This window comes from Neoarius graeffei, chromosome 4 (genome assembly GCF_027579695.1).
Source record: "Neoarius graeffei isolate fNeoGra1 chromosome 4, fNeoGra1.pri, whole genome shotgun sequence".
NCBI lineage: Eukaryota > Metazoa > Chordata > Actinopteri > Siluriformes > Ariidae > Neoarius > Neoarius graeffei.
Genome location: NC_083572.1, coordinates 101,285,672 through 101,357,760, shown reverse-complemented (window position 1 = coordinate 101,357,760; position 72,089 = coordinate 101,285,672). Strand labels below are relative to the sequence as shown.

Here is a 72,089-nt window from a genome sequence, read left to right as displayed (position 1 = left end):
AAAAATGTCTTGAATGGCTAAATGTAAGAAGTACGATCTTCTTATAAGAACTATTTTGATTATTTTGAGTTTATCAGATCTCGCATAATAAGTTCCCCAATCTTATTTTGGAATTATTTAATCTAAAAACAGGTTAGATTTTTCATCTTACTTTAAGAAATCTTACCAAGTCAAATTTGACTAGTTCCATTGGCAGATTTTTTTCACCTGATTCAAGCAAATATGCTTTGTTTTAATCTTTTATTTCTTATTTTTGAAAGGCCATTTTTTGCAGTGCATGTTCTCCCCATGGCTGTGTGGGTTTCCTCCAGGTGCTCTGGTTTCTCCCACAGTCCAAAGACATGCAGATTAAGCTAATTGCAGGTAGGCTAATTGGTGGCTCTAAATTGACTGTAGGTGTGAACGTGAGTGTGAGTGTAAGTTTTGTCCACCAGTTGTGGTGCAGCTCCAGACTCCATTTTGGGCATCGGTTTCTTTCAGGCCTTGGTCCGCCATGGGTGATGCCTGTTCTGCTCACTATGGACAGCAGTGAGCTTGTTGCTCTCTTTAACATTGGGGTTGTCCAGCGCTCTGTGTAGAGGTGCTTCTGTGCTTGCTTTGTGGATCCATGGTGCATTGTTCTGAGCAATGTTGCCCAATGGCATTTTTTTTAAATAGTGTGTAGAATATTTTTTGTGTTTTTCTCACTTTTCTTATGCATGGTGTTTCTTTTTTTCACATTTCTGCAGCGGGTTGGCCGCACACCTGGTCATCATCTATGTCACGGTGCAGGCATTTACAGATGTAATTGCAGAGGAGTGCAGGGAACAAACAGTAACAAAGCCAAATCATGAAACAAGAATCGTGGTCGTGGACAGGCAAGGGTCAGTTGATTAGTGAACAGGACAACGTAGACAAGGCAGAGAGAATAAATGAGGAAGGATAGCGAGAATCAGAATAACAAGAGGCAGTCAGAAAGATAAGGCTCAGTATGCACTGGAGAACACAATGATACTTCACAGTGATTGATTGATTGTGAGAGAGGGGTTTAAGTAGCATTGTGCTGATTACAGATGAACTTCAGCTGTGTTGAATACTCCGGTGACAGGGGGCGCTGTGGCTCATGGGCATTGTAGTCTTGGACGGCCATGTTTGTAGTTTGTTCAGCGCGGCTGTTCTCAATACTCGTACTGACAATCTATTCGATATACTATTCCATATGCACATTTTCCCCCATATATTATTCAATATATGCAAAAATTATATATATATATATATATATATATATATATATATATATATATATATATGGGCGGCACGGTGGTGTAGTGGTTAGCGCTGTCGCCTCACAGCAAGAAGGTCCGGGTTTGAGCCCCGTGGCTGGCGAGGGCCTTTCTGTGTGGAGTTTGCATGTTCTCCCCGTGTCCGCATGGGTTTCCTCCGGGTGCTCCGGTTTCCCCCACAGTCCAAAGACATGCAGGTTAGATTAACTGGTGACTCTAAATTGACCGTAGGTGTGAATGTGAGTGTGAATGGTTGTCTGTGTCTATGTGTCAGCCCTGTGATGACCTGGCGACTTGTCCAGGGTGTACCCCACCTTTCGCCCGTAGTCAGCTGGGATAGGCTCCAGCTTGCCTGCGACCCTGTAGAAGGATAAAGCAGCTAGAGATAATGAGATGAGATGATTTTATATATATATATATATATATATATATATATGCAGGGGCGGCACGGTGGTGTAGTGGTTAGCGCTGTCGCCTCACAGCAAGAAGGTCCTGGGTTCGAGCCCCGGGGCCGGCGAGGGTCTTTCTGTGTGGAGTTTGCATGTTCTCCCCGTGTCCGCGTGGGTTTCCTCCGGGTGCTCCGGTTTCCCCCACAGTCCAAAGACATGCAAGTTAGGTTAACTGGTGACTCTAAATTGACTGTAGGTGTGAATGTGAGTGTGAATGGTTGTCTGTGTCTATGTGTCAGCCCTGTGATGACCTGGCGACTTGTCCAGGGTGTACCCCGCCTTTCGCCCGTAGTCAGCTGGGATAGGCTCCAGCTTGCCTGCGACCCTGTAGAAGGATAAAGCGGCTAGAGATAATGAGATGAGATGAGATATATATATGCGCATGCTAACCCGCTGCAAAATAGCTCGCTTCAGGTCGGATAATTCACAATATGTCTGCCCAGTGGAAGAATCCGGTCACACGCAGTGACTGCACAGACAGAGTCCACACAAGTAGGTAGGTGGAGAGGCAGGTAGGCCATACAATAATTTTATATGGACTGAATGAAATTATGGGATATGCTTTTTATAGCCCTGTGACAGCCAAACGTCACAGCATTTTTTCTTTTTATTGTCATTGCATTTGATTTATTCACTGCTATCGGCATGTAAAGAGAATTTCAAGAAATTGAATAAAAAAATGGCCTACCTTGCCTTTAAATTCTTCCAATTATCTCAGTGTTTAATAAAGCTAATTAAATCCTTAATGTTATCATTCTCCATCCTTGCTCTCCTTGAATATTTGCCATTTGGCTCTCTCAATTTATAACTTTTTCTTGCCATAACTATCTGTATATATTTAGAGTTCTTACTTCCTGTACATCTGAACATCATGTGTTTTAGTCTTCTAGTTCTTGACACGTTAAGCATAAACCATCGATTTTTTCTCAAGTAGTAGATGTACATCATTAAGTGCAGTCTGACCTTGCCTTAATCTTGTAAAGTTTATATCTTCTCTTCTATTCAATGAAGGGAATACAATTGCCGACCACTTTATTCAGAATATCCATACACCTGTTGTTTTATGTAGTTCTCTCATCAGTCAATCCCTTGACAGCAGCACAATACATAAACTCATGCAGATACAAATCAAGAGCTTCAGTTAATGTTCCCTTCAAACATCAGAATGAGAAAAATTGTGATTTCTGTGACTTTCGCTGTGGCATAAGTGTTGGTGCCAGATGGACTGGCTTGAGTATTTCAGAAACTGCTGATCTCCTGGGGTTTTCACACAGAACAGTCTCTAGAGTTTCCACAGAATGGTGCAAAAAAAAAGCCACCACCACCAACAACAAAAAAACATTGAGTGAGCGACAGTTCTGTGGGTGGAAACATCTTGTTGATAAGAGACGTCAGAAGAAAATGACCAGTGCCAAGTTTCCCAAAAGCATTGTAGCACAAAGATCATCGTTAAATGGTAGAGCGAGCAGCACAATGAACACTCACTCTCCTAGTTAAGATGTTCTTAGTGTTAAGAGGGTTTTGGGAAACACACCACAGATTGGTTCAAGCTGCCAGGAAGGACATAGCAACTCTTTACAACTATGGTGAGAAGAAAATTTGTATTAATTTTTCACTGAGGTCTTGTGTTAAGGATGAGAGTTATTTTTCCAACCACAGTTTTTCCAGGAACTTGATGGTTCACCACTATCCTGCCAGGTTTTAATAATGTGTTGGACAATTCTTAATCCAATTCCGATCATTTCAGCAATCTCCTTAGTTGTTTTCTTTGTTTGATGCAGGCCGATAATTTAACCCGTCTGAGACACAGTAACATCTTTTCCATGAGTATGGGATACATCTTCCAACATGCTTGTTGAAGAAACGAGACTGCTATTCACTGCATCAGTTAGGGTTAAAAGAATTGTTGCCAGCTGAAACACATTAAGCACTGCAGTAATTATCCAGTCAAAAGCTCTTATGTATTTGCTTATTTAAATCCAAATGGCGACCCTTTTTTTTGCCAGGCAATGTATGTGTTTGGCATGCTTGAAATGATTACAGGCTGTTCTGATTGCCATTTGTTTTGGTTAGTTTAATCCTTGAGATCTGTCTTTGCTCACACATTCTGCTGTCTGCTTTATGAAGGTTATTTTGACCAGTAATGTCTTTCTTCTTTCAGAAGATTACGATCCTGACAGGTGATGTACGGTAATGGCACATGTCTCTTTTCATAAAGTAGTCTATATCAGTGATGTAATGATTGATCATCTATTGATGTTACCCTGTAATACATAGATAATTTAGCTTTGTTAATCACTTCATCATCACCTAATAACATAGCTACAACACACTCTTGGATGTGGATGTAAAAAAAAATATTACATACACACACTCACGTTCATCCCACAATAAATTGAAAAAATCTCTGAACAGCTGTGTCTGCATCAGTGACTGCTCCTGGATCGATCCGTGAGGCAGAATCTCGTAGGTGGCAGAGGTCAACATTCCTAGATTGTACAACCTCCTTCAGTACAGACAGATCAAAAACTATAAGTTTTATTGGGGCTTGTCTGGATTCTTCATGTGGGAGGGAAGAATTTTTTTTTCATAAAGTACATTGGGCTCTCTTTTTCCATCTGGAGATCTAAAATTTGGTTATCCCAATCACACACATATGTTGATCATATAAATAGTCCTATGGTGTTTCCTAGGGCAGACTAGATTAAATAGTTGCGCAGAAACATGCATTGTATAAATAGTCCAATGGTGTTTCCTATGGCCGACTGCTAAGAGACTGATTTTGAGTCCTCTGATTTTGATTTGCCCAAGTTATTCTTCTCCTAGTGTTTCGGGGAATAAGAGGGTTGATGAGTCTTACTTAACCATATATGTTCTAAGGCTGCACTATACTATATGGATATGGTCTTAATGGTTTTCCCAGAGACAGGTTGAGAGGTTCATGCACACTGTGCTAAGAATTATTTCCCAATATTATTTTTATTGGAATTTTACCTCACTCCACCTTGGAAATTCTCCTTCTTTTGTGTTTTGTTTTGTGTGTGTTGTGTTTTGTGTCAAAATGGGTGGACGTGGTCAGTCTAAGAACAAAGATACAACTTTAAATTAATTCATGTATGAGAAGGGTTTTGGCTACTTTTTATGCAACCTTTTTGTTGATAATTTGGTCAAATGGATGGAGGGTCAATTTATCCAAGGTACTTTTGATGAGAACTATTTGTTAAGACTAAATCTGCATTGTGTCAGTAATAGCGCAGAAAATCTAGGTTCGGAGCAGCAGTCAAACATGGCCGCTACAATTCCCAAACACTACAGTGCCCCACCTCTCTGAAATTCTAGAAGCACATCTGTTTTGTATTGGAGACCAATTAGGACACTACTTAAACCCAGCAAACACTCACCTATATGCAAAGTATTATTCTGTGTCTCTGAACCTGATCATATGAAGCCTTATTTTGACTCTGCCTGACTCTCGCTTACGTTTATATATTGGCTGTATGACTCTCCTGCCCTTTGATATCCTGTTTGCTGATCGCCAGACCCCTGCTTTACCCTGACTTCATTAAAAGCCTGGCGCCTGCGATCTGGATGCCTTTTTGTGAAGCACCCACTCTCCCCTGTGCCTGCATCCATAAGAGTCTGCACTCTGACAGGATACTTAACCTCAACAATGGATGTAGCAGAGGAGGCAAAGCAAACAGCTCTCAATGCACATGGGTGTTTATTAGGTTTATTTATGAGCATTTATTATACAAATGTTGAGTGAGCTTAACATTTGAATGTCTCAACTAACTGCTGTTGTCTTGCAGGCCCTCCCAACATACCCTGCTTTTTCCCCAGACTGCTGCCATGGTCCCTCAACTGGAGAAATATTCCAGGGAGGCCACAGAATGCAAAGGGCTTCCTTCTTCAGTGCTCATGTACTTCTCCACCCTCGTCAATGCCACTGAAGAACAGAAGGTGGCTCAGTTCATTAACCTCCTCACCAGTAAAGCCATGAAATGGGCGAGCGCTGTCTGGGAATGAGGCAGTGAGTTTACTTCTTATGATCGTTTTGTGAAGATGTTTAAGTGAGTCTTTGACCATCAGCCTGAAGGAGAAGAGGTCGGAGAAAGGAGTCACTGAATACGCTCTAGAATTTCACAGGTTTGCAGCTGGAAGGGGCTGGAATGAACCAGCACTGAAAGCCGCATTCCGACACAGTTTAAATTCTGAAGTACTCACTGAAAGGCCTGTCTCAATGAACGATTCACTTGAGACTCTCTAATTGACCTAGCCATCAAGTTGGATCATCTACTGTTCAACCATCCCTCAATCTGACATACTCCAGCTACTTCACTACCACAAACTTCTACACCAATGGAGATCTCCCATGCCTGCATTTCATGTTCAGAAAGAGAGAGGAGGCATCATGAGGGACTATGGTTTTAAAGCAGTGAACAGGGTCACCTGCTTGTCACTTGTCCTGTCCAACCACCCAGGCTTTGACGAGAGGAAGACCATCAGGCTGAAGCCCATTCCATCAGCCCGGTGAGCCACAAAGTCACTTCCATGCATTCATTCAAAATCCATGTGTTAGTGAAACTATCAGACTCAATTCATGTCCTTTCTGCAATTGTAGACTTGGGGGGGGGGCAGAAAGTAACTTCACCTTGAGACCATCCAAAGGCCAACTTGCCCACTGAGGAGCTCCAACACCCAGTGAGGCTTCAGGCCACAGACGATGGTCCCAATGGAGAGGGGCTGATCATGTGTACACTTCCTCTGAACATTGAAAATATTGCCCTGTTTGCCACCTGCATGGCCCATCATGCTTTTATTCTGGGCTTTCCCTGGCTTCAAACCTATGACCCCTTAATATTGTGGCAGAACAAAGAAATCCTGCAATGGTCTCCTTGTTTCCGACGATGCTTCCAGCTCCCACACATCTCTGTGGCATCCACATCCATTGAAAGTCTGGCATCAGAAGGCATAGAAAAGATCCTGCCTGTTATCATGACCTGAGTGAAGTCTTCAGCAACTGTAAAGCCAGTGGCCTTCCACCACACTGGCCTTATGACTGCACCATTGACCTCCTCCCTGGCACCTCATTGCCATGCAATCACATATCCCCTCTCCATTGCTGAGCAGGCGGCGATGGAGGAATACATGCAGGAGGCCTTACAATAGAAGTACATTCATCTTTTCACCTCTCTGGCAACTGCAAGCTGCTTCTTTGTGGAGAAGAGAGGAGGTCTCTACCCATGCATAGATTACCGTGGCTTAAACCAAAACACTGTCAAGTATCCTTATCCACTCCTAGTTGTGCCATTGGCTCTTGAGCAACTCCGATCTGCCAAGGTGTTCACCAAACCCTACCTCTGCAGTGCATAAAACTTCATTAGGATCTGTGAGGGGAATGAATGGAAGACTGCCTTTAGCACCGCCGCTGATCATTTTGAGTACATGCCGTATGGCCTGTCTTGTGCACCAAGTGTATTCCAATGCTTCATCAATGATGTACTATGAGAAATGCTGGGGAAGTACATAATTGCATACAGTACATTGATATCTTGATCTACTCTCCTGACTAGGGCTCACACCAAGTACATATCAGGATTGTGCTCAGCTGGTTCCTTGAAAATCACTTGTATGTGAAAGCAGAACAATGTAAGTTCCACATGCATCAGATTTCCTTCTTTGGATATGTCATCAGTACAGATGGTGTCAGTATGGATAGTAACAAGGTGTCCACAGTCACCTCCTGGCTTACTCCCACAACTATCAAAGAACTACAATGTTTTTTCTGGGGTTTGCAAACTTTTATCATAGATTTATTTGAAACTTCAGTTCCATGGTGTCATCTCTCACAACCCTACTGAAAAAGGGACCCAAGCATCTGCAATGGAATCAGGCCAATGAGGAGGCCTTTGAGAGAGTCTCAAGACCACATTCACTTCAGTTCCTGTTTTGCAACATCTAGAGCCCAACATTCACTTCGTGGTACAGTTTGACACATCTGAAACCAGGGTAGGAGGAGTACTGCCTCAATGCTCAGGTGAAAAAACAAAGCTACATCCTGTCACCTTTTCAAAGAAACTGACCTCTACAGAACAGAATTATGACATTGGCAGTCAGGAACTCCTTGCCATCAAGTCAGCATTGGAAAAATAGAGGCACTGGCTAGAGGGAACTAAAACACCCGTTCATCATTCTCACAGACCATAAAAACCTGGAGTACTTAATCTGCCAAGAGATTAAAAGCTCATTAGGCTAGATGGAAACTGTTCTTCACATGCTTCAGATTCACAATCTCTTTCCAATCTGGAAAGAACACCAAGGCAGACGCACTGTCTTGCATCCACAACACTACCAGCCCCACTCCGATCCTACCACCAGGATGCTTCATTCAGGTCATTACATGGGAGGTGGACAAGGAGACAAGCCAGGCCCAAACACCTAACACCCTGACAAGTCCCCCAGGTCTTAAGTATGTTCCCACACAACTCTGAGGCAAGCTTTTCACCTGGGTGCACACTTTTCCAGCCACAGGATACCCCAGCAGTCACTGCACATGCTGACTGCTTAGGAACAAGTACTGATGGGAAAATATGGTGTCTGAAATTAATGAACGTGTCCTCCTGCTCAACCTATGCCCAGGCCAAGGTACCCCAGACCCCCCAGCAGGCAAGTTGTGCCCACTACCCATACCACAGAGACCCTGGTCCCATCTAGCCATCGACTTTATTACCAATCTCCCTAAGTCCCAAGGTAACAGTCATCCTGGTTTATCATCAACCAATTCTCAGGGGCACTGAAACTCATCCCACTGCCTTTGAGACTACAGAACTCTTGTTTACGCATGTGTTCCATTACTTTGGCCTCCCAGAAGACATTGTTAGTGACCGAGGCCCACAATTCATCTCAAGAATTTGGACAAAAGTTCATGGACAAGCTGGGGGTCTCGGTCAGCCTAACATCTGGGTACCACCCTCAGGCCAACAGCCAGGTGGAATGTGCCAACCAGGAGACTGGGCACTTCCTCAGGGTCTACTGTATGGAGAACCCAAGGGATTGGGCGCAATTCCTTCCCTGGGCCAAATATGCCCAGAATTACTTAAGGCATTTGGCCACACAGTTAACCCCCTTCTAATGTGTCCTTGGTGATCAACCGCCTTTGTTTCCAGGGATGACTCATCCTCCCAAATCTCAGCAGTGGACTCTTGGTTCCAGAGAAGTGAACAGGTGTGAGAGGGTGTGCACCATAGTTAGTACAAGTGGATGCCAAGTACAAACAATACATGGACAAGCACAGGGGGGAAAACACCCACTTACACACCAGGAGATTGAGTATGGGTATCCACTAAGGACTTCCGAAATCCCAACACTTATCGCAAGCTCCAAGCCAGATATAGAGGCCTATTCAAGGTCCTACGCCATATCAATGAGGTCTCCTACAGGTTGAAACGCCCCCCCCCCCCCCCCCAAACTCCTGCATGTCCTCAACTTTCCATGCATCACATCTCAAGCCAGCAATTCCAGGACCCCTGGCAAATGGTACTCTCAACAGTGGAACCCCCCCACTGGAAATAGAAGGGGACCCCATATAACAGGTCTGCAAGATCCTTAACTCCCAGTGTAGGCAGGGCCAGCTGGAGTATTTAGTGGACTGGGAGGGTTATGGCCTGGAGGAATGCAGCTGGGTCAATGCCAGGGACATACTGGATCCATGAGCCATGCAAGAATTCCACACCACACACCCAGATAAACCTGCACCCAGGGAAGAGGATGTCCCAGAAAAAGTTCCACTCCCAGAGTGAGTGCTTTGGGGGGGGGGTGTTTCCTGTCAGTAACAGCACAGAAAATCTAGGTTCGGAGCAGCATTCAAACATGGCTGCTCCAGACTAAAATTCCCAAACACCACAGAGCCCCGCCTGTCTGGAATTCTAGAAAAGCACCTTTTCTGTATCAGAGACTGATTAGGACAGTACTTAAACCAAGCAAACACTCGTCTCCATGCAAAGTATTGTTCTGTGTCTCTGAACCTGATCATACCAAGCCTTATTTTGACTCTGCCTGACTCTTAGTGGTCTTTGACTCTCGCTTATGTTTATATATCAACTTTATGACTCACCTGCTGTTTGATATCCTGTTTGCCGATCGACCAAATCCCACCTGACCCCAACTTCCTGTAAAGCCTGGCGACTTCAATCTGGAAACCTGCTTGTAATGCACCTGCTCTCCCCTGTGCTTGCATCCATAAGTGCCTGCACTCTGACACATTGGTGGTGAATCCATCTGTTTGTATCTGTATCATCTGAAAACACATGTGCAGGCCATGTTAAATGCACCCGTGAGTTTTATTCAGCATGCCACCATCAATACCAGTCCCAACCCTGAGTCGACTCTCCCTCCTGAAAAGAATGTGAACAATAATGTTTGATCAGCAAAGAATAAATTTCGATCTGCTTTTGATCTCTCTCAAGTGACAGATGTTAAACAATGTCAGAATGAATCCTTTCTTTACATGTTTCAAAACTGCTTGGAACAAGCATGCTTCAGCCAGTAGGCATTTCACTATGCTTTTCATTATCTTTTTGAATGATTTGCTTCATGAAAATGCTCATGTTTTGAGAATTTCCATTGCAGGCGTCCTCAAAGATATGAGCCGCAAGACATCAGACTTGGTATAGAATTTGAAGTTGTAATCTTTTCTTATATCACTGGCTGTTATGAGCTCAAATTGAGCACTGTAGGTGCTAAAGAAGGCAACTGGACTTGCTTGAAATTCTTGAAACTTGGGGGAAAAGAATTGAGAGCATTTTCCACTGAAACCAAGAAGAGTGATAGTAAAATTTGGCAGCCTTATTTTATACCCTTATTGTGAAGCAAAGGAAAGTGTCCCCTGATAAAGATATTGAATTATTAGTGTCATGATAAAAGTGTTTGATGACATTCCTGAAATTCTCTCTAAAACCCAATGCCTTGAAAATACTGTAAAAGGATGCTCTACCATGTTGATCATCAGCAGGAAAGTAATGGCAGAAAATTCTGAGAAGTGATGCCTACAAAAGTGACGATCATTGTTTTTTATTCAAACCAAGTGCTAGTAAAGATATAGTATATAGATGCAGGGCTCGAAATTCTTTTTTTTCACCAGCCAGCCAGACTAGTTACCTTCCAAAGTAACAAGCCAAACATAAAATCAACTAGCCAAAATTTGTTCATGTATGAATTTTACTTCTGTCAAAAATAACGCAAAGGAGAGAAGTTACCATTGTTCGTGACTAATGTGCATTTATTTCAAGACCCAAGTATTTTGATACTGTTGTTAAATACATAAATGAGAACAACACAGGGCAACATAATATAATATCAACAAATAATAATATATTGGAAAACTCGGCAACTTGGTGTATGAGTATTGAAAACAAATATACTTACTATCATGACTATAGCACCCAAAATGTGTCCAACATGCTTTCTGTATTTAACCATTTATGAGAGAGAAAGCATTAGGATCTTCATATTGACTAGGAATCAACTTGAAAAAAATTAATTATTCCATAAAAATCGTATTGCAGCCAAGGCCTACCCTGCTCCCACGTTTGCTTATAAGTCCTTTGTTGTTTCTCCTCTTCAGACCAAGGTTGCTTTGTCCCCGTCTCTGGCGGTTTCTGTACACCTTTCAGAAAATTCCACATCGCAATGTAGCTTTGGCAGATGTAGATGTAAACAACAACAAAAACACACATGTTTAAATGGGCAATAATGTGGCCACATCTACTGAATTTGATAACGTGATGTGGCAGCGGGGGCGTGGCCAAGCGTCGGTCTGTGAATGGAAGGCGGAGTCAGGGAAGGTAAGTGGTGGAATCATTGCACCTGATGGGGATTAACCTGTGTTTGTGTGTCTTCCCCAGTGACCGCGCCCTTTAAAAGGAGAGGAGAGCAGAGAAAGAGAGCTCTCTCTCCCCAACCAGAACACACGTGTGTGTGTGTGTGTGTGTGTGTGTGTGTGTGTGTGTGTGTGTGTGTGCGCGCACGGCTGGGAAGTGATAAAAGGCTGAAAAGCTAGCAATAGATAGTTCATTGAGAACTCAGTTCTGGCCTGCCATGCTTCTGTGCTCCACCCACCTGGTCCAATACTACATGTGATTACCGCGATATTCAACGAGATGCGTTATATACATGCGCAGTAGTGAAAAAACCGACAGCCTGACTCGTACACGATATGATTCGGAATTCTTCGGTAGTTTCCGTCCTGCCGATAAACACATTGATTAACACAGACACGGCACGCGCTTAAAGGAATACTCTGGAGTGAAATGCTTTCTAGGTCTATTTTCGCATTATTGGGAGTGCATACGTTGGAGTTGCTACCACAATCACGTCTGTAGATCCACTCGGTTTTGAGTCACATTCCAACTCGTGTTTTAGGATTTCCAAGCCAAAAAGATTTATTTCTCCAAAAAGGCACAACAAAAATTAACAAAAACGATTAAAATGCTTAAACTGAAAAACTATTTCCTTATCTTCATATTTTTACATCCTAAGTCCTAAAACTGCGATCAGAAAAGGTGAGACTCCATGACCAAAACCCGAATGGTCTTGTCTCCTGATCATGCCTATTGCTCATGACTTTCTAACACAGTAATTAACCAAGTCTCAATAACTACTGCCACCTACAGGTACCTAGTGGAAACACACATTTCTAATACCATTACTGTTATACTAATACTGGCACTTACATATCCGGCCCCTAATTGTCTTGTAAATAAACAAACAATTACCATAAACATTAAACTATACTAAAGTACTAAAACTTAATAACAGTAAACAATTTGTTATATTAAAACAACCAAATTTTGTACAATCTTCCTTTTTTTTTTTTTTTACAATGTTTTCACGTCTGGAACTCTTTTGATTATGTTTTCAAAAAAGGAATGTTCAAAGTTCAGTCTCTATTAATGCCCAATATGTCTTCATAAACTGGAACAACATGGAGTCAGAGGTTCAAGCACATGACTCACCGTTGGAGATCAGTCTTTACCACTGTCTCATGCAGCAAGCAATATGCTACATATCTGCTTCAAGTAGGAGACACAGCTTGGTGACTGGTGTCAGGAGAAGATTCGTGCTGGTCTTCAGTCGAACTTGTCGAACTCTTCCCCTACTGTCCTGGATGGTCTCGATGACTCGCCCCATGATCCAGGAACTTCTGGGAGCCGAATCATCAATCAGAAGCACAATGTCACCAACTGCAACATTACACCTTGGGTGCAGCCACTTTTGCCTTTGCTGCAGGTCTGGCAAATACTCCTTAGTCCAGCGTTTCCAAAACAACTCTGCCATATACTGGACCTGGTGCCATCTGCGTCTGGAGTAGATATCCTTGGCATTGAAGATACCTGGAGGTATTACAGGTTTGGTCTTCATCAAAAGAAGATGGTTCGGGGTAATTGCCTCCAAGTCGTTAGGATCATCCAACACTTTCGTGAGAGGGCGGCTATTGATGACGGCCTCAACCTCACACAAGTGTGTTTGCAGACCCTCCTCATCCAAAGTCTGCTGCTTCACGACAGAATTCAGGATCTTCCTCACTGATCTTATCTGGCGTTCCCACGGCCTGCCATGGTAGGATGCTGTTGGGGGGTTAAAGAGCCACTTAATGTTCCTTTGTGCCATTTCAGCTTCAATCTGTTCCTTATTCAACTCCTGTACTGCCTGTCGCAGCTCATGTTCTGCACCGATGAAGTTTGTGCCGTTGTCCGATCTGATCACTTTGACTTGACCCCTTCTAGCAACAAATCTTCGTAAGGCATGAATACAGGAGTCTGTATCAAGTGAACTTGCCACCTCGGTGTGAACTGCTCTCACTGCAAGACACGTAAAAAGCACTCCATATCTCTTCAATGTTGTATGGCCTCTCTTGATGTCGAATGGGCTGAAATAATCGACACCGACATTAGTAAATGGCGGCTCGTCAGGTAAGACTCTGTCTTTTGGAAGGTCGGCCATAATCTGACTGCTTGCAGTACCGTGAAGCCATTTACAGGTGATGCACTGAGACAGCATGCTCCTAATGACGGCATGAGGCTTAGGCAGCCAATACTTTTGCCTCAACTTTGACAGCACATAATTGTGACCACTATGTCCAACTTCTTTATGGACTGCTCTTAGGATAAGCAATGTAATGTGCATATCCTTTGACAAGATAGCCAGGTACTTTGACTCTTCAGGCATACTGGCTCTATTCAGTCTGCCACCCACTCTCACAATGTTGTCCTGCAAGACAGGTGACAACCTGTAGAGGGGGCTGCTCTTTGAGACCAATTTCCCTTGTTCTAATGCAGCTATCTCTTTAGAGAATGCACGTTGCTGGCTGATTCGTACAATCTCTAACTCAGCCTCCAAGATGTCATCCAAGGATGGAGGACTGACACACAAAGAAGCCTTCAGTTCAGCCATCCTTCTTTCCACATTCTTCTTATCCTTTCCAAAACCATCACTTCCTTCTTTCAAGGCTGATGCAAATTCCTTTTGTTTTTGACTTAGAAGCTTCAGGGTGTTCTTAAGCTTGATCATCCACACAACCGCTCGCTTCAGACGATGCCAATCTGAATAATGATGGATGAACTTTAGGACTACATCCTCTGCGTTCTCAGTGACCACAGTGAATACCGCAGCTTCCTTCACTTCAGGATCCTTCACCAGAGACTGATTGAAACTGTCTGGAAAGCTAGGCCATGTGTCCTCAGGCCGCAACAGGAATTCCGGCCCCGATAACCAGGTATTGGCCTTCAGGAACGCTTCCACTGTGCAACCTCTGGAAGCATGGTCCGCTGGATTGTTGAAGGATTCCACGTACCTCCACTGGCTTACTTTAGACTGTTCCCTGATTGCTGTAATCCGGTTGGCAACAAATGTACGTAACCTTGCTGATTCATTCTGGATGTACCTAAGGACTGCGGTACTATCAGTCCAGAATACCGATTCCTCCAAATCCATGTCTAGCTCGGCTCATATCATGTTGTCCATCTTCGCAGCTACAGTCGCTGCAGTGAGCTCCAGCCTGGGTATCGTGACTGGTTTTAGAGGCGCAACTCTTGCCTTTCCCATGATGAAAGAACACTGTTCTTCATGCTTCTCATTTTTCAAGACCAGGTAAGTACAAGTGCCATAACCTCGCTCACTAGCATCGGTGAAATGATGCAGTCTGGCTGTTGTAGCTGTTCCAAAGTCATGTGTCTTAACACATCGCCTCACTTCCAGCTCTGACAACTTGTGTAGGTGAGTTACCCATTGTTTCCACTGCTTCACTAGGGGTTCTGGCATATCATCATCCCATCCATGTTTCCTCACACACAATTCCTGCAGTATACCTTTCACTGGGAGGATTATGGGAGAGAGAATCCCTAGAGGGTCGTAGATGGAACTAACCATGGACAACAAACCTCCTCTTGTGAGCACTTTCCTCTGAATGGTTACTTTGAACTTCAAGGCATCTGATTCAATGCACCATTGTACCCCTAGAGCTCTTTCTAGAGGAAGCGAGTCTTTGTCCAAATCCAAATTTCTGACCCCTGAGGCCCTTTCCTCTTCTGGAACTGATGCCAGGACTCGGCGGCTATTAGAGGTCCACTTGGTCACTCTAAATCCTCCCAAACCACACAGAGCTCTTACTTCCTGTATCAGTGCCACTGCTTCATCTTCAGATGCAACTGACCGTAAGCAGTCGTCGACATAAAAGTGTCACATCACTGTCTTGGATGCTTCTGCACTGAACTGATCTTGAAAGCACTCAGCACACTGCCTGAGTGCATAGTTGGCACAACTTGGGGATGAGGTTGCCCAAATAAGTGCACAACCATCCTATGTTCCTCCAACTCTTGTCTGTGGTCCCCCTGTGGCCACCACAGGAATCTCAAAAAATTCACATCTTTGGCAGGGACCCGTACCTGATGGAACATGCCTTCTATATCTGACATGAAGGCTACTGTTTCTTGCCTGAACCTTAACAAGACACCAATCGAGGAGTTGGTTAGGTCAGGTCCTTGAAGTAGCTGAGTTCAGAGAAATTCCTTGGAACTTGGCTGCACAATTGAAGACTACCCTGATCTTATGCTTGGTAGGGTGGTAGACCCCGTGATGTGGGATGTACCACGTCCGCCCATCATCTTCGTTGTTGTGGACCTCATCTTCGGGAATTTTCTCTGCATAGCCCTTCTCCAGCATGTCACTCATGAACTTGACATAATCCTGACAGAACTTCTCATTCCTCATGAATTTCCTTCGCAGATGCTCTGCCCTTTGCACAGCTATCCTGCGGTTGTTCATTAACTTGGCATCCACCGCTTTCAGGGGAAGACCAATGCTAAAGTGTCCATCAACCAATTGTACCGACTTAGACACGGAATCCATGAATTGTCTGTCTTCTACAGACATTTCCACTTTCTCTGCTTGCTGAGCTTCAGGAAAGTCAAGCTTCATCTGATGTTGAATGAGATTGTCAAGACATGCCACAGAAATTCTGTTCGCTGCTACTTCTGGCCATTCCTCATCATTCTCCATTGGGTCTTCCTTCTGTAGAGGGCCATTTACAACCCACCCAAGGATGGTTCTGATAGCATAAGGCCCATTACCCTCGCTATTAACAACCTTCCATGGCTCCAAAGCCTTCGGCACATTGGTTCCTATTAATAATCCTATGCCAGCCTCAATCTCCTGGACATGGATTTCTTTCAGGTGTGGCCATTTATCCACATCTTCTTGTCTAGGAATGCAGTCCTCCTTGATGGGAATTTCCTTTTGTGAATACACCTGAGGAAGTGACACATAGGAATCACCTTCCAATCCACAAATCTCCAGTCCTGTGACAACATATGTGCTAACGGGTCTTTCTTGTCCCATCGTGTGAAGTAAGATGTTTGTCTTTCTTCCAGTCACATTTAGGTCACGCATCAAGTCTTCAGAACAGAAACAAGCTGAACTGCCTGAATCTAAAAATGCGTAGGTCTGCACAACATGTGTTCCTTTCACAGACTTAACTTTCACTGGAACCACAGCTAGGGCACATTTTGCATCCCCGGCCCCAGTGCAACCACAAGTTTCCTTATCCAGTGATGGTGGACTGCTGTTAGTCACTGTCTTGTTATTCTCGGTTTGGCTAGTAGGCTTGCTGGCTATGTGCAGAATAGTAGGGTGTTTCAATGAGCACTTCTTGCATGTTATTTTCCGCTCAAGTTTTGCTCAAATGCCCAGGTGACAGGCAACCAAAGCATAAGCCTTTGGATTTCAAAAATTCTAGCCTCTCCTTGTGAGGTTTCTGCACAATGGTCTTACAAGATGCCAGCTTGTGTTCTTTCTGATAGAAATGACACTTCTCACTAGAGGAACTCAAGTCCTTTGCCTTGCTTGTTGACTGTTTAGCGTCAGTCACAGGTTCAGCACTTATTGCAAATGTGCTTTTCATTTCTTTGGACTTTTGTGGGTGGCCAGGTTTAGCTACGCCTTTGTCTTTTGAACTCGCAGGCTCTTGAATGTTGCCAAATAATGGATCAGTCGCTATTCTTGCCTGTCTCTCCACAAAGTACACCAAATCTTCAAACCTGGCTCTGAAACCGGTCTTTTCTTGTATGTCACACGCGAATCCCTTCCATCTTTCTCTCAACCTGAAAGGAAGTTTTGCAATAATTGCATGCATGTTAATTGCACTATCCATCTCTTCTTTAAACTCCATTCCTTCCACTGTATTAAGACAACTTGTGAGAAAAACAGCCAATTCAGTCAAAGATGCTCCGTCTTCTGATTTTAAGACAGGCCACTTCAAAGCCTTCTCCACATATGCCATAGCAATGGTGTATTCGTTACCATAATGCTGGTGCAATAGCCTTTTGGCCTCTTTGTACGCTAAGACAGGATGCATATGCTGACCACTTCGTACAAGCACTTTGGGTTGACCGCTTGTGTACTGCTCCAGAAAGTATAGACGGTCTTTACTACTGGGGGTTCTGTCTTCAATTCCATGCTCAAAGGCTTTAGTGAAAAATCTGTATTCAGTTGGGTCACCACTAAAAACAGGAATGTCCACTGACGGTAAGGATGACAACCTTTGTTGTTTCACAAGCAGCTCGGTGATATCATTCTGATGCTTCATAACATCAAGCAGGTCTTTAATCTGCATGTCGTCACGTTGTCTTCCACCAACATGAGCACTGTCAGCACGTAAGCGTGAAGGAGATGAAACATTGCTGTGTGCATTTTGCATTCTACTTGTAGAGTAATGTGGCCTTGGTTGTGAAGACTGCCTTGTTGGCAGTAGTACAGGAAAAGCCACATCTTCTTCCTCACCTTCCTCTTCATCTTCAGAGAATGCTGCTTCAGCATGCAAATTCCTTACCTCAGGTGCCTTTACTTGTTCTTGCTCTTGCACTTCAGACTCATGCAAACCAAGCACTTCAATCTTCACACTTGCTGCAGCAATAGCTGTTTGCAGTTCAAGCTCCTCTTTCTTTGCTTGCAACTGGGCCAATTCTCTGTCAATTTCTTGTTTTTGTTTCAATGCACCAGCCTGTGCAATCAAAGCTGCTCTTTCAGCCTCATACTTAAGCCTTGTAGATGAGGTAGTTGAAGATACAACTGAACCTGCTCTGCTGCGAGGAGCATTCACCAACTTATGTGATAAACCGACCATCGAAGCACTATCTGCAGGGCTCACTTCAGCATCATACTGTCTTGCTTTTTTAGCTTGCTCAGCAGCTCTTTGCAACCAGTTCTCAACATCCTCCACAAAACTGTTAAGATGTTTGGTCCTAGATTCATACCAGGTTTTCTGGTCTTTAATCATATCCTGTTCAGACATATATTCTTTTGCTGTTTTATTCAGGCTGCAAAAATCCATGTGCACTTGTGTAAACTCCGTTGATAATTTCTGGGACACTCTATCAGCATTATTTTCATCTTCCATTAGGACATCAATCTCCTTCATTATTCGACTGAGGTGTGCAAACTTGGATTTCCTATCTGCCAATGTCATGCTAAGCTTTTGTTCAATGCCTTTAGCAGTCAGCTTTAATGTCCTCTTAGGACGAACAGCAGCATCACTTTGTTCATACATTTTAAATCCTCCAAAATGTTCCTATTTTCCACAGACACAATTCCAATAATCATTATATCTCGTTATTTTCCATAAGGCAGGCTTCCATATTCAGCAGAACTAGCATTAGCAGACAGCAGTAATACGAAAATTTAGCTGAGTCATTGGCTAACTCCATTAGCAAAGCCGGACACATTTCTTACTTGTTCCTTCGACAAAAATCCAAACTTGAAGTCAATACTTGCATGTAGATGACTGAATCCACTCTTCAAGACATCCACAGGGTTTTCTTTATCCATTTGGAGCTCTTTTCTGACTATTTGTAGATCCACTCAGTTTTGAGTCACATTCCAACTCGTGTTTTAGGATTTCCAAGCCAAAAAGATTTATTTCTCCAAAAAGGCACAACAAAAATTAACAAAAACGATTAAAATGCTTAAACTGAAAAACTATTTCCTTATCTTCATATTTTTACATCCTAAGTCCTAAAACTGCATTCAGAAAAGGTGAGACTCCATGACCAAAACCCGAATGGTCTTGTCTCCTGATCATTTTCTTCTTCTTCTTTGAAATTTATTGGTGGTTGGCTACCAACATGGAGCATTACCACCACCAACTGTTACAGATGCGTAACACAGTAAACGTTCGGCTATGGGTACAGAGCATTGATGGGGATTTGCGCATTAATAGGGGGGTTAAAGAAAAAAAGAAAAAAGACAGAAGTGAGAAAGGGAAAGGGAAAAGATAAACTTAAATTCTTTCAAATAGCTGGGTAGACTTCAGAAATCCTATAAGGTGGGCCCATGCTGATGGTCTATCAGAGTATGACAGTAAACCTTCCAGTGTCAACCTTGTCAACCCTATTGCTTTGACATTTCGCAGCAGGATTTCCCTCTCACAATGATATGCTGAGCATTCTAATAAAATATGTTCTACATTTTCTAAACGGGGCGGCACGGTGGTGTAGTGGTTAGTGCTGTCGCCTCACAGCAAGAAGGTCCGGGTTCGAGCCCCGTGGCCGGTGAGGGCCTTTCTGTGCGGAGTTTGCATGTTCTCCCCGTGTCCGCGTGGGTTTCCTCCAGGTGCTCCGGTTTCCCCCACAGTCCAAAGACATGCAGGTTAGGTTAACTGGTGACTCTAAATTGACCGTAGGTGTGAATGTGAGTGTGAATGGTTGTCTGTGTCTATGTGTCAGCCCTGTGATGACCTGGCGACTTGTCCAGGGTGTACCCCGCCTTTCGCCCGTAGTCAGCTGGGATAGGCTCCAGCTTGCCTGCGACCCTGTAGAAGGATAAAGCGGCTAGAGATAATGAGATGAGATTTTCTAAACGGTTGCACAATGGGCACTGTCCAGTGGTATGTTTCCCTATAATGCTAAGGGAGTGGTTAAGACCAGTATGGCCTATTCTAAGCCTTGTGATAACAGTTTCCCTTCTTCGGTCCCAACTATCCCATCTTCTTGTTGGGACCTGTGGCTGGATCTTGTAAAGGAACCTCCCCTTTGTGTTTGCATTCCACTGTTCTTGCCACAATTTGCATACTTTAGTTTTAATTAGGCTTTTTACTTCATCTCTGCTTAAGGGCACCACTGGGTTACCTAGATCCATCTTAAGGGCTTTTTTGGCCAGAGAGTCAGCCACTTTGTTGCCTTCTACTTCTGCATGTGCTGGGACCCAAAGAAAACACACGTGTATACCCTTATGAGAGAGTCTGTACATGCACTGAAAAAATTCACAAATCAGGTCAGGTCTGCAAGAAGACTTAAAATTCATGATACTAACCAATTCTGCCATAGAATCTGAGCATATAACAAACTTATTTGGTTTAAAGTCCTCAGTCCATATAAGTGCTATTACAATAGCTAAGAGCTCCACTGAGTAAATTGCCAAGTTGTCTGGTGTTCTTTGCTTGAGTGAGGTGTCAAAACCTGGTACATATACTGCTGCTCCTGTCCTTCCCGTGTCTGGGTCCTTTGAACCATCAGTATATACCTGAACCATATCACTGTACTTGGTGTTCAAATAGTGTTGTACCATATTACTCAGCCCACCATGCTCCCTACTTTGTTTTGACAATTTTGCTATCTCAAAGTCCACTATAGGCATAGGAAAAAACCAAGGGGGAGTAGCTGACAATGTTACTGTGTGACTATAAGACAGCTTAGTCAAGTCTAATTTCTCAGCTTCATCATCTCCTACCCATCCAAAACTGTTAAAATGTTTACACCCATGTTCCCAACACTTGTTCAGAACAGCCTTAGATGGATGATCCTGTGTATGTCCCTGTAGTGTGACCCAGTAATTCAAGCTTAGTTGTAGATGCCGCAGTGAGAGTGGCATTTCACCAACCTCCACCTGCAATGCTGGAACTGGCGATGTCTTAAAGGCCCCACAGAATAGCTGTAAAGCCTGTGACTGAACTCAATCAAGTTTCTGAAGATGAGACTTTGCTGCTGACCCATATACAATGCAAGCATAGTCTAAGGTTGACCTGATTAGAGCAGTATAGATATACCTAAGGGCACCCATACTCGCACCCCAACTGCTCCCTACAAGACATCTCATCACATTAATAGCTTTTTTGCATTTGGTTGTGACCCTTTGGATATGTTCTCCATATGTTAATTTATGATCCATCCACACTCCTAGGAATCTAATACTTAACACTTGCTTAATTAACTGCCCATAAAGAGTAATCTGTACCTTCGGGTTAACTCGCTTTTTAGAAAAACAAATTACTTGAGTTTTATCAACAGAAAAACGAAAACCCCATTTATTTCCCCACTCCTCCACAGTACAAACTGCTACCTGTAGTTTTGCCTGTACAGCTCCTGCATTATGGCCCCTCGCCCATAAGGCCCCATCATCTGCATACAATGATCTACCAAGACTAGCATCCACCCCTGAAAAAATATCATTGATCATAATATTAAAAAGAATAGGACTGCAAACACTACCTTGCGGAATTCCATTTTCTATAGAGTAAATATTAGAGTGAGATGACCCAACCCTTACTTCTATACTCCTGTCTCTCAGGAAATCCATCACCCAATTGTATATTCTTCCCCCTATACCTATGGACTCTAACTTGATGAGAAGACCATCTTTCCACAGCATATCATATGCCTTCTTTACATCAAAGAATACTGCATTCACTTGTTCCTTATTTGCCTGAGCCTTCCTGACTTCATTTTCCAAACACACAACTGGATCCATGGTGGTCCTCCCTTTCCTAAAACCACTCTGATGGCACGAGAATAAATTTCTACTTTCCAGTACATACGTTAGTCTGCTGGTAACCATACGCTCCATAACTTTACACATATTTGAGGTTAAGGCAATAGGTCGTTAACTAGTTGCCTCACACTTATCTTTCCCCGGTTTCCCAATGGATATGACAACTGAGTGCTTCCAAGTCAATGGTATTGTCCCTGCCTCCCATATTTTATTGTAAAGCTGCAAGATTATTTCCTGCACCTCAGGGGTTAAACATTCCACCATCTTATAACATATCTCATCCTTACCAGGGGATGTAGCTCTAACCCCAGCCAAGGCTCTTTTAAGTTCAAACAGGGAAAATGGGACATCCACTGCTTCATTAAAATCTCTCTTTCTATCATGTATATTAAGGTGCTGTCTTAACATGTCACTTCTTGCTGCTCTAGCTTCTGGAGTCAGGTTTACAGAGCTATGAACTCTTACAAATGTTCTTGCCAATGCTTCTGCCTTGTCCTTATTGTTAATCATAACTTTGTTATTATATCTTATAGCTGGTAGAGTAAGCTCCCTTCTAATACCACCCATCCTCTTAATCATACCCCAAACATCAGAAATTTGAATTTCCCTCCCTGTTTCATTACAAAATTGTTGCCACTGTTGTCGCTTAACTTGTCTTATAACCCTTCTGACATGTGCTTGAGCCTTTTTATATGCCACCATGTCATTAAAATAGAATGTAGCTTTCACCTTCCTAAAGGCTTTGTTCCTTGCCTGTATAGCCGTCTTACAGTCTTCTGACCACCAAGGAACCATCTTACGTCGTCCTACACCACTCCCTTTTCCAATTATCTCTACTGCAGTAGAATGCAAGACTTCAGTTATTTTTGAATTAAAATCATCCACACTATTAAAGCTATCTGATTTTATTGCTTGCAGCCTAACACTACAAAACATACTATAAGCTGTCCAGTTAGCATCCTTTAACTTCCATCTAGGAAAGCTCACTTCCTCCAGTTGAACTATCCCTACTCCAATTTCACAGCATATTGGGTAGTGATCACTACCTATCGTGGTATTGTCAAGCACCTCCCATGTAGTAACACCAGCTATTTTCTCTGAAACCAAAGTAAGGTCAATTGACGACTCCACCCCTCTTCCCACATCTATCCTGGTACCCCTTCCATCATTCAGGCACACCAAATCCATTTCCTCTAAGAATTCTTCAACCACACAACCATTATAATCTGTGAGTGTACTACCCCAAAGAGTACTATGGGCATTGAAATCACACCACACCATCTGATTAGTTACCTCACCAATAATGTTATTAAAGGTCTCTTTACTTAATTTCCTACAGGGATTATAAAAATTAACTATCCATACATTACTGTTACCTATCCATACCTCCACTACTATTGCCTATAATTCTTTACATGTACTCACTACCCTATATCCCAGTCCTTGTTGAAGAAAAGTTACTACACCACCTCCCATACCCCCTTCCCTGTCTCTTCGAATAGCAACATATCCATACATAATAAAATCTCGCTGTGGTTTGAGCCAGGTTTCTTGTACACAAATAACATGTGGTTTCTCAGTCATTTCATCCACAAAACTCTTAAACTCTTGCCCATTGGAGCAAAGGCTACGGGCATTCCATTGCAAAATCATAAAGACCATTAAGAACTAGTACATGATGTCTGAGTGTCTGGAATCCCCACATTAAGTGTTTCAACTATCAATTCTAGAGATACTTTCCCCATATTAAGGTATTTCTCTGCTGCTCTTATGATGATTTCAATTCTCTCTGTTCTACTTTCAGATTTGGCTAAGCAATTAATTACATATGCAAGAAAGGCCACAAACTTTACTTTGTCTACTCCCACGTTTATCATATCAGTTGCACATCGTTCCTTTGCGTTATAATAATTACGACTTGGGCCCTGTTCAACCACTCTTCTTATCAGCTGCTGTTGTACCACAGTGTTGTCTTTCTGCACAGATCTATTAACTCTTTTGGTAGCCTCAGCGTATGTGAGCTTCTCCTCCACTTTAACCCTCTGTACCTGAGCTGCTCGTTTGTGAGCCTCACATCCTTTATATGCTGCGTTATGCTCACCCCCACAATTGCAACACTTGGCTTTTGTGCCCTCACAGCATTTGCCGTAGTCGTGATTCTCGCCCCCACACTTGCCACATTGCTGCCTACCTCTGCATACCGCTGCAACATGCCCAAACTTTTGACATTTGTAGCACCTTAATGGTGGCGGGATGTACAGTCTCACTGGGTAACTTAAGTACCCAACCTTAACTCGGTATGGTAACACCTGCTCATTGAATTGTAATAGTACAGACAGACTGTCATGCTTAGCCCCATCTTTATTATAAAGCAATCTTCTGGCCTTAACAACATTAGCCCCTGTCACATTACTTAGCAAGTCATCAGTTGATATATCAGTTGGTACCCCTGTAATTACTCCTTGCACTGTTCGCTTTCTTTCCCAGGGAGAACATTTCATTTTCTTTCCACCTAAAGATGTTAACTTAGGCTACATCCACACGACAACGGCAACGAGATGTTATTTAAAAATATATCGCATCCAAATGGGCAACGATCAGTAAAATATCAGGTCCATATGGCAACGCAACGCTTGCTGAAAACGATGCAATACACATGCCACACCTCTAGGGGCGCTGTAAGACAGTCCCTTCGGAGACACCAGAACAATAGAAGTAAGGATGCATGTGCATAAACTATTATGCGCGAGACTTCATATTAGCCACAAAGTCAGGAAAATCTGTTCGTAAAATTACATTATAATGACCAAATACAATGAAAAGTATTTTTCCAGTCTCACCTGTGAAAGGTAATCCCATGTGATCTCGTTTGGACGGCAAACCTGTTGGTACAGTTAAACACAGCTAATCTTTATTCTCCGCTTTGACCTATCCAATATGGCGGCGAGGATGACGTATGATTCTACGCGGAAGGCGGCGTCTTTAATGGTCCGGAATAAATTGAATACTACATGTTGATGGATTAATTTGTTGTTTCTCACCTGTGAAAGGTAATCCCATGTGATCTCGTTTGGACGGTAAACCTGTTGGTACAGTTAAAGGCAGCGCATGAATCTTTATTCTCTGCTTTGACCTATCCAATATGGCGGTGAGGATGACATATGATTCTACACGGAAGGCGGCGTCTTTAATGGTCCGGAATAAATTGAATGCTACACGTTGATGGATTAATTTGCTCCTCTACGCCCTTTTTGAGGAATGTATTGTCGGACTTAAACCAACATCTGAAGAGGTGAGATCGCTCCTTTTTTTCCCTATTTTTGCTGGCGGGATTGACTCTGCCCTAAGGGCAGAGTCTCTCTCTCTCTCTCTCTCTCACTTTGCACCATTACACAATAAATATTCACAGTGAAAATATTTTGTAAGCGCGTTTCATGAACCAAGTTATAGGATTTGTTGACAACTCGCATCGCATCGCAATGAGAAGATCATTGGCACTACTGGTGTTAAGAATCAGACCATTTCATAAATGAATATTTTGCTGTAGAGCTGCAGTGTTTGTACAATTGCATGTTTTTGCTTCACTATTACTGTCACTATTCTGCTTCTTGCATTACTACTGTGAACTAACACTGAACATAATAATAATAATAATAATAATAATAATAATATCCAAGCTCGTGTTTCACTCTCACTAGTGCTCTGTAAGGCTTTTTCCTGGTGATATCCTGGTGATATTCGTTACACTTCTACCAGGCGTGAAGCACTCACAGTCATGTGGTTGTGACGTCATCGTAAACAAATCCATTCTACTCATCCAGACGACTTCACAACGGCAACGTTGCCAGATCTTTCCACTCTGGAACCCGTTCTCAAAAAGATTGCGTTTTGGGCACCCAAAACGCCGGTGCCGTGTGGACGCCAGGCCTAAACGATAAGCTATTGTATCGGAGTCACCTGAATCCGTTGCCGTGTGGACAGGGCCTTAATCACACGTTCTCGCTGCTGAAAGTCCTTGCATGTAATCAGTAAATTACCATCATTAAGAGGTTTGACATTCACCTCTCCTACACTATCATACAGGGCTTTAGACAGCTTCAATGGGTTGACAGAACCGGGAGAATCAAACTGAAGCTTTACCTTAAACTCTTCCACTTTACTCGCAGCCACACTGATAACACTATCCACATCAGAATCCCAAAAATCTTCCGAATTATATTTCTTTCTTTTATTTCTGTCTTGCCTTCTATTTTCTTTTCCTTTTACTTGCCAACCGTCCTCGCTGTTCAATTCTCCCGCATCCTCTCCCCCCATCTCCACCTCACCCCCTGCGTCACTTCCTGCCATCTCTGCCCATCCCATCCGTCTCCCCCAAGCAAAAACCAGTGGTTCTCGTCTCCTGATCATGCCTATTGCTCATGACTTTCTAACACACAGTAATTAACCAAGTCTCAATGACTACTGCCACCTACAGGTACCTAGTGGAAACACATTTCTAATACCATTACTGTTATACTAATACTGGCACTTACAACGTCAATCGGATGTGTTTTGAGAAAATTCGTTTTTTTGCGATCTCAACCGGAAAGCGCTAACACGATTGACATGATTGTGGTAGCAACTCAACGTATGCATTCCCAATAATGCGAAAATAGACCTACAGTAGAAAGCATTTCACTCCGGAGTATTCTGTAAAAGTCGAGTGCAGAGCCCATCCAGGATTTTCTCAAAACACATCCGATTGACGTGATTGTGGTAGCAACTCAATGTATGCACTCCCAATAATGCGAAAATAGACCTAGAAAGAATTTCACTCCGGAGTATTCCTTTAATATGTGGCGGCTTTAGTTGACGGTGCGTCTGAATCTTCGCTTCATATATCTTTTTTATTTTCAACTTGCCAGCCGGGCTGGCTAGTGACAGGAATTACCCGCCAAATGGCAAATTAAGTTGCCTCGGGCGACCGGACCACTGCGAATTTCGAGCCCTGTAGATGTTAAGTCATTACAGACATTGTCAAATCTACATATTTATTATTCGGAAAACTCCCTGGCAATGCAACAATGTTAAAACCTCTACACATATGTCACCAATAAATCCTCAGATAACTTGTTCAGCTTAGGGTATGTAAATATAGCCACTTAGCTAATCTTATTATATGTAGCTAATGTAATGAGCTGGCCAAATTATATAAGGTGTTCGTTACAGAGAACAAAGTGTTTTTGTTATCAAAATCTCTATTCAGACAGGATTAAAATTACATGAGGTCCTGAGGGATTTTCTGATTTTACAGGTGCTACCTTATGACTATTTCCATCCGGATGGGCTAGATAAGTGTTTTCTCTCTGTCCTCCTTTAAGAAAATTAAAGGTGGAATTATGTACTGTCTCACCATTCGTCTGATAATTTCAGTTCCACCCAGATACATGACTTTTATTGAAATAATAAAACTGAAGCATCTCTTCTGTACTCTAATTGATCATACAAAAATGCACAAAAGCATGAGAATTACAATTAGTAATAGGAAAGTTTTTTTTTTAAAAAGAAAAGAAAAAGTGGTACATATTTAAAAGATGTTAGTCCTTGTGTTTCAAAGTAACATGAAGTTTCATTTCATTCTTGAACTGGTGAATATTGGGTTTCATTTCAGACCATTTGCATTTGTGGGTATAAAACTTGCCATATAAAATAAGATTTAAAGTGCTAGTCTTAAAAAAAAAAGGCATCATAAAATCCCGTGTTTTCTGTGTGTGATATGCTCAAATAGGTTGTAAAGTTCACTGATAAATGAAAAATGGATTCGAATTTTTTTTTTTACATCTGATTTCTATTCCTAACATCACTAAAAGTTTGTCCATTAGATCGCAGTGATTTATAGGTCAGCGGTGCTTCATGTGTGACATCATATGCGTCCACACTGACTATAATATTCTCTGCAGTAGCGCGCATTCTTGAAAATAATTATTTTGAAAAAGATGACGAAAGTTACAAGGGGATGGTACACAAGTGTCATAATATTATTAATCTCATCTCATCATCTCTAGCTGCTTTATCCTGTTCTACAGAGTCGCAGGCAAGCTGGAGCCTATCCCAGCTGACTACAGGCGAAAGGCAGGGTACACCCTGGACAAGTCGCCAGGTCATCACAGGGCTGACACATAGACAACCATTCACACTCACATTCACACCTACGGTCAATTTAGAGTCACCAGTTAACCTAACCTGCATGTCTTTGGACTGTGGGGGAAACCGGAGCACCCGGAGGAAACCCACGCGGACACGGGGAGAACATGCAAACTCCGCACAGAAAGGCCCTTGCCGGCCACGGGGCTCGAACCCAGGACCTTCTTGCTGTGAGGCGACAGCACTAACCACTACACCACCGTGCCGCCCATAATATTATTTTATAATTTAATTTTAGGTGCCTGTAGTAGGGAATATCGAGTGCTGTTTTATGCCCCGGTCCCACAACACCGATAACTAATAACTATACCTGAATTTAGTTCCAATCTGGAAGTCACACCACAACTATAATCCAGACTATCAGTTGTTGGTTTTCATGGGAAAATGTAGCGGTTTTATGCTGTTTGTGTGCACACCCAGAGCAGTACACAATGGGTGACAGTGACAGCAAGGAAGAGTTGCTTTTCTTTTTTTTTGTTAAGTATGTTTTACTAGAGGTAGCTTGCCATGTGTCAATGTCAAAATCAGTTTTTTTGGCTGGAATCAAGCCATATGAAAGAAGCTTCCTTTTGTGCTCGTCTCAATACCAATGTGGATTCTGAAGCTCCCAACACAATTAAGACAGTCAGGATCAATGTGAATCATAAGAACATCAGAGACTGTTTTGAAAATTTTTGCCCACAATCTATACTAGGACAGACAGCAAAGCAGTGGAGGAGGTTTGCCTCTGTTATATTGCATTCATCACATTGTGAGGAGATATCTGGAAATATTTTGTGGCACTTTGATTCTGAGTAGTGGAGCCTATGGATGATACGAAACTGAATGAGACAGTGTCTCGAGCTGATAGAGCAAGCATTAACCCCTTTAGGACTCTCTTCCCAAGTCTCATTGGGGATCTTTATCCCCAGTTCATTTTTCCATGCAGTTTTGATTGCTATCATAGAGAGGGGAGTAATGGAGTATAATAAGGTCATAGAAATGCAACACCTTTGTCAGAACCAGTATTCTGAAGACACCTGTCTAGAGCTGAGGGTGAGGCACTTTCAAAGGAGGATAAGTGGGTTTGGAAACCGGAGCACCCAGAGAAAACCCATGCAGCCACGGGGAGAACATGCAAACTCCACACAGAAAGGCCTCCACTGACCAAGGGGCTCAAACCTAGAACCTTATTGTTGTGAGGTGACAGTGCTAACCACTTCACTACTGTAAGAGCCATTATCTACAAATGGAAAAAAACATGGAACAATGGCAAACCTTCCCAAGAGTGGCTGGCCATCCAAAATTCAACCAAGAGCATTTCAATGACTGATCCAGGAGGTCACAAAAGAACCCTGACGAACATCTAAAGAACTGCAGGTCTCACTTGCCTCAGTTAAGGTCAGTGTTCATGATTCTACTATAATGAAGGCACTGGGCAAAAATGGAATCCATGGGAAAGTCGCAAAGTGCAAAACGCTGGTGACCAAAAAGAACACGAAGGCTCCTCTCACATTTGCCAAAAAAAGCATCTTGATGAACCCCCCCCCAAGACTTTTGGGATAATATTTTGTGGACTGATGAGTCAAAAATAGAACTTATTGGAAGATCTGGGTCCCGGTACATCTGGCGTAAGGCTAACACAGCATTCCAAAATAAGAATATCATACCAACAGTCAAATATGGTGGTGGTAGTGTGATGGTCTGGGGCTGCTTTTCTGCTTCAGGACCTGGATGACTTGTCATAATTGATGGAACCATGAATACTGCTCTCTACCAGAAAATCCTGAAGGAGAATGTTCACCCATCAGTTTGTGACCCAAAGCTCAAGCACAGCTGGGTTATGCAACAGAACAATGATCCGAAGCAGCCAAGAAAGTCCACCTCTGAATGGCTCAAAAGAAGTAAAATTTAGGTTTTGGAATGGCTTGAATCCAATTGAGATGCTGTGGGAAGACCTTAAGTGGGCAGTTTATGCTCAAAAACCCTCCAATGGGGCGGAATTGAAACAAATCTGCAAAGAAGTGTGGGCAAAAATTCCTCCACAGCAATGTAAAAGACTCAAAGCAAGTTATCGCAAACATTTAAATGACAGTTGTTGCCGCCAAGGGTGGCCCAACCAGTTATGAGGTTTAAGGAAGCAATTACTTTTTCACATGGGTGATACAGGTTTTGAGTAACCCTTTACTTTTATTAAATGGAGCGATCATTTAAAAGCTGCATTTTGTGTTTGCTTACGTCATCTTTATCTTATATTAGACTTCGTTGGGTGACCTAAAACATTTAAATGAGGCAAATATGTAAAAATGGAAGAAATCAGCAGGGAGCAGGAAATATTTTTTCACAGCACTGTACATTAATCTTAGTCCTGTCATGGCAGTCTGAACCTCAAAAGTAGCCAAAAAAAAAATCCACATACACAAAAGAAATCACCTTGAAGTTCCTTTATTGTTTAAAACACAATTTCAGCACTGAGCAAAATCTAGGATATACACTGAAATCTAATCTTCTACCAGTAATTTCTAAACTCTGTCCTGGTACAAGGGACCCACCTTTGAACCGCCTCAAAACAAAATGGCAGCTCCTCTTAAAACCATTGTAAAAGGACTTTTTTGTTTGAACACAGACTTGTGACTGCCTGCCCAATGCAGGCTTCCCATTGGCTAAAGCAGAACTTCCACTGAACTTGAAATAAAACTGACCTGCTTGTATTTCCCACCATATGACATCTTACGGTTTTAATTGCACAATGGCAAGTCTGTGTTCAACACACTGTTTTTACAATGATAATCAGTGGTGAAAAAACACAAAATGGTGACACACAAGATCCTCTAAATATTTAACTCCTACATTGTTCCTACGCTCAGCTTAATTGAGCCTTGTGTCAGAAACTTCCTAAGTAGAAAATGATAAATTCAGCCTAAGTAATCCAACATAATTTCTCCATGATCTTAGAAAAAATATTTGTAGCAATCTAATGGAGGTGTGTGTGTGTACGCGCACATGTGATGTCCATAAAATATTGGAATGAGCAAGTACTAACTTTGTAAACTGGCTAACAAAGATACATTTCACAGTCTGACCTACTGACTCATATCTCACAAAAAGCCTGGCACAAAGATAACTGTGGCCACAGAAACAGAAATCCTAACACATGCTGAAAATCTAAAGAGTAATCTTGAGGTATAAAATAATCCTACAGTCTTACGGATCAAATACATGTTCATAAAATAAATGTATAATTTCAGAAAGATAAGTTTTATTTATATTTAAGAAAGTGTTTTTTTGGATACAATAAATGTACAATTTTAAAATGCACTTCATTAACTTTATTGTTAAAAAAGGATTTGTTCTTCTCAGTCCAAATCAATTCTCAATTAATGTTTCCAAAATTACTTTTCCAATAGTGTTTGCTACAATTAGTTGCAGGGCAATGAATCATGTGTCTAAAAAATCTATTACTACACAAGTTATCCTTTATATTGATGCCATTTACCAGGACACCCATCACCAGTGCAAAGCTGGGGGACACCTACTCCTTCATAGGTTTTTCTCCTATTGACTACTTTCACATACCCATAATGCTTTGCGCCTGGGGGGGTAACCAGGCGCTATATTTGTTTACCAAGTCAGATAACCTAAGTAATTTCTTTGAATTCACATGGGGAAAAATGACTTTTCCTGATTTAAAAGTTTTACAGAATACCTAAAGAGGCTAAGCATCAAAGAGCATGGCTAGACAGAATTCGCCGACAAAATTTTACACTGACGGACAATGCATGACTATATTCTGACACTTCAGTGGTGGAATAAAGTCTGATGATCCAAGTCACAAAGCCTATAACCCCACTGTCTTTGTGTTTAGTCATAAAAAGTGTGAAAACCAAAAAACAAGGACAAGTCAAAGAACTGAAAAGGACAATTTTATTGAAGGATCAACTCCCAAAGCAAAGAGCAAATGATGTAAGTAAGCTTACATGTACTTTAAGATCGAATGTAACATTTGACCCTGTAGTCCAAACAGCTTCCTCTAATTGCCCAAAGATTGTCGTAATCTGGTACCATATGAGCTCTAGGAAAATCAGAATCAATTTAAACTTAAAAAGAAGTTTGACAATTCTGCTGTGTACTTACTTGACTGAGTGAATTCCTATGCATAAAGCATTTTGTATTTTCTTATGGCTCTCTCATCGTAACCAGTACCCAGCAAAAATTATTTCACTGTGGATTCTTCTATGATCAGTGTCGATCTTTCTCAGCTCTTCTGCCAATGTTTTAACTTCTGAAGGTAAGTAATTGTTGGAACACCCATGTTGACAGATGAAGAATGCTGCTGACTGCCACCTGAAGTAGAGATGTACAAAGCATTCGATACGATATTTAAAGCGCTTTTTATCGATTGATGAGTTCTCGAAGTCCACAGAAAAGGCTTTGCAGATTCCTTTAAGCTTTGGTTTCGTTTTTGGTCAGACCTGCGTGCTTTAGCGCATGCACCAGAAGGACTCTTGTGCGCGCTCTGGACTGTACATGTGCAGAGCGGACTCTCATACACATGCCATTAACAAGGCACACCTGCACAGGCTTAAGTTGCATCAGCGTGCCTATAAAAAGACTTTCAATGCACACTCAGTGTGAAGTATTGCGTTACAATTGTACACATTACCAAGCCTTATTTTCCTGTGTTTATCTCCCGGTTTCCTGATTCGCTTGTTTTCATGTTTATGATTCCTGTTCACCGTTTTGGATTGTTTGCCTGGGTTTACTTCTATTAATAAAACTACTATCTTCTGCGCTTACATCCATCTCCTACCCAATCCCTGCCAGAATACTTTGCCTAACCATAGATGTAGCAGAATTGCTCCAGTTTGCCATTCCATGCTGATTCCGGGTTTCTGTATCTCAGCCCCTAGCCTCGTTATTCTGGCGGCATACTGGAATAGACATCCCAGCACCCTAAGATGAAGTATATCACCCTAGGGGATTCAGCCTGCAGTATGTCTTCGTTTATGCAGACCTGGAAGAGTCCAAGCCTCCAGAACCTATCTGGGTAAGCTGTATGCTCACTTGGCTTAGTGGATGAGCATGCCGATAGGCAAAGTACCTCAGAAGAGTAGAATACCCATGCCTTCAGAGCTCACAAACTTTTCTAGCCATGCTCTGGGTTTATCTAGGAATCTTTAGAGAAGGAGAACCCCCATTAAATTTTTTTTGGGAGGGGGCTATCACGTCTGAGGCTGAGGCGGCAGCAGCAGCAGAGGAGGCCATTGCTCCAGCGCTCCTTTCAGAGGCTGTCGCTCCACAGCCAATCCCACAGCCTGTTCCAGTCATTCCCTGAGCCTGAGCCAGTGCAAGAGCTGGAGCCTGCATCAGAGCCAAAGCCAGAACCAGTGCAAGAGCTGGATCCTGCGTCAGAGCCAGCGCCTGAACCAGAGCAAGAGCCAGAGCCTGTGTCAGAGCCAGAGCCAATGCCTGAACCAGCACCACTGTTAGAGCAAGAGCCTAAGTTGGAGCAAGAGCCAAAGCTAGGATCAGTGCAAGAGTCAGTGCCAGAACCAGCACCAGAGTCAGAGCCAGTGCCAGAACCAGAGGACAAGGTGGTTTCTGCCTCAGCCGGCTATGAAGACATCATCATCTTACTGCTGGGTCCTGACCAAGACTGGTACAATGTACAGACAGAGCTCGAGCCCATTCCTGAATCCAGTCTAGAGTCAAAGTCATGTCCAGAGCTTGAGCCCAAGTCCAGTCCAGAACTTGAGCCTACATCCAGCTAGAAGCCCATGACTAGTCCACTATGCAAGCCAATGTTCAGTCCTAAGCCCAAGTCATGTCCAGAGCTCAAGCCCGTATCCAGCCCAGAGTCCAAGTCCTAAGCCCACATCCAGCCCAGAGTCCAAGTCCTGTCCTGAGCCCAAGCACCCACCTGAGCCAAGGATCTGGTGTCACATTGACTCAGAGCGACACGCTGATGGCATTGCATCCAGCATCAGGCCCTCATTCCTGGGGCCAGGAAGGATGGATTTATGCTCCCAGAGGGAGCTCTCTGGGGGGTTTCTGTCACACCTGCACGCTTTGGTGCACTCCGGACTGCGCATGCGCCGAGCAGACTCTCACTCACGTGATTTTAACAAGGCACAGCTGCACAGGATTAAGACACATCAGCATGCCTATAAAAAGACTTACAATGCACACTCAGTGCAAAGCACTGTGTTACGATTGTACACATTACCAAGCCTTATTTTCCTGTGTTTATCTCCCAGTTTCCTGATTTCTGTTCGCGCTTTCATCCTTGCCTGTGATATTCTGTTTGTGCCTTGCCCAACCATTTGCTTGTTTTCATGTTGTTGATTCCTGCTTGCCGTTTTGGATTGTTTGCCTGCATTTACTTCTATTAATAAAACCACTATCTTCTGCACTTACATCTCTCTCTCCTACCCAATCCCTGACAGTTTTGACATGTCTTTGAAGGTTTTAGGGAGATTTAAATTTGAAAGATTACTGTCAGTGTGTGACGGCGTGTTATTTTAGTTTGTTTACATTTTGGTTATCCCCCAGGATGCAAAGCATTATGGGTAATGTGAAAGTAGTCAATTTGGACTATTTTCCACATTGTAGAACAATACAATACTGAAGACATCAAAACTCTGAAATAACATATGGAACATATTTAGAATTATGTGGTAAACAACAAATGTGTAGAAAAAAAATTCAGATTTTAGATTCTTCAAAGTAGCTAGCGTTTACCTTGATGATGCTTTGCACACTATTGGCATTATCTTAACAAGCTCTATGAGGTACTCATCTGGAATGCTTTTCAATTAACAGGTGGGTCTTCTCAAAAGTTAATTAGTGGAATTTCTTGCCACCTTATTATGTTTGAGCTCATCAAACAGTAAATCAAAACACAGTAAATATCTGGCTTCCACAACTGTAGTAATCCATATTATGTCAAAAACTGCTCAAGTAAGTAAAGAGAAACGACAGTCCTTCATTACTTTAAGACATGAAGTGCCTTTTAATTAATAAAAATAAACAAATTAGAAGGTGTGTCCAAACTTTTGACTGGTACTGTAAATGATTCACAAAAAGATCCCAGATTTAAATGTTACTACAGAGCTTCTATGGAAATTGTAGATTTCTCAATCACAAATTTTCCCTTGTCTCAAACTTGTTACATTATTAATGTGAGAATTACTTCAGCTCTTTGGTGTCATTAGTGTCGTGGAAGCCAAGCAACTTCCATCCATCCTTTATCCATAACCAAATATCCTGTGCAGGGTCGCGGGCAAGCTAGACCCTATCCCAGCTGACTATGGGCGAGAGGCAGGGTACACTCTGGACAAGTTGCCAGATCATCACAGGGCTGACACAGAGAGACAAACAACCATTCACACTCTCATTCACACCTACGGTCAATTTTGAGCCACCAATTAGCCTAACCTGCATGTCTTGTATGTGGGGACTGTGGGGGGAAACTGAAGCACCTGGAGGAAACCCACGCAGACATGTGGAGAACATGCAAAGTCCACACAGAAAGGCCCCCATCAGCCACTGGGCTTGAACTCGAACTCAGAACGTTCTTGCTGTGAGGTGACTGTGCTAACCACTACACCACCATGCCGCCCAGTCAAGCAACTTTTCAATCATAATTTTTGCCCCACAAACATTCATCTGTGTGGTCAAATCTGCATTTTTGCTCAATAAAAAGAAATTTACCTTTAATTCACAGCTATCTGAAGGTATCAGGAAGCATTCATCATTTATTACTTGGACAAGCATTTTCAGGAATATCAAAAAACCTCCACCAATTGTAAGAACGAGATGTTTTTCCCAAATGGTTCACAGATCCCATTTAACCCAAAATTAACTACTTTAAATGAGACTCACTAATTACAATACTTGGTTACAAATTACAGGAAAAGACATAGATGAGTAAATCAGGACTTGCTGTGTACCAGAGTCCTTCGTGATGAATTACCGGTGCTTACCCAATCAAACATTCAGTCTTTTTCAAAATATCAAGTCAAGATCAGGAGCGATATGAAAGGCATCATTCACAAATCAGTTTGCGACATACAGGCATTTTACCTGACTTTGGAGCTCTATTTCTGATTAAAATGATGCCTTTGGTACTGCTATTTATGCTATTATGTTGCTTATTATGTCTCAGAAGATCCTTTTCCCCAATTAGAGACATTGTTTATTCAATCAGATTTTGAGAGAATTTATAAAAGTATTTATTCATTTTGATGATATGGTGAAAGTTTAGCACATTTTGTTGACAATATTAAACCTCTTTTCATAGCAATTTTTGTCTTTTATGCAGAAAAAAATGCTTTGCATGGTTTATTATTCGGAAATAATAAAGCAGTCTTTTCAGTCAATTTTTCTTCATTCAAATTTTTTCCAAAATAACCAATTTGAATTGAATCATGAAGCCAGTACCGTGAATCAAAACTAATTATGCATCATTACACCCTGAATTATAATAATAATAATAATAATTTTTTTTTGGCTCAACAAGTTCATGTGTTACTGATGGACAGCTCCACTGTTATGCACTTGTGTTTCTTAAGTGCACTTGAATAACTGAAGCACAAACCACAATGCGAGCAGGAATACGGCTTCACTCCTGTATGAATGCGCTGGTGTATTTTTAAACTTCCTATCTGTCTAAAGCTTTTTCCACACTGAGAGCAGTGATACGGCTTCTCTCCTGTGTGGGTTCGTTGGTGTATTTTGAAGCTTCCTATCTGCCTAAAGCTTTTTCCACACTGAGAGCAGTGATACGGCTTCTCTCCTGTGTGGGTGAGTTGGTGCGTTTTGAGATATTCTCCACAACTAAAGCTTTTTCCACACTGTGAACAGTGATACGGCTTTTCTCCTGTGTGAATCCGCTGGTGTTTCATGAAATATCCTCTCTCAGAAAAACTCTTCCCACACTGTGAGCAGCGATATGGCTTCTCTCCCGTGTGAATGCGTTGGTGTTGTTGGAGGGTGTCCACACGGGTAAAACTCTTCCCACACTGTAAGCAGTAATACGGCTTCACTTCTCTGTGAATGCGCTCGTGTTTTTTGAGAGTTCCTCCATCAATAAAGCTTTTTCCACACTGTGAGCAGCGATATGGTTTCTCTCCTGTATGAATGCGCTGGTGTGTTTTGAGAGATCCTAGGAGACTAAAGCTTTTTCCACACTGTGAGCAGTGATATGGTTTCTCTCCTGTGTGAATCTGCTGGTGTTTTGTGAGAGTTCCTCTTTGCCTAAAGCTTTTTCCACACTGTGAGCAGTGATATGGTTTCTCTCCTGTGTGAATGAGCTGGTGTTTTTTGAGACATCCTCCACTAATAAAACATTTTCCACACTGCGAGCAGTGGTACGGCCTTTCTCCTGTGTGAATCCTCTGGTGTTGCATGAAATGTCCTCGCTGAGTAAAACTCTTACCACACTGGAAGCAATTATACGGCTTCTCTCCTGTGTGGGTACGTTGGTGCATTTTGAGATTTCCTCCATTACTAAAGCTTTTCCCACACTCAGAGCAGTGGTAAATTATCTTCTGCCTTTGTTTGCTCATGTGGTGAGGACCAGATGAAGTTGGCTGACCACTGGAGATTCTTGCAGATACCAAATTATTATAATTAATCTCTTGTGAGTTCATCATAGTGGGTTCTCCTGGCATGTTTGCAGAATTACAAACAGATGAAGACTTGCAATTAGGCATTTATTCCTAGAACAGAAAAAGGATAAACAATTAGCTTGGTAAGCTTTTCACATAAAATGTGAAAATCAACAAAACTTTTGTAATCCAAGAAACTTGACCATATCAGATTAAATTCTTGTCATAATTCTGTGTGCAAATTTGGTTAAGGCCTACGTATAGTCCCGTGGAAACTAACAAGCAAATTTCTAAACACTTCAGAAAGAAGGCTGTTGAGACTCAATAGGCTAGAAAAGGTAACAAAATCTTTAAAGAAGTTGAACTCCACCAATCCACATACAGACAGATGGTGAACAATTGGAGGAAACTCAAGGTCACCGTTACCATCCCCAGGAGTGATCGACCAACCAAGATGGCAAGAGTGCTCTTAGAGCACAATATCCCCTGCTGGCAACTATGTCATAACTCTGGTAAAATGCGACTGAATGGAACGAAATTGCAATATGTGTATTACCAACATATGACAAAGAATCCTGTCAAGTTTCCTGAAATTCCTCCAAAAATTGAGAGAGTTGATTTCAGAAGGAGAGTACCCTTCCCGGGACGGACGGACGGATGGACATCACCACGACATAATCTCCCTTTGGGCCTTTCGGTCAGTAGGGGATAATAAAGTATTAATAAACAAAAATCTCAAATTTTACAAAGTAGTAAAGCCAAGTGACTGTGAATATGCCAGCTTAAAGAGAGAACTTTTTTAAGTGGCATTTCAGCCAGCGGGGATATTAAAAATTGTGAAGGAAGTTGATTTCAGAAAGCAAACACACCTTGATGAAATTGCCAAAAGTACAAGTTTGTTAATACTCAAGTTTATAACTCTGGTAAAATTTACCCAAATTAAATGAAATTTCAATATGCATATAACTGTCATATAACAAAGCCTTTTGCGAAGTTTGGTGAAATTGCTCCACAAATCGTGAGAGAAGTTGATTTCAGAAAGAACACACACTCATGAAATTGTCAAATTATAATTTTGTTAATCAATCAAGGGCTTTAACTCTGGTAAAACGTGACCAAATTGAACGAAATTACAATATGCCTACTACCAACATAATGCCTATTGTCATGTTTCGTGAACTTCCTCCCAAAATTGTGAGAGGAGTTGATTTTAGAAGGAAAACACACTCTTGTGAAATTGTCAAATTATAATTTTGTTCATCAAAGGCTGTACCTCTGGTAAAATGTGACCAAGTTGAACAAAATTACAATATGCATATTACCGTACCAACATATAACAAAGAATCCTGCCCAGTTTCGTGAAATTCCTCCAAAAATTGTGAGAGGAGTTGATTTCAGAAGGTGAGTACCCTTCCCTAGACAGACGGACGGACAGACAGACATCTCCACGACATAATTCCCCTTCGGGCCTTTCAGCCAGTGGAGGATAATACCTGGTGTAATCGTCAGTGAGGTTTGCTTTCCCAGGAGTTCTTCTTCAAGCTGAATCTCCAAGAATTGTTTCAAATAAAGTTTTGTTCCACCCATTCAGGAAAACTCTCATGTGATCATATCATTGCATGACACTATTACAAACATTCACTCTATGTCGAGAAACCAGCCATTTTGAAATGTCTATTTTATACTGGATTAAAAAGTGCCTCTTGGCACAATTATATTGACAGACCTTGTGATTTTGAAGAGCAACTACTTTAAAATTCTCCTGTAAAATTTCATTTTCTTCGTGAGCAACGAGGAGGCCACTGAACTTATCTAAGTGGGTTTGAGAGTTAATGTATATTTTATTTCAGCAGTAAGCTGAAGTAAAATATGAATATTTTGGTGTCTCATATTTCCTCTATGAAATGAGGAACCTATACTTTAAAAATTATGGTTAGATTTTGTTAACAACAACAACAACAACAATAATTTGGCAAAAGGCAAGTGCTAGCAACCCTTTAGCCACCCAAGTTAGGGTTACAACAATTACTTCTATGGAGTATGCAACATCATAATGATACAAGTAACAGCAAATGGGGGACTGGTGCCTCAAGACTGTTGTGAGGAGCAGGCAACACCTGGTGGTATAAGTTATATTAGATAGGCCTTTTGCGTTTACAAGAAAAATACACTCCTTGCGTATATTTACAAAGAAGTTTACAAAGTTACTAAGCTAGCTGGCATCCTTTGGCATCAGACTTATGTTTTATCGCACTAGCGACAGAACACGATCACAAGCAAATTATTTAATGCATATGCAGGATATTAACTGCCGCTCACATGATACAAGTCCTCACACACAAATTCAACTGAGAGTGCAAGCTAAGCATCATTTGAAGTAACAGGCTAATCTACCTACAATGAGATGAAAATGCAAAGCTAATGCTGGCGTGTCAACCGTGACATTTTTTAACTAACCTATGTATACAATGTGTTTGCACATGGAGAACATGGTGTGTGTGAGGGTATGGAGGCAGACTTGGGAGACAGGCAGAATTTTAGCTGAACTTGGTACTTTTGTCTGTGCTTTTCATCGTACTTTCAAAGATGCAACAAAATCAAACTGACTCAACAGAAACGGGTCTGTCCCACCTCACAGCTTTCACTCCAAGTTCAATTACCGCGGTGTGTTTGTGTGCATTTCTCTTTGCAGATCTCACAAGCTCTGCCTGCTAGATCACACACTCACTTTCTCTGGGGAGTTTTTCAGTAAGAGTACATTGAACATTTTGGTATTTCATTCTTGTCTGATACACGTTTTGTCTTTTAATGGCAATGCTCTAACAGAATGGAAAGCATTTAAGTATGAGAATACATATGCCTAATTATAAAGTACTTCTGTTGTGTCTATAGTCCATTTATATCTAAAAGTTATTGAGAGGATAGTGGCATCTCAACTCCAGGATCCCTTAAACCGCAATGACCTCTTGAAGCCATTTCAATCTGGTTTTCATCCTAAACACAGCACAGAAACCACCTTGGTCAAGATAACCAATGAACTCCTCTGTGCGGCTGACGCTGGACTTTTTTCCATACTTATCTTCCTGGATCTCAGTGCAGCCTTCGTCATCATCTCTCATCGGCTCCTTCTCAAGCATCTAGCCAGCATTGAAGTCGATGGCAGTATTCATCAGTGGTTCATTTCCTATTTCTCTGACAGGACACAGTTCATACAAATAATGAGCTGTAAGTCAGAGAGCTCTCCTGTTGCAAAGGGGATTCCTCAGGGCTCTGTTCTAAGGGCTCTACTATTTATCATCCATCTCCTTCCACTTGGCAGTATCCTTAGACAACATGGTGTTCAGTTTCACTGCTATGCTGATGATACCCAGCTTTACATGTCCACCAAACCCACAGCCTCACTTCATCCTGCTGCAATCACTGCCTGTCTCCATGACATCAATTTGTGGATGTGCTGTGTCACATCATCAATAAACACTAGTGACCCAGTGCCACTGGCAGCCATGCATGCCCAAGCCATCACACTGCCTCCGCCGTGTTTTACAGATGATGTGGTATGCTTGGATCATGAGCTGTACCATGCCTTTGCCATCCTTTTTTTTCCCATCATTCTGGTAGAGGTTGATCTTGGTTTCATCTGTCCAAAGAATGTTCTTCCAGAACTGTGCTGGCTTTTTTAGATGTTTTTTAGCAAAGTTCAATCTAGCCTTTTTATTCTTGAGGCTTATGAGTGGCTTGCACCGTGCAGTGAACCCTCTGTATTTACTTTCATACAGTCTTCTCTTTATGGTAGATTTGGATATTGATACGCCTACCTCCTGGAGAGTGTTGTTCACTTGGTTGGCTGTTGTGAAGGGGTTTCTCTTCACCATGGAAATTATTCTGTGATCATCCATTACTGTTGTCTTCTGTGAGTGTCCAGGTCTTTTTGCATTGATGAGTTCACCAGTGCTTTCTTTCTTTCTTTCTTTCTTTCTCAGGATGTACCAAACTGTAGATTTTGCCACTCCTAATATTGTAGCAACTTCTCGGATGGGTTTTTTCTGTTTTCACAGCTTAAGGATGGCTTGTTTCACCTGCATGGAGAGCTCCTTTGACTGCATGTTTTCTTCACAGCAAAATCTTCCAAATGCAAGCACCACACCTCAAATCAACTCCAGGCCTTTTATTTGCTTAATTGAGAATGACATAACGAAGGAATTTCCCACACCTGCCCATGAAATAGCCTTTGAGTCAATTGTCCAATTACTTTTGGTCCCTTTAAAAACAGGGTGGCACATGTTAAGGAGCTGAAACTCCTAAACCCTTCATCCAATTTTAATGTGGATACCCTCAAATGAAAGCTGAAAGTCTGGACTTTATGTCTATGTCCATTATACAACTATAACTTGAATATGTTTCAGTAAACAGGTAAAAAAACAAAATTTGTGCCAGTGTCCAAATATATATGGACCTAACTGTAGTTGCCAGCAGGGGATATTGTGCTCGCAGAGCTCTCTTGTTAATTGCACTGCATGTTTTTTGGTGACGTGACCTTGGGTGTTTTGAAAGGCGCTTTTAAATAAAATTTATGATTATTATTATTATTATTATTATTATTATAGCTCAAAATATTTTTAATGCACACTTAGGCCTGCCTGAACATTTGTTCTAGCCACAATAATTTCAGACATTTCTATTTGAATGTAATTTTTTGAGGGGTGTGGTGGGTATTAGCTGATATCAATTATTGGAAATCACAGACATTTATCAATGTTGATGCCAAAAATCAGTCAGGTCCAAGATTGTGTAATCTTGTTGTCCTTTTCATTGTATAGATAGCCTAAGAATTTATCCTTCACCCTATCTGGAAATGCAAGAATAACCTTTTGAAAAATATAGATTTTTTTTTTTTTTTTTTGCTAGGAAATCAAACTCAGACTTAAGAAACTGTTGGGAAATGTCAGGTTTGACTAAATGGGAATGGTTCAAACAACACACTCCTCATTTTTCACCCAGTATGTGAACTGTCCCATCAGAGAGAATAAGACACTGGATTTACTGTATACTAATATTATAGAAGCATACAGTCATACAGCTATCACACTTCTTGGGAGAACTGACCACAACCTGGTGCATGTCTTTTCCCCTGTACAAGCCACCTGTGAAGAGGCAGCCAGCCAGTCAGGTCCATGAAAAGGTTGTCGAAGGAGGCCAGTGCAGCTCTGCAGGACTGTTTAGAGACAACAGACTGGGATGCTCCTTTACCCCTTTTTGACCAACCTGTCAGGAGTGGCAAGCTGAGGTGAAGTGAGAACTCAAGAGCAGACTCAGAAAACAGGCAGTGTAAAGAGAAAACTTCTTTAATGAAGTAGATGGCAGAACGGCAAAGGTACAGTAGGGTTCAGGCAAAAATTGGTAGTCAAAAAACAGGCCAGGAGGTCAAAAACACAGAGGAACAGGTAGACACAATTAGGGACAAAAAAATCTTCACAAAAACTGATGAACACAAAGACAAGGAGAAATTCAGGCAGGGGGAATTAAGAAGACACAATACCAGTGAGCTGTAGCAAGGTGAGGAAAATCTACAAGAGACAGTCTGGCAAATGGAGTAGCTCCAAACAGTTCTTAAAAAGCCCTGGCTGATGGGAGAGGAGTAGTCGCAGGTGTGGGAGTGCCGCTTCAGGAAATGGCCTTCAGGAAGGCAGGACTGAATTCCTGTCCTGGATCCGGCCTAGAAGTCCCACAATCTAAGGTATGGATGGACTGGACCAGACTGTGACAGTACCCCCCCCCTTCAATGGGTGCCTCCAGGCGCCTTAGAAAGTGCGTCAGGGTGTTGTTGGTGGAAGTCTGTGATGAGGGTGGGATCCATGATGAACCTGGCAAGAACCCAGCTCCTCTCCTTAGGACCAAACCCCTCCCAATCAACCAGGTACTGGAGTCCTCTGCCTCGGCGTCGTACCTTCAACAACCTCCTGACAGTGAAGACTTTGCCACCATCTATGAACCTGGGAGGAGGAGGGGGTTTGGAGGGTGGGGACAGGGAACTGGAGACAAGGGGTTTGACTTGGGAGACATGGAAAGTTGGGTGAATACGGTGCATGGTTACAGGCAGAGACAGTCTTACAGAGCAAGGATTAATTACCTTGGAAATGGGGAAAGGTCCTATGAACATGTGAGCCAATTTGCGGGAAACCGTCTTGAGGGGCAAGTGGCAAGTGGAGAGCATTACCCGCTGCCCCACCTGATAGATGAGAGCTGCCGAGCAGTGTTTGTCAGCTTGTTCTTTAAACATCTTGACAGAACATAAGAGCTTTTTCCTGGTTAATGCCCATGTTCTCCTGCAGTGGCGCACAAACATCTGGGCAGAGGGCACAGTAACAACTTCTTCTTGAATGGGGAAAAGTGGTGGCTGGTAACCCAGAGAGCACTGGAAGGGGGAAGACCTGTCACAGAGGTGGGTAAGGAGTTGTGAGTGTACTCTATCCAAGGAAGGGTCTTGCTCCAGGAGGCAGCATCCTTGGACACCATGCACCTGAGAGCCACTTCCAGCTCCTGGTTGGCCCGTTCCATCTGTCCATTGGTCTGAGGATGAAAACCTGAAGACAGACTGCGAGAAGCACCAATAAAGTTACAGAAAGCCTTCCAGATTTGGGCAGAGAACTGGGGTCCACGGTCTGATACGATGTCTGAGGGGAGTCCACGCAGACGGAAAACATGGAGTATCAGCAATTCGGTGGTCTCACTGGCGGTGGGAAGCTTGGGCAGAGGGATAAAATGAACAGCTTTAGAAAAACAGTCGACAACAGTGAGGATACAAGTATTGCCACCTGAATTGGGGAGTCCTGTGACGAATCCAGGGCTATGTGTGACCAGGGCCGGTGGGGAACAGGAAGGGGTCTCAGCAGGCCGGCAGGGGGTCTGTTGCCAGTCTTGTTCCTGGTGCAGATGTCGCAAGCTGCCACAAACCTCTGGACGTCCTCCTTGATGGATGGCCACCAAAATTGTTGTCAGATGAGTGCCAGAGTCCGGGTTGCTCCTGGGTGGCATGCCATTCTGGAGCCATGACCCCACTGCAACACCTGTGCCCACACAGAAACAGGAACAAAAAGATAGTTAAGAGGTGCATTACTGGGCCCTGCTCATGGGCCTTCTGGACCAGGGTTTCCACCTCTAACAGAGTGGCCCCCACCAGGCACCGTGGAAGAAAGATGGTCTCAGGAGAGGTCAATTCCTCCTGGAGGAGAGAAAACATTCTGGACAAGGCATCGGGCTTACCGTTCTTAGAACCTGGGCAGAAGGAAAGTGTGAACTTGAAGCAAGAGAGACCATCGGGCCTGACGAGAATTGAGGCACTTGGCAGTCATGAGGTATTCGAGGTTCTTGTGATCTGTCCATACAATGAAGGGAAGGTCTGACCCCTCCGACCAATGTCTCAATTCTTCCAAGGCCAGTTTAACGGCCAACAGTTCCCTATTGCCAACATCATAGTTGCTCTCAGAGGGGGAAAGCCAACGAGAGAAGAAAGAGCAAGGATGAAGCTTGTTGTTACTAGCCGATCTTTGGGACAATATGGCCCCAACCCCTGACTCCGAAGCATTGACCTCAACCACAAACTGCCAGGACAGGATTTGGAATGGCGAGTATAGGTGCTGATGTGAACCTTCATTTGAGCTCGGAGAGTGCCTTCTCAGCCCCTTCCTCTCAACTGAAAGGGACTTTGGTGGAAGTTAGAGCCGTGAGAGGCCTAGCCACCGTACTAAAGTTCCTGATGAATCGCCTGTAGAAATTCGCAAACCCAAGAAACTGCTGGAGTTCTCACCGAGACGACAGGGTGGGCCAATCAGCAACTGCCTTGAGTTTCAGGGGGTCCATCTGAATCTGTGTGGGGGAGATAATGAAACCCAGGAAGGAAACAGAACTTCTATGGAACTCACATTTCTCTGCCTTAACAAAGAGTTTATTTTCCAGGAGTCGCTGAAGGACCTGCCCGATGTGGATGCAGTGTTCATCAAGGGAGCGGGGGAAAAAAAAATCAATATATCGTCCAGATAAACAAAAAGGTTAAGGTAGTCCCTCAGGACATCATTAGCGAGGGCCTGGAAAACTGCGGGAGCGTTAGTCAGGCCGAACGGAACCATGAGATATTCGTAGTGGCCCGTGGGGGTGTTGAATGCTGTCTTCCATTCGTCCCCTTCCCTGACCCTCACGAGGTGGTAAGCATTACGCAGGTCTAGCTTGGTGAAAATCTGGGCTCCCTGGAGTAACTCAAACGCCGTCGACATGAGAGGTAGGGGGTAACAGTTCTTGATGGTGAGGTCATTCAGCCCACGGTAATCAATGCAAAGGCGCAAGGATTTATCCTCCTTCTCCACAAAAAAAGAATCCTGCCCCTGCAGGAGAAGAGGATGGACGAATAATTCCAGCTGCTAAGGACTCGGTGATGTATTTATCCATGGCTTGCCTTTCAGAAGGAGAGAGAGAGAGAGAGGGAGAGAGAGAGAGAGAGAGAGAGAGAGAGAGAGAGAGAGAGTAAAGTCGCCTCTTGGGTGGTGCAGTCCCAGGGAGAAGATCAATTCCACAGTCATAGGGCCTAGGGGGAGGAAGAGAAACAGCTTGAGACTTGCTGAACGCAGGTTTTAAGTCATTATACTTGGGAGGCACATTAGAGAGGTCAGGATATTCATCAATGGTGGGCTGGGGCAACTCGGCATGAGGGAGGGCAGGTCTCAGGCATGACAATAAAAAGAATTGACTCCATCCTAAAATGGTGTCCAGTTGACATGGGGGTTATGTAGAGTTAGCCAGGGCAGACCAAGAACTATGGGCACATGGGGATTACTCATGACAAAGAAACTGGATGGATTCAGAGTGGTTGTCAGAAATTCTTAAGGTGACCAGAGCTGTTCTATGGGTGATGGTGGTCAGACCAATACCATTAAGGGTCAGGACAGTGAGGGATGGGTTCAGAGCCATTAGTGGAATCCCCAGGCGCTTGGCAGTGATCGAGCAGATCAGGTTTCTGTCAGCCCTTGAATCAATGAGTGCCTGGAGGTTGTAGGGCTGATTGCCATGGATAATGGCCACTGGGAGTAGCGGTCAATCGGTAACAGGCTGATTCTGGACATTGCCCACCAGGGCCCCTAAACTCACTGGTGGGCTCTTCCTTTTAAAGGGCAAGATTGGCAGAAGTGCCCCAGCTGTCCGCAATAAAAACATGCCCTCATATCCCGACGGCGCTGTCGTTTCTCAGGTGAGATGCGGACTCTGTCTACCTGCATTGGCTCAGCGGAAGGAATGGGAGGTTGAGGGGGAGCAAAACTAGTCCAAGTTCTCTCTTTCACCCGCTGTCTGATCTGGGAGTCAATACGACTGGCAAGGTCCATGAGACCGGGGAGATCAGGTGGCAGTTCTCGTGAGACCAGCTGATCCTTGATGGAGTCTGACAGCCCGTTCAAAAATGCATCAAACAAGGCACTCTCATTCCAGCCACAAGATGCCGCCAAAATACAAAACTCAATTGCATAGTCAAAAGCAGATCGGGCACCCTGCCGCAGCCCCATGATTTCTCTTGCTACCTCTCTGCCAGACAGAGAGCGATCAAAGGTTCACCTCATCTCCTCTGTGAAATCCTTGAAGCTGGCGCAGCATGGTGCATTGGTGACCCACATAGCTGTTCCCCACTCCCTAGCTTTGTCAGTGAGGAGAGTGATGGTGTAGGCCACTCGGGAAAGCTCTGTAGGGAAGGCCAGTTGTTGAAGCTCAAGGGTTAGCGAGCATTGAGATAAAAATGATCTGCAGGTACCTGGTTCTCCATCATATGGTTGTGGGGCGGGAAGTCTTGGCTCTCTGAAGAGGGCTGAAGCAGGAGCTGGAGGAGCGGTAGGTGGGTCCCAAGGAGAGCTTCCTGTTTCTACACCGCTGCTCTTAGCTGGGCGAAATCTGCTGGGTCCATGTTGGCCAGACTGTGCTGTCAGGAGTGGCAAGCTGAGGTGAAGTGAGAATCCAAGACCAGACTCAGAAAACAGAAGGTGTAAAGAGAAAACTTCTTTAATGAAGTAGATAGCAGAAAAGCAAATGGTACAGTAGGGGTCAGGCAAAAATCAGTAGTCAAAAAACAGGTCAAGAAGTCAAAAACACAGAAGCAGGTAGACGCTAATCAGGGACAAAAAACAGGACAGAAAAATCTTCACAAACACTGATGAACACAGGGACAAGGGAAATCCAGGCAGAGGTAGCAAAAGACACAATTCAAAAGAACAGGCAAATGAAAACAGGGACAAAAAAACTGGACAGAAAAGCGAGAAGAAATTCAGGCAGGGGGAATCAAGAAGACACAATACCAATCAACTGTAGCGAGGCGAGGAAAGTCTACAAGAGACAGTCTGGCAAGTGGAGTAGCTCCAAACAGTTCTTAAAAAGCCCTGGCTGATGGGAGAGGAGTGGTAGCAGGTGTGGGAGTGTCGCTTCAGGAAATGGCCTTCAGCAAGGCAGGCCTGAATTCCTGTCCTGGATCCGGCCTGGAGCCGGCGTGGAAGTCCCACGATCTAAGGCATGGATGGACTGGACCGGACCGGACTGTGACACAACCGGGAACAAGTTTTGGAACAGATTCCGTTCAGGATACTTTGAATATTGGTGCCAGCTAGTGAACCGGCCCACGTTTTCACCAGTTTTGAGCAGAACCATTGTAATCAAGGATGCATTATGAATGGATAGCATTACACAACACACAATGGAAGAAGACAGCAATGGCAAGATGGCAGAGCACACTGATTACCTGCAAGTACTTGGTCCGTTATTGCAAATATTTCTTTTCATTCCATTTTTTTTCCTGAAGATGTATCCTTTTCCATTATGTTTTCCATTGCTATAGTCTGGTTCCTCTCCAAAGTAATGACATGCCCTTTGACATTGTCACAGTTGATGCTGGACAAACCAGCTAGATTTTGGTTCCAGCTGGGAACAACGTTTCAGGTTCTGAACTAATTTATTTTTGGTCACAATGCTCTGGATGGTTCAACATTTGGGGCACAAACCAGAAAGGAATCCGTTCCCTGTTGGTGGAAAAGGGGCATCAGTGAGATGCATGGTGAGGACACTGATAATCACACACTGTCATGGAGAACATCAACTTGTTTTGAAAACACTGTACCTTTAAAACCTATACACTGCTTCCCAAACAAGATGCCACAGGTTACTAAAGACATCAAAGCCCTTCTGAACAAGGAGGAGGCATTCAGGTCAGGTGACCGGGGGGGTGGGGGGGGGGGGTGGGGGGTGGTGAGAAGGATACAGAAACAGCTGTCAGTGAAGATAAAGGAAGGGTGGGACAAGTCACAGGAGGAAACTGGAGCAAAGGTTGCAACAGAACAACATCAGGGAAGTGTGGAGGGCTATGAAGACAATCACTGGCCTTAAATCCAGCAGCCAGGAGACCGATGGAGAAATAGGGAAGGCCAAGGAGTTTAACCTGTTCAACAGATTTGACAGTAGGCCTCAGCTCAATCAAGACCTGCAGCCCCACCAGGACCTCCATGGCACCCAATGCTCCCCTCCCTCCTTTGGATACTTCCATCAATGCCCTGGCATGAAGCTACTTTTTTTCCCACCTCTCTTCTCAGGTGATTGTGAGTATCAAAATCACTTCATTCTTCAACCTTACCTGCTGGTGCCCCCCTCCCTCCTCTCCTGTTCATGACTGGTCCACAGGCATCATCGACCATAAATCACTGAAGACAAATCAGGAGAGAACTGTGTAGACTCCATCCAGCCGAAGCAGCTGGCCCTGAGAGCATTAGTGTACAGGTGCTCAAGATCTACACATCCCAATTCTGGAGTCCTACTCAGTGTTCCAGGTAGTTTATTTTACCAGGGCGCCACACCCTGCTCTCCAGAACGTGCACCCTGCCCTCAAATACCAGCACCATGCCCAAATTTATATGCACCCTGCTCACAACTTTCCAAGCACCCAACACGTACATTCTGCCACAGAAAATAAAGTGTGCCCTAATGAGTGTTGCCAACTTACAATGAAAGTAACACATGTTGACCAATCACAATACACTATTAATGCAGGGTCATAGGCATGCTCTGTCAACCATTTTGTCTCATTCCAATAATGAGTCAGCGCTGCAAGGTACATTCGAAAAGCAGCGATGCCTACAAAGGCAGGAAAGGGGAAAAAAAAAAACTGGCAAAAGCAACAGAACCCAGCATCTCTGTTTGCCAGAATGCAAGTACATCTAGAAGTTGAGAACCAAAATTCTATGAAAAGTTACATCTGATTGATCTACACATCAATAGAAAAGATAGTCACCTCATGTTAATCCGTTAGACTAGATGTTAGGGTGAATGCACTTATGGATGTATGTGCAGAGGAGAGCAGATGCAAACTGGAAACGAAGCCAAAACACTAGATGAGAATCGTAGTCAAAGAGCAGACGAGGGTCAATCGATCGGTGAACAACAGAGCAAAGCAAGCAGGACTAAAGAATGAAGAGGTGAAAATGAGAATGAGGGTCGAAAAAACAAAAGACAGGCAGAAAGAAAATGGCTTGGTACGACAGGAGTAAACTCTGAACAATACTTCGACTATGGGAGTATGAGAGAGGTTTAAGTAGCAGGACTGATGATTAGTGAACAAGAGCCAAGTGTAATTAATAAGCAGGTGATAGAGGGCACTGTGGTTCTTCAGCGTTGTAGTTTTGAGAAGCCATGTTTGTTGTCTGTTTCGAGCAGTCACTCTCAACGCCATTACTGACAGAACCCCCCCCAAGGAGCTACATTCTTCTTTGGACACCCTCTTCCCCTTGGTGCAGGCGTGTTGGGGATATTGAATATGGAACTCCTGTGTCAGGAAAGGGCCCAAAATGTTCTTGGCTCTCACCCAGCTTCATTCCTCTGGTCCATAGCCTTCCCAATCTACCACGCACTCAAGCTGGCCTCTTCTGTGTCCAGAGTCTAGGATTTTATTTACCTGGTAGATGGGTTCCCCTTCTAGGCTTAGGGAAGGGTGGGAGCATTTCCAGATAAAGGACCATGGATAGCAGGTTTTAGGCATGACACATGAAATGTAGGAGCTATGCAGCTGTGAGGTGGGAACTCAAGTCTGTATGAGACCTCATTTATATGCCAGAGTACCTTGTGAGGTCTGATGTTGCATGCCTGTAGCTTCCTGCATGTATTAGGTTCCTTGAGATCTCTCGTGGAAACCCATACCAGGTCACCTAGAGAAAATTCTGGTTTGCTGCTTCTGTGCTTGTCGGCGTACTCCTTACAGTGGGGCAAAAAAGTATTTAGTCAGTCACCAATTGTGCAAGTTCTCCCACTTAAAAAGATGAGAGAGGCCTGTAATTTTCATCATAGGTATACCTCAACTATGAGAGACAAAATGAGAAAAAAAAATCCAGAAAATCACATTGTCTGATTTTTCAAGAATTTATTTGCAAATTATGGTGGAAAATAAGGGGTCATCCATAATTTTCATCATTTATCACAAGCGTACAAACTGTACGCGGGGGGGAGGGGGTTAATGACCAGGCGTACACTTTTTAAAAATGAAAAAACGATCCGTCAATGTGCGAATCGGCGGCCGCCATGTTAAAAATTTCGTGCCACATCGGTGTTGCCAGCGAGCTCTACACGCTTTCTTTCTTTCTCCGATCGGACAAGTGCCAAAATACGCAGATATTCGGGTTACATATCAAATTTATCAGTTTATTCACATGATTTCTGAAGCATCTCACTTGACATATTGTTTTGATGAAATCGCTGGATGTTTCTATTCGGAAAGAGCGACGTGCGCATGCGCAATATTCCACTTGCGAAACTGGCCAATACTGCTTCGTGTATTTGAGCTGAAAAGTAAACGGTCGTTTATGATTGGTTTTAATAGTGTCATACACGTGGATTTGTTGACATTTCTGTTGGCGGGATCATGTGGTCATTTCCAAATCTTTGAATTGTTGTTGATGGTGTTCATTATATAGCTGAGTGTGTGCTGGTAGGGAATGTGCGCCTGCATGCATGTGGATTGACAGGGAGTGAGGTAGGAGTGGGGAAAGTTATCTATGAAATACCAAGCTGTCAAATGGCTGCTAATTAGGTTACCAGCTGTATTAATTAACTAATTAGTAATGGGAGTTTAGGGATTTGAAACATAGGGCTCTAAAATTTAGATATAATTATGGATTATTTGAAATTTTTTTTTGGCCATTAAATACCATACAGGAGCCACACTGAAGAATTAGACAACAATTAATCAGTGGAGGATATATATTCAAAATTAATAATTTAAAAACGAATATATATAATTTTAATTTTCTGGTTTTCAATTTCTCAAACAAATTAATGATTGATGGAGTCCAATTGATGGAGCAGAACTCAAGGGTTGATAGATGAAGATGAATAGAAACTTTATTTATATCCATTCATCTGTGAGTCAATTCATGTGTTGCTCTCTGGTGCAATCTGGTGCATTCAAGGCCCCATTTTCACTGCTGATAATGAACATTTTTATTGCTAATTTATGGGTGTTTATCAGTTTGTGTACAAAACTGAGTGTATGGCATAACAATCCAAAATAAGAACATGCTCGTGTAATTAATAGCCTACACATGCAGTTGGAATGTCGGCCAATAAAACATGAATTATTAACTACACCTGTGTTGTTGAAATAATTTATTACTATTAAACTAACCTGCAGAGAGAAAAACGCTTAATTATTCATATTTATTAATAATAAATATAATACCACAACACTAAAGCATAGACATTTGTTCCAGATCAAACCTGAAAACTAGAAGTAGCATGATTAAAGCAGGGAAGGAAGGGGAAGGCTCTGGTCAAAGAACAGAATACATACAGCAGCTACTGCAGCTGTTATCTATTCACCATGACTACTGACTGACTATTCTTTTTTTTTTTTTAAATAATAAAAATAAATACAATCAAAAACACCTAACTACTGATTAGCAAAAAATAAAGAAAGTTTTTAAAAAGCACTTAACAAGGAGACACAAATAGATGCCCATTCCCATGACCAGCAGATTTGGTATCCAGTTGTGAACTACAGGTATCTGGGCAGCACAGTGATGGTGGGCAGCACTGTTGCCTCAAAGCAAGAAGGTTCTGGGTTCGAGCCCAGCAGCCAACGGGGGCCTTTCTGTGTGGCATTTGCGTGTTCTCCCCGTGTCTGCATGGGTTAGGTTAACATGGGGCAAGTTAACATGGGGCAGCCATGGCCTGTGGTTGGGCTGAAGTACCCTTGAGCAAGGCACCTGTGGCAGCGGGGGCGTGGTCAAGCATCGGTCTGTGACCGGAGGGCGGAGTCAGGGAAGGTAAGTGGCAGAATCACTGCACCTGATGTCTGTTAATCTGTGTTTGTGTGTCTTCCCCAGTGACCACGCCCTATATAAGGAGAGAGAGAGCGCACCGAGGAAGGGAGCTCTCTCCCCAGCCAGATGGATGATATGTGTGTGTGTGAGAGAACTGGGAGAATGTGAATGCTGAAAAGCTGCAAATAAAGAGTTTTTGAAAACTCAGTTCTGGCCTGCCGCATTTCTGTGCTCCACCCACCCACTCAAAGTGTTACAGTGGTGCTGAAACCCAGGAAACCCAGGACGGAGCACAGAGGAGAACAGGCCCATGGAGTCCTCCCCCTTCGTGAACCTGATCCACGCCAACAACAACAATGTCAGCGCTTCAGCACTCTACACCTACAGGAGGTCGGCCGGCCGTTCGCGTTTGGCCAGCAATTCCAGGACGCCTGCTGGCAGTGGCTGAGGGCTGACAACCGCGACGCTGAGGGAATCGTCGATCTGGTGGCACTGGAGCAGTTAATCGCACAACTTCCCGAAGGGACCGCGGAGTGGGTCCAGTGCCATCGCCCGGCATTGCTGGATCAGGCCATCGAGTTGGCAAAGGATCATTTGGCGGCTGTTCCCACAGCAGTATCACAGTTCTCCTCTCTCCCTCCCTCCCTCCCCCCCCCCTCCCTCCCTGTGTCTCGTCCTCGCCCCGTTCCCCCACCACGGAGGCAGAGGCCGGCTCCACCCCAGCCGGCTCGCCGCACCCACGGTGCCCTCCCGTTTCCTGTTTCCGTGTCTGTCTCCCCCCCCCAGGTGAGTGAGCCCCAGAGCGCCGGTGGAGAGAGAGAGCCAGGGCCGGTTTGCTGGCGCCGCGGGGAGCTGGGGCACCTCCAGCATCAGTGCTCGGTAATGGAGGTGGGCGCAGTGGTCCAGATCCCCGACGCGCCAGGAACCGCCCTCAATCAGGCCGGAGCGTATCGTGTACCGGTGAGTGTCCAAGGGGATACGTATCAGGCTTTGGTGGACTCCGACTGTAATCAGACCTCAATCCACCAAAGCCTGGTGCAAGACGAGGCATTGGGGAGAGCACAATTGGTGAAGGTGTTGTGTGCACACGGGGAGAGCACAATTGGTGAAGGTGTTGTGTGTGCACGGGGATGTTCACAACTACCCTTTAGTGTCGGTCCACATTCTATTTCGAGGGGAGAAATTTAGTGTAAAGGCAGCGGTTAATCCTCGCCTTACCCACTCGATAATTTTGGGGACTGATTGGCCGGGATTTTGGGGATTAATGACTCATTTAGTGAAGAGTGGGTCCTGCCGTAGTTCAGCAGGGGGAGGTCCCGGTGTGGCATTGGCGGGAGCAGCTGTCACAGAGCCGTCTACGTCATCACTGCGTCAGAGTGAGGAGCTGCAGGCTCCTCCTCCTTCTCTCGGGGATTCCCTAGCGGATCTCCCATTAGAACAGTCGCGAGACGAGACTCTGCGGCATGCATTTGACCAAGTGAGAGTAATCGATGGTCAAACGCTCCAGCCAAATGCCACCCCGTCCTTCCCCGATTTCTCCATTATGAGGGATAGATTATACCGAGCGACACAGGACACTCAGACTAAGGAAATGATCTCACAACTTTTGATTCCAAAGAGCCACCGGGAATTGGTATTCCAGGCGGCTCACTTTAATCCCATGGCTGGACACTTGGGGCAGGATAAGACACTAGCCCGAATAATGGCCCGGTTCTATTGGCCAGGGATTCACGGCGATGTCCGTAGATGGTGTACGGCGTGCTGCGAATGCCAGTTAGTAAATCCAGCGGCCATTCCAAAAGCGCCTTTGCGCCCTCTACCATTAATCGAGACCTCATTCAAAAGAATTGGGATGGATCTCGTCGGGCCATTAGATCGGTCAACATGGGGGTTATCACTTTATTTTAGCTTTGGTGGACTATGCAACGCGATACCCGGAAGCAGTGCCTCTTCGCAATATCTCAGCACACAGTAGTGTGGAAGCGCTCTTCCACATCATCTCCCAAGTCGGAATCCCCAAAGAGATTCTGACTGATCAAGGCACCTCGTTTATGTCACGCACATTGTGCAAACTGTATGGGTTACTGGGAATGAAGCCGATCCGCACCAGCGTTTATCACCCACAAACAGACGGTTTAGTCGAACGGTTCAATCGCACACTCAAGAACATAATTAAAAAGTTTGTACGTGAGGATGCACGTAATTGGGATAAATGGCTCGAACCACTGTTATTCGCAGTGCGAGAGGTCCCACAAGCCTCCACGGGGTTCTCTTTGTTGGAATTATTATATGGGCGTAAGCCGCGCGGCATCCTAGATGTACTGTGGGAAAACTGGGAGGAGGGACCTTCCCGAAGCAAAAATGAAATTCAATACGTTATTGACCTGCACGCAAAACTCCACACACTCACACACCAAACCCAGGAGAATTTTCGGCAGGCCCAAGAACGGCAAACCCGCCTGTACGAAAGGGGTACGCGCCTTAGGGAGTTCGCACCGGGAGATAAAGTACTCATACTGTTGCCCACATCGAGCTCCAAGTTGGTCGCCAAGTGGCAAGGACCCTTTGAGGTCACACAGCGAGTCAGGGACGTTGACTATGAGGTGAGGTGAACGGACAGGGGTGGGGCGCTACAGATTTACCACCTCAATCTGCTAAAACTCTGGAACGAGGAGGTCCCCGTGGCATTGGTGTTGTTGGTTCCGGAGAAGGCATAACTGAAGGTTCAAAAAGGAACATTGACATTGCTTACCTCTCTGGTCCCCTGTGGAGACCACCTCTCCCCGACCCAACTCACGGAGGTTACCCAGTTGCAGACCAAATTTTCGGACGTGTTCTTGCCCCTGCCCGGCCGCACCCGCCTCATAGAACACCACATCGAGACGCCCCCGGGGGTGGTAGTGCGCAGCCGCCCTTACAGGCTACCCGAACACAAGAAAAAGATAGCTCGGGAAGAACTTGAGGCCATGCTCAAAATGGGCATCGTCGAGGAGTCCCACAGTGACTGCAGCAGCCCGGTGGTCTTGGTTCCCAAGGCCAACGGGTCGGTCCGGTTCTGTGTGGACTATAGAAAAGTCAACGTGGTGTCTGAATTCGATGCGTACCCAATGCCTCGTATTGACGAGTTGCTGGATCAACTAGGCACGGCTCGCTTTTTTTCAACACTGGATTTAACAAAGGGTTATTGGCAGATCCCCTTGACTCCACTATCCTGAGAAAAAAAATGGCCTTTTCCACAGCGTTTGGCTTACACCAGGAGTCTTCAATCCTATCCGCAAAGGGCCGGTGTAGCTGCAGGCTTTCATTACAGCCAAATTGGAGGCTCACTTGATTGTTGACTGGAGACGAGGGTGAAATGATTAAACAAGTGAAATCAGATGTAGCTCCTGCTTGGTTGGAATGAAAGCCTGCAGCCACACTGGCCCTTTGTGGATAGGATTGAAGACCCCTGGCTTACACCAATTTGTCACACTTCCTTTTGGGCTGTTTGGGGCGCCCGCTACGTTCCAGCAGCTTATGGACAGCGTCCTCCGCCCCCACGCCACCTATGCAGCCGCATACTTAGACGAGATTATAATCTATAGTAATGACTGGCCACGGCATCTGCAACACCTGAGGGCCGTCCTTAGGTCGCTGACACAAGTGGGTCTCACAACCAACCCGAAGAAGTGTACAATTGGGCGGGTGGAAGTACGGTATCCGGGCTTCCACTTGGGCAATGGGCAGGTGCTTCCCCAAATTAATAAGACAGCAGCGATTGTGGCCTGCCCGAGGCCCAAGACCAAAAAGGGGGTGAGACAGTTCCTGGGGCTGGCTGGCTACTATCGTAGGTTTATACCCAATTATTCGGACGTCACCAGCCCGCTGACTGATCTCACTAAAAAGGGGGCACCAGATCCGGTCCAGTGGACGGAGCAATGCCAGTGGGCTTTCTCTGAGATGAAGGCTGCACTGTGTGGGGGGGGCCACTGTTACACTCCCCTGACTTTTTTCTCCCCTTTATGTTGCAGATGGACGTGTCGGACAGAGGGTTGTTTTGTCCCAGGAGGTGGAGGGGGAGGATCGCCCCGTGCTGTACATTAGCAGAAAGCTGTCGGTGCGTGAGGGGCGCTACAGCACCATAGAGAAGGAGTGCCTAGCCATCAAGTGGGCGGTCCTCGCCCTCCACTACTACCTCCTGGGGCACCCTTTCACCCTCTGTTCGGACCACGTGCCCCTCCAGTGGCTCCACCGCATGAAGGATGCCAACGCACGGATCACCCGTTGGTATCTGGCACTCCAGCCCTTTAATAAGGTGGTCCACAGGCCGGGGGCGCAGATGGTCGTGGTGGACTTCCTCTCCCATCGGGGGGAGTCGGCTGCAGGACGGACAGCTGCCCAGCGGTGGGGGTATGTGGCAGCGGGGGCATGGTCAAGCATCGGTCTGTGACTGGAGGGCGGAGTCAGGGAAGGTAAGTGGCAGAAATCACTGCACCTGATGTCTGTTAATCTGTTTGTGTGTCTTCCCCAGTGACCGCACCCTATATAAGGAGAGAGAGAGCCGAGGAAGGGAGCTCTCTCCCCAGCCAGACGGATGATGTGTGTGTGTGTGTGTGTGTGTGAGAGAGAGAGAACTGGGAGAGTGTGAATGCTAAAAAGCTGCTAATAAAGAGTTTTTGAAAACTCAGTTCTGGCCTGCCGCACTTCTGTGCTCCACCCATCCGCTCAGTGTTACAGCACCCAATCCCTAACTGCTCCCCAAGCACTGTAGCATAGCATAGTGTGTGCTCATTGCTCACTTGTGTGTGCACGTATGTGTTCACGTGTGTGTTCACTGCTTCAGATGGGTTAAATGCAGAGGAGGAATTTCACTGTGTGCTCAAGTCTGTGCTTGAGTGTATATGTTCATTTTCATTTACCTTAACCTAGCAACACTGCCAACAGAACTGTAGTGAAAATTATCATCCGGCACCATCACTGTCTCCTGACAGTCTAAAATGAAAAGAAATGTGTCTTCACGGTTGTTCATTTTTAAATTAACCACGGCCTATTAGATAAGATAATCTTATCCAAATGTCTTGTGTGCTACCACCGATGTCATTTCAAATGAGGCCATTGGCCCTAGTTTTTAAATTCACCATCTCACACACACAGACCATCACGGCATAAGACACTTGTGGAAAGACTCAACAACTTCACCAAAGTTAGCATTTTGCATTGGAAGGCCAACTAGAAATTCATCATGTTCAAGATCTACAGTCATTACTCTTTCATAAGAATAGTTATTTGTTTACCCATCTCTCCTCATTTGGGCACCTTTCTTGCCAAACTTGGAAAGAATCTGGAGAAGGTCGGCTGGTCCTGTCACCTTTTCTTTGGTACTTCTGGAGCCAAGATGACATCCATCCATTATCCATAACCACTTATCCTGTGCAGGGTCGCAGGCAAGCTGGAGCTTATCCCAGCTGACTATGGGCAAAAGGCAGGGTACACCCTGGACAAGTCGCCAAATCATTGCAGGGCTGAGACATAGAGACAAACAACCATTCACACCTACGGTCAAACTTCACACAGAAAGGCCCCTGTCGGCCACTGGGCTCAAACCCAGAACCTTGCTGTGAGGCAACAGTGCTAACCACTACACCACCATGCTGCTGCCAAGATGACATTCAATCCATAATTAAGTATTAAAAATTTCACATTCTATATATAATTTAGAACGGCAAGACAAACCAATAAACAAGATAATAAACAGTACTATAAATTTCATGACCACCATTGCCACAGGCTCCTGCTACTTGTAGTAAACAATATTCCGAAGTACATTTTAAAGTGCACTGTTGAGTGAAAACCACACTGTGTGATAATACTATAATCTAATCTGTTTATTGGGCACAAAGTGGGTGTTTGTCTTCACTGCTCTGTGTAACGTTAGCACAGTTAGTTCAGGATGGCACACAGCTGCATCGCTCCAGGGTTCTCATAACACATCAGTTTGTTCCGGTAATCACTAATATACTGACTGGCTGTGCACTGGAGCATATATTTAAACCCCAGCCAAGTAAGTCACTTTATTTTCTGTCCTTTGTCTGCCAAAAGCTGGTGCTGTGTCCTGCGTGCATGCTTCAATCAGCGTCAAGCTTTCATACAGTGTAGCTGATTTGACTGAAGGTCAAGGCCATAAAACCGCCACAAGTACCCACACACAGTAAAAAGTGTAAAAGAACGCAAAAATAACGACTGATAACCAAAGGACAGAAAAGGTCTTTGAAAATAGGAAATCAACTAGCATTGTTGGTTGAGGAACTTTGAAAAGTAACCGGCACCAGGCTGATCATAGCTGAATTATGCGCCAGGCACCGGACCTTAAAGCATATATGCAGAGCCATGGCCTCACTTTCGTTTATAAATGCCTTGAGACCTCAAGAATGGCACAGGAATAGTTTTAAAGCATGAACAATAAATCTAATACAGTTATTTTTACAATTAAAGTGATTCATATAGGTAGTGGTCTGAGTGAATGAGGTTGACATCTGTAACATCACAGCAGGAAGCCTATCGATCTCATCGCCATTTCCGCTATAGTAAAACACAGAGCTGACTGCAACTTCAAGCTTCCATTTTGAGCTAATTTATTGCCATGCCACGTAGATGTGTTGCTGGCCGGTGCAGCAACACGACAGAAGCTGGATTTATGTTGCATTCATGGCCCAAGAATGTTCAAACTGCAAAGATTTGGACGCATTTTGCGAGAAGTTCACGGGCACACTGGGCAGCTACGAAGTAGTCTATCCTTTGCTCTGTATTTTACTGAAGACTCGTACGAGACCTCTGATCTGTTGAAGAGAGTTGGCTATAAGCCCGTATTGAAAGAGGATGCAGTACCAACAATTAAAGAAAACTACAAGAAAAAGGAAGGCATTTATTTTATTTATTTTTAAAAGGAAAGTAAGTTGGTGGCACGGTGGTGTAGTGGTTAGCACTGTCGCCTCACAGCAAGAAGGTCCGGGTTCGAGCCCCATGGCCGGCGAGGGCCTTTCTGTGCAGAGTTTGCATGTTCTCCCAGTGTCCGCGTGGGTTTCCTCCGGGTGCTCCGGTTTCCCCCACAGTCCAAAGACATGCAGGTTAGGTTAACTGGTGACTCTAAATTGACCATAGGTGTGAATGTGAGTGTGAATGGTTGTCTGTGTCTATGTGTTAGCCCTGTGATGACCTAGCGACTTGTCCAGGGTGTGCCCCGCCTTTCACCCATAGTCAGCTGGGATAGGCTCCAGCTTGCCTGTGACCCTGTAGAACAGGACAAAGCGGCTAGAGATAATGAGATGAGATGAGATGAGGAAAGTAAGTTCAGTTGCACCAGTTCTCCCAGAGCGTGAGCCGAGGGTTGTTGGTAAAACCCGGGACGGAACGGGACAGGACATATCGCTCGGGCAGTGACCTCCCCGCGGTTGTTGCTAAAACCGGTGACGTTCCCACTCCGTCCCGGGTTTTAGTAATTGCCTGAGCCAAGCAGTAATGGTGGAGTACTCAGTATGGAGAAAATGGAGAATGAGTGGAGCAGCCGTCTGATTTCTTCATTGGATATCGCTGCCATCTCGCCTTACGTGGAAGAAGCTGAACGAACAACTGAAAGTCAGATTGTTTCAAAACAATCGGCCACAAGATCGGCCTTCAAGAAGTGAGAACACAGACAGGTAAGCTCTGAGTCTCATTTGGATATAAAACAACAAAAACACGTTTACCTGCATTTAGATTAATACATGTAATTTGCTTCAAAATGTGACTCTCAGTTCATCTGATTATTTAATTAGCCTTTTACATTTTATCAGTGAAAATGCATGCATGTACATGTATGTTGCATAAGTTATAACACCTATCCTGTTTTAATGAGAGTCAACCCACAATCAATGAAGTCAAATCAGTCTTAGTTGAGCAAGTCGGTAATGGTATTTCTTACTTTCACTGTAAATTTTTATTTATATGAGTGATTCCATGCTTATGGGTACTGAAATGGGGACATGAACTTATTTTTAAAAATTCACCTAAAAACATGTAATCTTTAATGAATGATATGTTAAAAGATAACTTTAATTTTCTGAGATGTAATACAAACATATTTATATGCCAAAGTCAGAACGTAACAGAAGTGTTGTGGACATATAGATTCTCAATTTTAACAATGTAGAATTATTTTATAACTGTATTTTATTATGTATAGATAAAGTAATGATATATTAGAATATAACAGTGAGGGTTTTTTTTAATGTAGCAATCTACATCAGCTTTTTTTAATAATGTTTGACACCAATAGAATGACATTGTCTGATACAAAAATGTAAAAAGACTGGTTGGCTTTTTGAAACATAGGAAGGTGATGTTTTAGGAAATATAATTAATAAACATGTGTAGTAGAATAAACATACACATTCTTTCAATAAGATTAACATGGTATATAGCTAGATTGTAATTAATTTGTAACAGACGCGAGATGGACAATCGTAACAGAAGTAATGTAACAGACATCATTTTGGAACTCATAGGCTTATCAAATAGGCTCATAGGCTCTGTTTCTACACTTTTCTACAGAGATACCCGCATTAACGTGCGATCGTCGCTGTCAAATTATACGTCTGTTCAGATTGAACATGTCCTCGGGACGGAGAGCCACGGTGCTCGGCTTCAGTTTCGTTTTCCCATCGGCGGCCCCAGCCCGACTTTGGACGCCCGTGGCTCAGGCAGGGGAGCTCCCAGCCGCCCCAAACTTTACAGGCAGACGCCTCTGCCCTCTCCCCAAAGAACCAGCGCGGGCAGGGCGCGCCGGCAACATCACGTCTGTTTACATGTCAAATCGTGAAAACCGAGATTAACTATTTTTGAGGTATATCTTATCGTACTTAACCTACATGTTATTTAAAATAAGTGATTAGAAATAGACTGAAACTAAGCAGGTGCCGAGGAGTTGACTATACTTTGAATTGATAGACACGTTACGTCCAGACTTGGTTAATGTAACGGAGCGTGATGGTAAACATATCGTTGACGGGAAACATACCTCTTGTTAGCTTCGGCCATCTTGCTTGTGTACACATGATTTGATGACGTCAAATAAAAGACCGCACAAAAATATATACTCTCTAAACAGCAATATCTTAAATAGCCAGGCAATTTTTTTTTTTTTATCGGTAATTGAACAGAACGTAATGTTTGACGGATTTACGAACACTCGCATTGAAAGCGATTACAATTGATAAAAAAATAACGCAGACGTTCTCTGTTCATTATATAAGAAAACTAATAGTGTTTTCTACCATTTTTCAAAAATATCCATTATCCAAACTTTGTATGGTAAAATTAATTATCTACCCATTTCGTGTGTATTTTTGACGGGACGGAAACGTCTGTTCAATGTATTTTCAAATGTTTCTAAATCGATATATATACACTTAAATATATATAACAATATATAAAATTCAAAGGTATGTCCCCTTATTGAATTTATAAATCCAAAACTCAATGATAGTAGGCATTAGAGCCATGTGAGAGCCATGTGAAATAATGCATCTGAGAATGTCCCCAACAGCTCTTGCGAATCTGACAATTTTTTCAAAATGATTATTTAATAACTTTTGATTTAATATGGATTGAGCATTAATTTTATCTTAATTATCTCTCAAAGTTACAATTAATAACTAGCAATAAATCATTCATCACTACTGTGAGTAAAATTTAATTGTTAACACGTTGTATATACCCATGTCTGCATATCGCCATATTACCCATAAGCGTGGAATCACTCATATGACTTTGGTCTATAGCTGTCAAAGGCCTTGGCCTTAAAACCGGTTCCTGCTGTGACGTCACGCGCTCAGGGCTGGCTGGCTCAGCGGGGCAGTTCGAATGCCAACTTTGCGGTCGATTTTAACTCTCAAAAATATATATATTTTTTATTTCCATTTATGCAGCATACAAGAGTCAAGAGTGGAGATACTATCCACTCAGAAATTTATTTTAAAAAATAAAGGTTCTGCGTATCTCCCTTAATGAAACACCTATACAAGTTTTGGAGCAACATGATGCCATCCAGACAGCATCTTTTTCAAGGAAGGCCTTGCTTATTTTAGCAAGACAATGCCAAACTGCATCTGCACATATTACAACTGCATGGCTCCGTAGTAAGAGTCCAGGTGCTAAACTGGCCTGCCTGCAGTCCAGACCTGTCTCCCATTGAAAACCTTTAGTACATTATGAAGCGCAAAAATATGACAACTGAAATTGTACATCAGGCAAGAAGGGGACAACATTTCACTTTCAAAACTACAGCAATTGGTCTCCTCACTTCTCAAACATTTACAGAGTGTTGTTAAAAGTACAGGTGACGTAACGCAGTGGTAAACATGCCCGTGCCCCAACTTTTTTTTTTAAATGTTTTGCTTCCGGGTCATTCCATGTCAATTCACACAAATGCCCAAAACCTCCCCAGTGACACCTCTTCAATTTGCTTTATTTTTATTTTCTTAGTGCCTTATGATGTCAAATGAAAGAATCCAAAATTTTATTCCTTTATTTCCTTGATTTACAAATCATCACATTCTCTTTTTGTGTTTTACACAGTGTGCCAATTTTTTTGGAATTGGGGTTGGATGCACAGAATGGAGGCTCCATGAGTTCTTACATGTTCTGTATTGTGTATTCAATTAAAACGAAGGCATGGCCCACCCTACTCTGCCTCAGATTGGCTTAACCTGGTATTCTTAGCCAAACCAATCTCAGTTTGACTTTTATAACAGTTACAACACAAAATATAATTCACACCACCATTATGTTAAAAAATATACCCCTTTCCTGAACAAAAACGTTGGCATTAATTAGAAAGGATCTTAACCAATTAATATTATCAATGGCCTGAGAACACCAAATTCTCTCTTTCCTCCCAATCAGTACAAAATTTTACAGGTTGACATTTATGCTCTCATAGTGCCATCTAGTGGGCACTTAGGCAAACACACTACAGTAAATGTCAAGTATGATATCGTACACAAGCTACTTTTTTCCTCAAATAGTAACCAGTAGCCTACAAAGAATGCAGATGTTAATAATGTTGCCATAAATCAATGTTATTTCTTAAGTCCACTTCAATTAATATTATTTCTTACTGTCAATTCATATGAAATAGGTTGAGTGGGGAATTGTTGGCTCTATTGGGATAATTGCAGGATTTTCATGATGTAGCCTATGGACCCTACAAAGAAACCCAAGGTAACTTCTGAGCAATGAAAGGCCTGTCTCACATCGGCTAATTTTAAAAGGGCTGGCTCACCCTCCCCAGAAGCTTCTGCACCACATAGTGAGACACCATTTTCGTATCCATGGATACACCACAGTTTTAAAAACAACCTACAACTATCTGGCAAAATCTTAAACCAGACAAATTTTCACATGAAATTCAAGACATTTTGTCAAAGTAGTCATATTTTAAATTCTTCTGATTGATCCACTCAACTGTTGGATGGTGATTCTGTTATAATGAATGAGAAAAAGAACCGGCCTCAGCCAAACGTATCCGATGGTTTAAACCCCTGGTGGTTCAGCCCCCAGTGTATTAGCCCCATCTTCATGTGGTTTAGCTCCATGTTTAAAGTTTATCAAACAACATGTACAGTATCTATGATTAATCATTCTAGATTTAAAGAGAACAGAGCTTTTTTTTTTAAAGGAAAGTTTGTACTTGAACTTTTTGACTGGATTTTTCATTTGACTTTTGTAAACTCACTTAAAGCTACTGAAGAAACTCTGACTAGCTAGCTGAATCAAATCAAAAGTTTTCATATTTATATGATCTCTGAACAGAACAGCTTCAAAGGACATTCTAAAGATGTGATCATTCTAAGAATGATATTATGGTTCACTGGTAATAATTTGGCACAATGTCGAATTCTCATCTTTAGTACCATTTGAAGTGAATAATTATCAGTAATAATTTGGAGCAATTTTGAATTCCTCTTGTCTTCATGTTCAATCGGGTCACATATCAGATGTGAAACCAAAACAATAATCCTTCCTCCAAAGTACGATGAGAAGACAAACTGAAGCGTGTCATGTCAAGATTTTGCTGCTGACAGCATTAACTTCAACATGAAATCGACATGCATGTAAACAACAGATTCAAAACCACTCATATTTCATTGCAAATCATAAAAACCTAAGTTTCACTTCTCCTACTTCTGATATTTTGGGTTTGCTCATCTTAGAAGTCAAACTGTCATGGTTACCAGAGGACTAGTCCCCCCACTGTAACCCTAGCTGTAAAGGCAAGAGGCTGAGGGCTATGGAAATGGAAATCGAAGCCGTCCTATGCACCTCAAGGGCCTGGTTAGTACTGGGACAGGAAACTGCCTGGAAGACCAGGTTCCGGCGTGGGAAGGATTTATGATCTTAGAAGGCAAAGTTATGATCAAACTTCGTTCAATTCAATGATGGGGCCAAAACGCTGTGGGCTAAACCACTGTAAACCCAGCCGTCTTACAAGTGGCCATGAAGGAAAGGAAATGTTTGTTTGTTTTATCTGTAACTGCTTATCCCGTGCGGGGTCATGGGGGGCAAGCTGGAGCCTATCCCAGCCGACCATGGGCGAGAGGCAAGGTACACCCTGGACAAGTCGCCAGCTCATCGCAGGGCTGACACACACATAGAGACACAAACAACCATTCACACTCACGGTCAATTTAGAGCCACCAATTAACCTAACCTGCATATCTTTGGACTGTCGGAGGAAACCCATGCAGAAAGGCCCTCATCAGCTGCTCGGTTCGAACCCAGAACCTTCTTGCTGTGAGGTGACACTGTTAAAGGGCGTATCCTGGACCAATATTGGGTGTTTTGTATATGAAAGTATGTCCCTTTACACACCCATCCAGAAGGGTAATTTTGCACAAGGCCATCTGCCTACAGCAGAAAAAAAATAAAATAAAACGTGTCTGGAAAAATCCCAAGAGAATTCCGCAGATGTTATCTGCGGAAGTGCGAGCAGACTGCGCGAGCTTTGCACGGTTTAAGTGTACAGCCTGTGTACACCAAGCGCTCCCATTTCTCTCTCATTGTCCCATCTTTTGGAAAACGATGAGTACTAATCCCATCAAGATTGGTGTTGCTACACCCTCCTACAATACATCTGTTAACCATTTTAATAATTATGCGATAACGTTGAAGAAATTTGCAGAAAACCACCAGGTCATTTTCTCATAAACAAACCAGCGCTGACGTAGGATTCAGAAGGAGGCATCCCGCAGATGACGTCATGAAAATCAATGTCTCATCTCATTATCTCTAGCCGCTTTATCCTGTTCTACAGGGTCGCAGGCAAGCTGGAGCCTATCCCAGCTGACTACGGCCAAAAGGCAGGGTACACCCTGGACAAGTCGCCAAGTCATCACAGGGCTGACAAAGACAACCATTCACACTCACATCTACGGTCAATTTATACCCTGTCCACACTAGGGATTTTGTACCGATACGATACTACTTTCATACCGCAACACCTGTCCACACTAGCAACTATACCGGTACTGTAGCGGTATAACTGTATCGGTACGAAACCCACAAATGTATGGGTTTCGTACCGGTACAGTATCGTTACTGTAGCGCTTCGCTGTAGTGTGGACAGATGAAGCGGTTCTGTATCGATACAAATATAATACGCATGTGCAATGAACCATTCCTACTTCTTCCGGGTTATTCATACTATAGATAGTTTTCACGACGTCACAGAGTCGGGGATTCCCTAGTGGCGGCCATCTTGGGGGTCCAGCTTACTGTACGGGTGACTGAGCACACATTGTAACGCGCGAGTACAAAGTCTTCAAAAGAACCCAAGCAGGCTATTTAAAGCTAGCAATGGTGCACACCTGTTGTATTCACGGCTGTCGTAATAGGTCAAATGATGAAGTCAAGCGGAGCTTTTATGAAATTCCCACTGTACGGGAGCACGAAGGCGAGCAAACAAACTCAGCATACAAAGGAGAAATCTATGGCTTGCGAGAATCAACCGCAAGGATTATCAGCCTTCCAAACACAGCAAAGTCTGCTCCGATCATGTTATAAGTGGTAAGTTGTTTAAATAAACAATCAATTGTGTTTAAGTTTGTTTTTGGAAACCAAAACATCATGTGAACAATCTCTGAAGGATGCCTAACTGGAACCGCTGAGTGTACGTTTACATTGTAATGTACACTTAATATCGCTCGTTTGTCACGTTTCTATTTGAAACTTGTCACTTCACTCACGCAAGGGTCATTTTTGAAAAACATTTTAGGTCTATTCTGTATGATTTGATTTGTGTTTGGGATGCAAACAGCGCGCCTTTTGGCGGATGCCGCCTGAATCGCGCAGATCCGATTTTTTTTTTTTGGGGGGGGTGGAGTGTCTGATTATAATTTCAAAGTAGATTCTGTATTAAAATGACTAAATAAGCAAATCCGTTACAGTCCATGAAACAGGAAGTATAAGGATGAGAAAAAAACAGTTTAAATCGGAAAGCTGCGCACATGTGCGCAGCCCGAGCGGTGTGCAGGACTGCGCATGCGTGTGCAGCTTTCCGATTTAAACTGTTTTTTTTCCTCATCCTTATACTTCCTGTTTCATGGACTGTAACGGATTTGCTTATTTAGTAATTTTAATATAGAATTTACTTTGAAATTATAATCAGACACTCTAACGCCCCCCCCTAAAAAAAAAAATCGGATCTGCGCGATTCAGGCGGCATCCGACAAAAGGCGCGCTGTGAATATATAAAGTTGTATATATCAGACAGCCTTTAAAGTTTGATGAAGTCAGTTTCAGGCTTTGGCAGCATGGTGGTGTAGTGGTTAGCGCTGTTGCCTCACAGCAAGAAGGTCCGGGTTCGAGCCCCGTAGCCGGCGAGGGCCTTTCTGTGCGGAGTTTGCATGTTCTCCCCGTGTCCGCGTGGGTTTCCTCCGGGTGCTCCGGTTTCCCCCACAGTCCAAAGACATGCAGGTTAGGTTAACTGGTGACTCTAAATTGACCGTAGGTGTGAATGTGAGTGTGAATGGTTGTCTGTGTCTATGCGTCAGCCCTGTGATGACCTGGCGACTTGTCCAGGGTGTACCCCGCCTTTCGCCCGTAGTCAGCTGGGATAGGCTCCAGCTTGCCTGCGACCCTGTAGAACAGGATAAAGCAGCTAGAGATAATGAGATGAGATGATCTTTATTTTAGAAAACTGACTATATAACTTCATAAATTCGTCCGAGATAACGTAGCCGAAAGTATAGTATAGACTATAGTGGCGATGGTCCGTTTTGTTTGCCCCCCAAGATGGCGGCTGGGAGGCGTTCCCCGGAATGCCGTGACGTCAGTGAAAACTATCTATACAATACGCACGTGCTTTCCAGCTGTAAATAAAACATCAAAATGGCTCAAAACGACCGTGGAGCTACATGGAGCAAAGATGAAGTTATGTGTTTGTTGGAGCTTTGGGGAGACGAGCGATGCCAGGAACATTTGAGGGGTACACGTCGAAATATCGACGTGTACAAACAACTGTCAAGTGATCTCCGCCGCTTCATGGGCGAAGATGCGGCCGGTCGCACTCCGGAGCAGTGCCGATCAAAAATAAAAGTGTTGATACGCAATTATCACAAAGCAAAGAATCACAACAATAGGTCTGGGGCTGGACGTAGTAAGTTTCCATATTATGATATAATGGATTGGGTTTTACAAGACAGGCCCTCGACATCACCGGCATTCTCTCTAGATACAAGTGATACGGCCGATCCCACTGCCAGTTCGCAGAACGAGGGAAGTGCTCCCGCTGTGAGTCCGTGGTTACTCGGTAACCACGGAAACATTTCGCGCACTTCAACTACCGTGAAAGAAAACCACAAACATTTCTCACTAGTGTGGACAGATGCACTAAACTGTACCGGTATACTTTGTATCGATACAGTTATACCACTATCGTACCGGTATATATGTGAACACAGCTTTAGAGTCACCAGTTAACCTAACCTGCATGTCTTTGGACTGTGGGGGAAACTGGAGCAAACCCACACGGGCAACATGCAAACTCCGCATAGAAAGGCCCTCACAGGCCACGGGGCTCGAACCCAGACCTTCTTGCTGTGAGGCGACAGCGCTAACCACTATACCACCGTGCCGCCTGAAAATCAGCGTTTCCCGGGAAATCCAAATGCCAAGTTCTTTCTTTCAGAGGCAGACGAATTCACCTCAAATGGCTTGATTTTCAAATGAATTTTTCTGGTATTGCACAAGGTAAAAAAATTGCAGAGAATGCAGAATGTTACAGATATTTGACCAAAGTTTAATATAAAATAGGAGAATTACATTGATCTTCCTCCTGAATTTACCCATGATATGCACTTTAACCGGGTGGCACAGTGGTGTAGTGGTTAGCGCTGTCGCCTCACAGCAAGAAGGTCCGGGTTCAAGCCCCATGGCCGGCGAGGGCCTTTCTGGGCGGAGTTTGCATGTTCTCCCCGTGGGTTTCCTCCGGGTGCTCCGGTTTCCCCCACAGTCCAAAGACATGCAGGTTAGGTGAACTGGTGACTCTAAATTGACCGTAGGTGTGAATGTGAGTGTGAATGGTTGTCTGTGTCTATGTGTCAGCCCTGTGATGACCTGGCGACTTGTCCAGGGTGTACCCCGCCTTTCGCCCGTAGTCAGCTGGGATAGGCTCCAGCTTGCCTGCGACCCTGTAGAAGGATAAGGCGGCTAGAGATAATGAGATGAGATGAGATGAGATGCACTTTAACCGGGTGGCACAGTGGTGTAGTGGTTAGCGCTGTCGCCTCACAGCAAGAAGGTCCGGGTTCAAGCCCCATGGCCGGCGAGGGCCTTTCTGTGCGGAGTTTGCATGTTCTCCCCGTGGGTTTCCTCCGGGTGCTCCGGTTTCCCCCACAGTCCAAAGACATGCAGGTTAGGTTAACTGGCTACTCTAAATTGACCGTAGGTGTGAATGGTTGTCTGTGTCTATGTGTCGGCCCTGTGATGACCTGGCGACTTGTCCAGGGTGTACCCCGCCTTTCGCCCGTAGTCAGCTGGGATAGGCTCCAGCTTGCCTGCAACCCAATAGAACAGGATAAAGCGGCTAGAGATAATGAGATGAGATGCACTTTAACCATTACACCACCATACCGAGGAAAGGAAATATGCTATTCAAAAACTTCCAGGTATTACATGTAGATGAAGAAAAAGCTCAAGATGGATTTTGAATGGATCGCTCACGGAAAGATAACAGAGTAGCAGACACATGCTTTCAAATCAAAAACAACAAACTGGATTGTGAGAAACAGAGGAGGCCCCTTTAAAGCTCATGAGTCCACTGAACAATGGTGTGCATGGCAGAGGTGCAAAAAGAAAGCCACTGCTCTCCAAAAAGAACATGTGGACAAACAAACAAAAAAAAAGAGAAAATGTGTTGTGGATGGATGAGACCAGACCAGAACTTTTTGATTTAAATGAGAAGCGTTATGTTTGCTGTATCATCAGCTTTTCTACATTTTAGCATTCGTTTCATCACATCATTCCATCCTCTGGTCATAACAAGCTAAAAATATGTGATATAAATATACTAAACTAACAAACTTAACTCTGTTTTGCCTCATAAAAATATATCTCAGCAGATGAAGACAATGCTATCCTGCTAGATTAGCAACAATGGTAATAACTGCTATCGAGCCACTGAAACTATCAGTCAAAACTAAAATACATTAGAAATTTAAAAGAAATAAACTCGCAATAGTGTTAATCATCGGTTTATTGAACATGTTCGCCAAGGCTCAATACAAAAAGGAGCACGATTGTTTAAATAGTGCACTACACAGGGTGCATATACTAATAGGGCACTTGGACAAGAAAACTCAGTATATTTAATAACAACCTTTTTTTAAATTGACAAGCTCTAAATACACCTTTATAATTCTGTAAAAAATATATATATAGCTACTGTGTTTATGTTGAAGTCAGAAGTCTCACCTGGCTGTACGACAATATAATCGTGCTTCTTCTCCTTTAGGGTTTAACGCACTGAGCTCTAGATAAAATGTGGAGAGCTCAGAGCCCATCCCCCGCTGCTGAGAGGAGTGAAGCCATCTGGCCGCCATCTTACCACTCACATCGCGTGTATTTGACTTGAGTTAAACCGTGGTATCCGATCAAATGTGCCCCAAGAAAAGTATCTCCTGACTTTTTTTTTCTTTCATTACCTCCTCTTATTTTCTAAAATTTACTCTTACATATATTTATAGCGGGGCGGCACGGTGGTGTAGTGGTTAGCGCTGTCGCCTCACAGCAAGAAGGTCCTGGGTTCGAGCCCCGGGGCCGGCGAGGGCCTTTCTGTGTGGAGTTTGCATGTTCTCCCCGTGTCCGTGTGGGTTTCCTCCGGGTGCTCCGGTTTCCCCCACAGTCCAAAGACATGCAGGTTAGGTTAACTGGTGACTCTAAATTGACCGTAGGTGTGAATGTGAGTGTGAATGGTTGTCTGTGTCTATGTGTCAGCCCTGTGATGACCTGGCGACTTGTCCAGGGTGTACCCCGCCTTTCGCCCGTAGTCAGCTGGGATAGGCTCCAGCTTGCCTGCGACCCTGTAGAAGGATAAAGCGGCTAGAGATAATGAGATGAGATATATTTATAGCAGGTGGCACGGTGGTAGAGTGGTTAGCGCTGTCGCCTCACAGCAAGAAGGTCGGGGTTCAAGCCCCGTGGCCGGCGAGGGCCTTTCTGTGCGGAGTTTGCATGTTCTCCCTGTGTCCGTGTGGGTTTGCTCCAGTTTCCCCCACAGTCCAAAGACATGCAGGTTAGGTTAACTGGTGACTCTAAATTGACCATAGGTGTGAGTGTGAATGGTTGTCTGTGTCTATGTGTCAGCCCTGTGATGACCTGGCGACTTGTCCAGGGTGTACCCTGCCTTTCGCCCGTAGTCAGCTGGGATAGGCTCCAGCTTGCCTGCGACCCTGTAGAGCA

At 43.7% G+C, this 72,089-nt stretch overlaps 1 protein-coding gene across 1 annotated transcript; it reads right to left on the bottom strand.

Moving 5' to 3' along the window:
* Positions 1-35,233: 35,233 nt before the first annotated feature.
* On the bottom strand, positions 35,234-71,159 carry LOC132885417 (zinc finger protein 501-like). The gene is made up of 2 exons (XM_060920077.1): positions 71,103-71,159; positions 35,234-37,908 (listed from the first exon to the last, which is right to left on the bottom strand). Exon 2 carries the CDS (start codon positions 37,900-37,902, stop codon positions 36,709-36,711), a length of 1,194 nt encoding a protein of 397 aa, XP_060776060.1. The 5' UTR covers positions 37,903-37,908; positions 71,103-71,159; the 3' UTR covers positions 35,234-36,708.
* Between the last annotated feature and the right edge of the window lie 930 nt (positions 71,160-72,089).

Excerpts from the sequence above, each read along its gene's own strand:
- LOC132885417 (XM_060920077.1), bottom strand. The coding sequence starts at position 37,902 with ATGCCTAATTGCAAGTCTTCATCTGTTTGTAATTCTGCAAACATGCCA.